Source organism: Phocoena phocoena, chromosome 20 (assembly GCF_963924675.1).
Source record: "Phocoena phocoena chromosome 20, mPhoPho1.1, whole genome shotgun sequence".
Classification (NCBI taxonomy): Eukaryota; Metazoa; Chordata; class Mammalia; order Artiodactyla; family Phocoenidae; genus Phocoena; species Phocoena phocoena.
Window position 1 is genome coordinate 59,413,182 of NC_089238.1, and position 67,780 is coordinate 59,480,961.

General features: G+C 58.2%; 3 protein-coding genes across 4 annotated transcripts in view; all 3 read left to right on the plus strand.

Moving 5' to 3' along the window:
• Nucleotides 1-2,344: 2,344 nt before the first annotated feature.
• SPIRE2 (spire type actin nucleation factor 2) lies at nt 2,345-27,855 on the plus strand. Its single transcript, XM_065898426.1, has 15 exons — nt 2,345-2,642; nt 10,239-10,279; nt 14,557-14,916; nt 17,516-17,596; nt 17,682-17,846; nt 18,474-18,560; nt 18,734-18,857; nt 18,960-19,129; nt 19,743-19,920; nt 21,129-21,292; nt 22,392-22,526; nt 22,618-22,685; nt 26,653-26,680; nt 27,289-27,404; nt 27,633-27,855. The coding sequence occupies exons 1-15, from the start codon at nt 2,372-2,374 to the stop codon at nt 27,853-27,855; spliced, it is 2,211 nt and encodes a 736-aa protein (XP_065754498.1). The 5' UTR covers nt 2,345-2,371.
• A 3,275-nt stretch (nt 27,856-31,130) lies between these two features.
• On the plus strand, nt 31,131-52,896 carry TCF25 (transcription factor 25). Its single transcript, XM_065899575.1, has 18 exons — nt 31,131-31,451; nt 38,918-39,082; nt 39,991-40,065; nt 40,503-40,621; nt 41,081-41,146; nt 43,780-43,862; nt 44,818-44,948; nt 45,058-45,157; nt 45,820-45,913; nt 47,088-47,180; nt 47,289-47,394; nt 48,507-48,666; nt 49,733-49,820; nt 50,350-50,508; nt 50,619-50,709; nt 51,205-51,284; nt 52,407-52,479; nt 52,600-52,896. The coding sequence occupies exons 1-18, from the start codon at nt 31,260-31,262 to the stop codon at nt 52,753-52,755; spliced, it is 2,031 nt and encodes a 676-aa protein (XP_065755647.1). The 5' UTR covers nt 31,131-31,259; the 3' UTR covers nt 52,756-52,896.
• A 3,790-nt stretch (nt 52,897-56,686) lies between these two features.
• Nucleotides 56,687-67,780, plus strand: part of TUBB3 (tubulin beta 3 class III) — a 12,337-nt gene continuing 1,243 nt past the window's right edge. Inside the window, exons 1-5 of one of the 2 annotated variants that reach the window (XM_065899573.1) lie at nt 56,687-57,633; nt 60,630-60,762; nt 66,154-66,262; nt 66,802-66,912; nt 67,609-67,780. The exon at nt 67,609-67,780 is cut by the window's right edge and continues 1,243 nt beyond it. In XM_065899573.1, the coding sequence (XP_065755645.1) occupies nt 56,687-57,633; nt 60,630-60,762; nt 66,154-66,262; nt 66,802-66,912; nt 67,609-67,780 (1,472 nt within the window). Of the gene's footprint in view, nt 57,634-60,629; nt 60,763-66,153; nt 66,263-66,801; nt 66,913-67,608 lie in introns of those variants that run through there. The other variant, XM_065899574.1, reaches the window with a different exon arrangement.

The following is a 67,780-nucleotide window of genomic DNA, read 5'->3' on the forward strand; positions in this document are numbered from 1 at the left end:
CCCCGTTCCCATTTTAACCAGGCATCGTCTGCTCTCCCTCAGTGTGTGGAGCCCAGACAGCTATCAATTTACCCACACCAGTTCCTTATGGCAGAGCCCTCGGTCTGATTTAAAATATTGACTTGGGGGCTTCCCTGGTGGCGCAGTGGTTGAGAGTCCGCCTGCCGATGCAGGGGACGCGGGTTCGTGCCCTGGTCCGGGAAGATCCCACATGCCCCAGAGCGGCTGGGCCCATGAGCCATGGCCGCTGAGCCTGCGCGTCCGGAGCCTGTGCTCCGCAACGGGAGAGGCCACAGCAGTGAGAGGCCCGCATACCGCAAAAAAAAAAAAAAAAAAAAAAAAAGGAGCTTGACTGTACATACCCCTGTTCACCAAAATCATGTATATACTGACCTCCCCCACTACCCCTTTGGAGCAGTTGCTCAGAGCTCTCTGAAATGCTGTCTCCCGGGCTATAGTCCTCATTTTGCCCCAAATAAAACTTAACTCACAACTCTCACGTTGTGCATTTCTTTTAGTCAAGAACTAGGTCCTTACCAAGGCCCGTGGTCATCAACTGAGATCCTAAAACCGTCTGGTCAGTAAGGGAAACCTGAGGCCCTTTGAAGAACAAGGAAGGTACTTCTGGCTACAACCCAACCCGCTTCCAATTAGAGTCATTACCACCCTCTGCTCTGGGGCCAGGGTGCCCCTCCTGAGATGCTCCCACCACCAGGAGTCAGAGGGGTAGCTCGGCCTACGGTAGGAGCAGTGACCCTAACTTCGGTGAGCTGGTAATGTTTCAAGTGGAAGTCTTTATCCCCACGGAATCTGAAAGCAAAAAGCACCCCTTGCGTGGGCTCATCAGGAACCACCACGTGGGGGAGGACAGCTCTGCGGATCGCACATCCCTGGCACTGTGTGTTGTGAGTTAGGGCCTTTCCTAACCACTGTGTGGGAACTCCCCACTGTGGGTTTCTCGCTGTCGCTGATCTAAGACAGACCCGGAGATTCTCCCTTCCGTCTACTGACAACCATGGATGGGGGTTTAGAGTGGGTAAAGATTAGGCGGGAAGATTGACCTGAGTCCCAGGTGCCTGGGGTTCACTCGGGAGACTGCAAGCCCCAGGCTGCAAAGTGAGAGCGCTGCTGCGATTTTTGGCCGCATAAGCGCCGAGAGCCAGGAAGGCCCTGAAAGTGTCCGGCTGCTGAACACCGAAACTTTTGATACAATTCATCTTTACCAAACTCCTTTTTGTTGGAAGATGAAAATTCCAGATGCGGTTATCTGACAGTAAGGAATTCCCAGGGAACTTTCAAGTTCAAAGTTCCACCTCAGACCTGAAAATATCGCCAGCATGGAGAAATTTCCAGGAATCTGCACGACATCAGCTCCCCAGGGGATCCAGGGTCGGACCCTTGCCTTTTTGCCTCTTATTTCCCAGGGCCGTTTGGCCGTGTTATTCTGACCCGGTACAGCCAGGGCTGATATATAGGCCTCGGCTGAGGCTGTGAGCCGGCGCCGCCTCCCGCGCACGGCGAGAGGCCAGCCGGGGACGAAGCGCTGCTCCACCGCCGGTGAACTGCGCCTCTGCGCATGTTCCACGGAGACACCGGGGCTCTTAACGCTGCCGCGTGTCCCCGCTGGAAAGGGACGCCTATTAAGTGCTTCCTACTCGGGTCCTTCTGCCTCTCATCACCCTGAGTGGTGGCTCCCGAGGTCACTCTGCCAGCCGGCTCTGCGGCACCGTCTGCTCCTCCTGCAGTCACGGGCCTCCCGGCTCTGCCGCAGCCCAGAGTCCAACGTGCCGGGGCCCCACTATTACCGCGGTGGGTCTTGGGCTGGATGCTGGCCTGGCACGCGTGTGAGAGCCTGGCGTGGGTGTGCGGGCAGGGCGACGAGAACCGCGTCTCAGTACGCGCCTCCCTCCAAGCGTCCCTCTGCGGGTCCCGGTTCTGCACACCGCCCCGCCCCGTCCCTTCCACCTTCCTCACCGCGCCCCCTCCCCCGGACCCTCCCCCCAGCAACCGGATCCAGGCTTCTCCACCCACTCCCACCTGCCTCACCCCCTCCACGGGCCTCCCCCCGCCCCTCCCCCTCCCCTCTCCCTCCTCCCCTCCCCCTTCCCCCTTCCCTCCCCTTCCCCCTTCCCTCCCCTCCCCCCTTCCCCCTCCCCCCTTCCCCCTCCCTCCCCTCCTCCCTTCCCCTTCCCTCCCCTCCCCCTTCTCTCCCAGGCCTCACCTGCGGCCGCTCGCGCTGGGCGGGGCCCGACGATGACAAAGCAGCGGCTGGCGGCGCGGGATCCGCCCCCCGCGCTTCTCGGGCGCGTCGGCCCTGGCGCGGCTGTTATGGAAACGGGCTGGGCGCGCAGGCGGCGATGATGGGGCGGCCATGGCCCGGGCCGGCAGCTCCAGCGGCAACGCGGCAGTGGGCGAGCGGGCCGGGGTCGCTGGGCGGCCAGAACCGTGGGAGCTGTCCCTGGAGGAGGTGCTGAAGGCGTACGAGCAGCCCATCAACGAGGAGCAGGCGTGGGCCGTGTGCTTCCAGTGCTGCCGCGGGCTGCGGGGCGCGCCGGGCGGCCGGCGGCGCATCCGGGACACAGCGGACATCCTCCTGCGCAGGGACGGCTCGGTCAGCGCGCAGCGGGAGCCCGGCGCGGCGGGTGAGGCCGGTGGCGGGGGGCGGTGTCCGCTCGCGGGGAGGGGCTGAGACCCTCCCTCCCTTTGCTGGACCTGGACCCGGACCCGGCGCCCCGCTTCTGGCGCCTTCCCTCTCTGGACCCGCCGACCTCTCCCATTTCCGCGCCCTCCCTCTGCCGCACTGGGGGCCCCTCCTCCGCCTTCTCTCTCTACGAGACTGGAAGGCCCTCCTTCCTCCTCTCCCCTTTCTGGATTGGGAGCCCCCAGCAACTCTCCGCTGGGACGCGGACCTCCGCCCTTTGCCCCTGGTTTTCCTGTTTCCCTCTGCTAGACATGAAAGTCACTCTCTCGACCTGGGAACCTCACCCCCCCCTTTCCTGGATTCCGCCCACCTGAAACCCATCTTAACATCAGGGCCCGCTGCTGGCTGGAGAGGAGGGAGGGGGCTTTGGCTCCTTGCCTGAGGCCCTTCAGCAGGGAGACTGGACTCTGCCCCTCCTACCGCGGTTCTCCCCACCTGGGCTGCTTCCTTTTTCCTCTGGGGGTCTGCAACCCTCAGACCTTCCCACCCAGTGACTGGTGGTGTGGATCCTTGTTGGACTGGTAGGTACAGGACAGGCGCTTAGGCACGAAAGGAAACACGTTTTTCTCGGGCTCGTTTTCCGTGGGTATGAGGATTTAACAGAGAATGTGTAAAATTTGGGGAACAACTTGCTTAGTGTTCTGCTCTGAACCATGAACGGGAACCAACAATGAAGCCCTTGAAAGGTACTTGAAGTCTATGGAGAATGCTGAGTTTAAGTGATTTGTAGCCTCTTTAAGAAAAAAGTTTTCTTCCTGGAGAAGCAGAGTGCTGGGACGGAGCATATGACGATATTACCCCCAAAAGTGATACCCTTGGGGAAGCACACAGGCCAGCTGTGTGTGCTGGAGGGGGTGGGTTTGCAGAAATCCATGGGCAAACTCATGGAGGTCTGGGAAGGACCAGGGCAAAGCTAGCCAGAAGCTACAGCTCCTTTGGTAACAGGGAGGAGTCCGCGGAACCTCTCCCACCCACTATGACCGACACTATTTCTCCACAAGCTCCTTCTCATCTCTGAACCCTGCTCCCACCTCCCTTAACACCTCAGCTGTGTGACACTTGAGAGTTGCTCTATTTTGCACAAAAACACTTACTTGACAGGAGAAAATAATAAGAGCTGGACCCAAACAGTACTGTTCCCATTTTACAGTCGGGTAAGCTGAGGCTCAGGCTTACCCATAGTCACACAGGAAGCGGCAGGATTTGGATTCAGCCCTGATGCTCTCAATGCTTGTGTCCACTGTCTTCAAAGGCTGGGCTGAGAGCACGATACAGGATGGCCTCTCGTCATCGGGGGGGCCCTGGAGTCTGCATATTCACCAAGAGCTTTTCTCGTAAAGCTGTATGTCCTCCTTAAAAGACCTTCCCTGTGGCCCTCCTCATCCCTGAAGGCACACAGTGTAACCCAGGGGGTGGCTTCTGGCACCGCAGAGCAGTACAGGACTATAATGGGCCTGCCTGGTCTGACCCTCTGATTTTAAAGATGGGGAAGCTGAGGCACAGAGTGGTAAGTGGTTTGCCACCAGTCAGGTGCAGAGCTGAGGGGTCCCTGCATCTCTGACTGTGGGGTCAGTACTCTCCACAGTGGACCACAAGGGCCATCCTCGGGTGCAGCGGTCATCTGGTTCTGTCCACTTCTCCAGCCCCGGCGATGTGTCAGCCCCTTCTTCCTGGTCCCTGCAGGCCCAGCGGCGCTTGTGCTGCCTTCATACAGGTTGACTGAAAATCCAAGGCTGCGCTTCAAAGCTCACGTGTGGCCACTCTCCACTGACCTGTATGGGGACGTCCCAGCCCATGACACAGAGGGGCCCAATTTCATTTTCCTTTAGACATGATCTTTGGTTTCTGTCCATGAACACGTCTTGTAAAGGTGGATGAGGTTTGTGACTTGCTGCCTCTTTAAAGGTTAAGAAAAATAGATTACCCTGAACTTTCTCTTCTGTCCCTGTTGAGCTTTTGTGAATCAGCTGAAACTTGAGACCAGCTGTCTCCCTAAGGTAGCTAACCCAGCGTTGCTCTGGGACTTGAGTGATTACTGGATTCACTGAAAGATGCGTGTTTATCTTGTGCTGTAATCGCAGTTGAGAAGAAGGTTCCCATCCTCCCTCAGGAAGTTCTGGTAAATGTAGGCATTAAGTCAGCGTTTAAAATAACTTTAAAGAAAGCAACAACCAGGGACTTCCCTGGCGGTCCAGAGGTTGAGACTCTGTGCTTCCACTGCAGGGGGAGCAGGTTTGACCCCTGGTCAGGGAGCTAAGATCGCACATGCTGCGTGGCCAAAAAGAAGAAAAAAGGAAAGACATCAACAACCAAACTAAACCTGACTTGCGGGGGGCCGGAGGTGTGGAGGAGTACTATTACTTTAGCATAGGAGTGGGAATACTTCCCACTTCCAGCTAAGCAGGGGAAGCTTACTCGAGTAAACTTCCTAGTCGGCAAGTCTGAAGACTTCTTCATAACTGCTTGGAAGCCCCCTTTTTCAAGTGGGAAAATGGAAAAACATGTTAACAATGAAGTTATTTTTTTTTTATATTTTTTAAATTAATTAATTTACGGCTGCATTGGGTCTTCGTTGCTGCACGCGGGCTTTCATTGCGGTGGCTTCTTTCTTCGCGGAGCACGGGCTCCAGGTGCGCGGGTTTCAGTAGTTGTGGCTCGCGGGCTCTAGAGCGCAGGCTCCATAGTTATGGCACACGGCCTTAGCCGTTCTGCGGCATGTGGGATCTTCCCAGACCAGGGCTCGAACCCGTATCCCCTGCATTGGCAGGTGGATCCTTAACGACTGCGCCACCAGGGAAGCCCTAACAGTGAAGTTATTTTTAAGAAGCCATTATTAAAACCTCCTGATGGGGAAGGGTGTTTTGTTTTGTTTTTAAACTGAGGCAAGAAAGTCCATCAGGCATCTCTGCAGTGCGTGTGCTGACCGTCCTCTGAGGCAAAGCCCATTCATGCAGCGTGGCCAGTGGTCAGTGGTCCTGGGACACTTTCAGTGGCATTTGTCCGCCTGATGCCTCCAGGGCAGGCCCGCCAGGACACTGCCTGCTCCAGAGCAGCTCTCGGCTGTCACCTTGCCTGAGACCTCCCAGCCGACATTTGCGGGGAAACATAGCATACTTTTCTCCAGGCACCAGGCTCTCCACCATGAAAACCCCCTTGGGCAGGTGGAGGGTGGGTGCAGGGTGTCGATGGGGCTCCTTTCACCTCCGACCTTCTCCATTCTGCTTATGCTAATTTACACGTTGCCCTGCTTTTCTGGGGTTTCTCTTGTCAGTTTCGATGCTGGAATTTTGCACAGGCCCCTCTCTTCACGCTTGGGTGCTCATGTGACCTGTCCGCCAGGTCACACCTGCCCCTGCACCCCTCTTCCCACTCTGCCCTTTTCTGCCTGTAGTTCTGAGGCCACTGGCCCTTCCAGGCCCAGCCCCCCCACCAAGCACCGGGCCCTGTCTCCAGAGTGAAGCTTCCCCCTTGCAGCCCACCGCTGCCTAGAGGCAAGGCCTTCCCAGTTCACCTCGCTTGCAGCCCTGAGTGCCAAACACAGAGACCATTTAGTTTGTCCTGTGTTGGACCTTGGCATCCATGTGTCATGAGCTTCGTGGGGCCTGGTTCTCTATCTACCTCTTTACCTCCAGCCCAGTAGGTGGAGAAGTAGCAGTGCTGGGGCCCCCACTTCTGCATAAACTGGGCTGAGAGTGGCACATGCCCAGGGAGTGGGGAGGACTCATGAGGGAACAAGTATGGAGCCCACATCACCCTGGGCCCAGGGATCTGTGCACACAGACCCAGAGACACATGTGCTGCTGTTGCTGCCCCTGCTGCTGCTGTTTCTGCGCTGCTGTCACTGTGTGTGTACGTGGGGCTGTCTGTGCTCACTGGAGATGCCCCTTCCCACGCCTCCTGGCCCAGCACGTCCCTTCCCAGGAGCTGAAGGGGGACCCCTGGTGTTCCAGGCAACCCTGCGTGTCCTGTGGGCTCCAGGCCCTCAAGGTGGACTTGCTGGGCCTCACTGGGAGATCGCCTCCTGAGTGACCAGGGATTGTCTTTATAGCTTGCCTATATCTTTTTTAAAAATTGTATTTATTTTTGGCAGCGTTGGGTCTTCGTTGCTGTGCGCGGGCTTTCTCTAGTTGCGGCGAGCGGGGGCTACTCTTCGTTGTGGCGCGCGGGCTTCTCATTGCGGTAGCTCCTCTTGTTGCGGAGCTGAGTGTCCAGCGGTGAGAGGAGAGTAGGGCCTGGCTGGAAAGATGAAATCCTGCTTCCGAGGAGAGCATACTTCCCTGAATCTCCTCCTGGCAGCCAGAGTGTTTCCGGTTGAAACATTTTCTTTGAACCAGGTCCTTCCCGTATGGCTTTTGTCTCCTGCTTCTTGACCCCCCCCACCAAAGCTACCATGCACCCTTGCTGTCACGCAGGGGTCCTCCTGGGCCCTTTGCTCCTGTGGGGTCACACAGTCAAGATATGGTCCGGGGATGCAGCGGCTCCACCTTGCCATCCTGGGAGACGGGGAGCGAGGGAAGCACTGCTGTGAGCCCATCCTACAGACGAGAAAACCGAGGTTCAGGAAGCAAAGAAGCCATGCAGTCACCCTCGGGGAGAGGTGGGGACAGCGCTGGCAAGTAGACTCAGCCTTAGCTTGCGCCCACCCCTGCCTGACCTTGGGAGGTTACTTAGGCCTCTGGGTGCCTCAGTTTCATTCTCTGTGCAGTGGGGGTTTGATAGCAACTGCCCCAGAGGCCATGTGGATGTTTGGGGAGCCTTGGGGCATACCTGGCGCCGGAGGCACTGGCTTGTGGGCTGTGATCCCGGTCCCCTGTGCACCTCCCCAGACACAGCTGGGGAAGCAGCTCCTGCAGGTTCACGTGCTGGGCCCAGAGCAGGACTGCGGGAGTCAGGGGCCTGGGCGCTGCTCCACTGCACTGTTCTTGGTGGGAAACACCCTCCGCTGCAGAGAACCCCAAGCGCCCCCTGCAGGAAATGGGGGCGAGGGCTGAAGGCACTGCATGGGGCAGGTGGGCGTGCGCGCCCGCGCCGGAAGGGTGCGACTGTGTGGGCTGGTGTGCTTGTAGATAGCATTGAGATTTAGTCTCACCTCTGAGCAAGGATTACCTCACAGGAAGGCAGTCCCTCGACAAGCTGTGTTCCCTGTTGGGACACCTGTGAGATGCCTACGCCTGGGGTCACTTGACAAATGAGCCCATGGTACGCTCAGCCCACCCGGCCCTTTGCCAGTTCTGCCCCATGCTTCTAGGAGAGGCTTCAGGTCTTTGGGGTCCCTGGGGGACCCGTGTGCCCTGGAGGCTTCGCTCATGGGGTATGCAGCCCAGCCTCTCTGCCACTGTAGGGCCCCACTCCTGCTACCCAGGTCTTCACGCAGAAGGGGTCCTTGGTCCCCGGGACAGCATCAACGGTTCAGTGCCAGGGCCACGCTGTGGGGGCCGAGGTATTTGTGTGGCTCCCACAAACGGAGCACTGGGCATTGGTTACTCTGGTCCCAGGACGTGGCCGTCTAAGCAGATACTCCAGTGAGTGTCAGATGCTAGGGTTTCGCTGTGATCCTGTTAGACTCCTGGGAGGGAGTTTGGCCTCCGGGTACGGCCCAGTCAAGGAGGAGGTGGCTTGGAGTTGGCACCCCTGTAACTGGGCAGATGAGCCTGTCCTGAGCCCAGGGCGGCTAAGCACAGGGTGCCCACCACTGTGTCAGCTCCACCCGGAAGCCCCAGCTCCACCTTCTGTTCGCTGTGTGGTCTTGGTAAATCTCTGTATCTCTCTGAGCTTCAGTTTCCTCCTCTGTAAAGAGGGAGACGTGGCGCCAGCCTCCACGAGGAGTCTGTGCCAGCTGAAGCCACGGTAAGTCATTTGCTAGCTCTGCAGCGAAGCGCTGGGCACGGAACCACCGTGGGGCCCCCCCAGTCCTTGCGACTTAAAATGCAACTGGGTTGGTGAACACTCACCTTCCAGACCGTGCTGGGTTGTGATGGGCGCTGAGGGCTGGCTGCCCCCTGCCCCCTTGAAATCAGGGAAACTCGGGGCCCTGGCACCTCCGGGAAGCACCTTTGTCAAGTGTGGTCCCTTGCACCTTCCATGGCCCCCGTTCACAGCTACAGGCTTTTACTGCCCATCCAACACCTGTATACGCCCAGCTGCTCGCTGGGAGTTAATGCTCCACTGATGCTGGGGGTGCAGTGTCTTCCGTTATTTAATGGATCAGCCCGACACAAACGCCCTTTATCTTTGGCAATCTTCCTGTCTCTTGATGGCGTTTTGAAAATATTTGCAGAGTTAGCAGGTTCACTTAGCAGAGAATTTCACGGTTTGGGTTTTTTTTTTTTTTGTGGTATGCGGGCCTCTCTGTTGTGGCCTCTCCCGTTGCGGAGCACAGGCTCCAGACGCGCAGGCTCAGCGGCCATGGCTCACTGGGCTCACATGGGCCCAGCCACTCCGCGGCATGTGGGATCTTCCCGGACCGGGGCACGAACTCGTGTCCCCTGCATCGGCAGGCGGACTCTCAACCACTGCGCCACCAGGGAAGCCCAACGGTTTGTGTTTTTTTTCCACCTCAATTTAAGGCAGCTAAACTTCATACCCTAACACAGTTCTGCGTGCCTTATTCAAGGAAGGTGGTGGAAGGAGGTGGGTTTTCTGTGTCTCGTCCAGCCTGGCCTCTTGGGAGGCCCGGGGGTGGCTCAGGGAGGGACTGGAGCATAGATTCTGGGGTCCCCCAGCCTGGCCACAGCCAGCACCACCACTTACTAGCTGTGACAACTTGGGGCAAACGAGCTCACTCCCTTGGGCCTCTGTTTCCTCATCTGTGAAATGGGTACGAGAACCACCTACCTCCTGGGCTATACACCGGTTACACGACTGAGTACTTGTAAACATGCCAACTCAGTGCCATGTTTAACGATAAACCTAATAAAATACCTAGAGCCCAATTCAGCACCTGGGTTTCGTCCCAGGGACTCTGAGTCTCTGGCAGAGACAGTCTGGGGAGAAATCCCCAGAGGTGGTGGCCAGACGCCAGCTGACCCAGCGCAGCTGTCGGGAACTCTGGAGCAAGGCCTGCCCTTTCCACTGCGTCTGGGTTTCTCATCTAGCTCTGATTTGGGGGTGTGCGGCTTCCGACCGTGAGGGCTTTCCCTGGGCCTGGCTGACCCGAGCTGGCCCCTGTTTACTTCCTCTCTCCCCTTTCACTTGTGCCCTCAGCCTTGCTTCCTGAGGGGGCAGGATGGACTCCGTGGCCCTGTTGGCTGCCCCCTCTGAGTGGTCGCTGTGCAGGGCGAGCAGGGGCTGTCTTTGCCAGCCTACCCTCCGCCCCTGGGGCAGGGCTGCACGACTCGCCTGGTGTCCAGCCGGGAGCTGGGCCTTGTTGGTGTCCGTCCAGGGACTGATGGCTCAGCTTTCTGGTTTCTGATGGAGACCTTGGGCGATGCACTGTGTGCTCCTGGTGGGGGGACAGTGGGGGGCGGGGGCCGGCCCCGTGTGTCGGGTCCCAGGGCCGCTGAAGCTGGTCCCGACTGCCTCTTCTCTCCCCTTGCAGAGTCCACAGCGATGGTGTCACCGGCCAGCTCGGAAGCCCAGGTACTTTAAAAACAAACTCTACACGTTAAAAGTTAGGTGTCTTGTATAACGCACTTAAAGTTATACAGTTGCTCCCGTGAGGCAGGACGCAGATAAATGCTCAGTGGCTTAGTGGAAGGGCTTGATAGGGAGATTGAGCCCAGAGGGCAGGCGGTGATGGGGGAGCCCGCCAGGGTGGTGTGGACGCGGTGGGCCCGAGGTTCAGGGGGAGTGATGTACCTCCCTCCCTCTCCCCTGCGACCCCCGGGCTCCTGGAGGGGCCTCCCACTGACCCGAGGGAGGAGGGGGGGCAAAGGTGATGTGGTCTCCGGGGCTCCCTGGTCACAGAGTGTTGGACAGGAATTGGGTCTGGGGGACAAACAGGAAAAGCAGCCCACAACCAATGTCCCGGAGCCCCCATCCAACCCAGAAGGCAAACCTCACCGGCAGGACCTCTTCCTGTGTCTCCCGTCCCATCCGCCCGCCCGCAGGTAATTGAATTCGATGTTTATCATTCTCCTGCCTTACGAAAACCAGTTTTGTGCAAATACGTATTTATATATTAAACACAGTGTTAGAGCAAGGGTGTGGGCACAGGCCAAACGAGGCTGTGTGGTTTGCTGTGTAGAATTCAGAAACAATAATAAAACCATCCCCAAGTTTTCTGACTTTTTCTCATCGCCCCATGCTGGCCATTCTTAATAATGTCAGTGATAAGATACCCCTCTGGCTGGGGTGGATGCCCTGCTGGTTACACAGCATGGATTTCCCATAGGATTGCCGTGAACTCTGTGCTATACAGTTTTCTGGAACTTGAGGGGGAAAAACCCAGCCACGCGTTTCCAAGAACTGATTTCACTGCTTGCCGGCTCCTGCTGCCGGGGCTGCCCTGCTGCCCGCAGGCCTCGAGTAGACTTGTGTTCACGACCTCCCGCTCCAAAGGAGGCCTCTTGTTAGCAGTTTTGAAACTATTTACAAGGAACTCTGTATGTAGGGGTCCAGTCTGCACCGTTCTGCCTGGAGCCTCATCAATCAACCTGAGAGCCCCACCCGAGGAAGTGGGGCAGGGCAGTCTCCTGTGCGGTTTGCCTAGATTCTCACACTGGCCCTTCGGTTACTCGGGCCGGTCCCTGGGGCTGGCCCACTGGGCCTGCGGGTGCCTGGTTCCCACGCTGCCCGGGCAGGCGGGGTTCAGGGTTCTGAGGCTCTTGGCTGGCTGCCCAGATTTTTCCTTATGGGGAAGCCGGTGGTCTTTGCCTCTGAGAAGCTTTTAAGGAGCAGCTATCAGATAAGAGACTGCAGTGGAGTTAACCCTTTCACTGATGTGATGCCCGCACGGGCCTGCGACCAGGACCACCGGGGGAGGCTGGGTGGGCGGCAGGCTGTGCTGGAGCAGGGGAGCTTTGCTGCCTGCCCCACCCCATGGGACACAGTGGCCTCCTTCGGAGAGACTGAGTCAGGGCCACCCCCTGACTCAGTGAGGTCCCCCCGCGGGGGTGGGAGTGGAGTTCACTCCCCCCTACCATCTCCTTCCTGGCCCCCACCTCTGAGCCAAGAAAGGACCGCTGGAAATTTGTGTAAAGTAGGGCCCTCGCCCACCCAGCAGTCCTGAGGGGCATCCAGGCGCTTTCTGGAGATCCCACTGCCGCAGGGACTCCACCAGCCACGGCCTGGCCCTTCAGTCATCTGTCAGATGTGGCCGGCCTTCGGCCTTTGGGCCTCTGACTCATGGTTCTAGGGTGCGACTTGGAGCCAGGTCTGACCCTCACCTCTGAGGCAGAGATAAGACATCTCCAGGCTGGGAGTGTTGTTGACTTTTGCTGGAACTTTTCTCCCACTGGGCCCTTGCTCTTCCCACGCGTCCAGTGTCCCGAGCCAGGCTTACGCCCCTAGGCCCCCTCCAGGCTCAGGGTGTCTTCGGAGGCGTTTCTGCAGGACAGGGAAGGCCTGTTCTCGTGCCCTGTCCCCTGCACAGCACTGACACTCGCGCCTGTCCTTCAGCTCTGCTCCAGCCCACTCCCTTGGGGCCCAGGGGGGTAGGATCACAGGAAAGGAGAGGAGAGGCCAGAAGGGCCCCGGAGGCCAGGTGGCCTGCACGTACCTGGTGAGGGTACAGCTCTGTCCGTGGCACAAGGTCTGGGCACCGGCTGCAGGCCAACCCGACCCCCAGGCCAGCGCAGCCATCCTGTGCCATTCTGTGTCTCTGCCCCACCTGTGAAACCAGAGGTTACCTCAAGGCTTGTGGCAAGGTTGAGTGGCAAAGAGCTGTTGTCATCTTGGCATGTGTGTGTCTTCTGCATCATTGTCCTCAAGGGAAACCACGAAAGCAGTTTCAAACACAAAAACAAAGTGCTGTGCATACTGGATGCAGCTTCCTTAGTCTTTTTTTTTTTTTTTTTTTTTTTTAAGGATTTATTTATTTATTTTTGGCTGCGTTGGGTCTTCGTTGCTGCGCGCGGGCTTTCTCTAGTTGCGGCGAGCGGGGGCTACTCTTCGTTGCAGTGCACATGATTCTCACGTGGTGGCTTCTCCTTGTGGAGCACGGGCTCTAGGCGCACGGACTTCAGTAGTTACGGCTCGTGGGCTTAGCTGCTCCGCGGCATGTGGGATCTTCCCGGACCAGGGCTCGAACCCGTGTCCCCTGCATTGGCAGGCGGATTCTTAACCACTGCGCCACCAGGGAAGTCCAGCTTCCTCATTCTTATTTCTTATGCTCAGCTGAGCCACTGGCTGGCATGGAACTGCTTTCCCCTTGGTGCCTCCCTGTCAAGCAGACCCGCGTCCCAGGGCCACTGTGTGAGCAGGGGCTGTGGGGTGCACACGGCACTGGGACAGATGACTGTCTTCCACAGAACCTGGCTTCCTAGATGTTAATGGCAGTCTGTGAAAACAGGGTTCCCCACCAAGTAAAATTGAAAGCAGAGTGGAGAGGTCTCTCTACCGCAGGACTCATGTTTCTAATATGCTAATCCACTTTTTAAAAAACTTACTATGGGGCTTCCCTGCTGGCACAGTGGTTAAGAGTCCGCCTGCCAATGCAGGGGACACAGGTTCATGCCCTGGTCTGGGAAGATCCCACATGCCGTGGAGCGGCTAAAGCTCACGAGCCACAACTTCTGAGCCCACGTGCCACAACTACTGAGCCCACGTGCCACAACTACTGAAGCCCGCGTGCCTAGAGCCCGTGCTCCGCAACAAGAGAAGCCGGCACAGTGAGAAGCCCGCGCAACGTGACTAAGAGTAGCCCCCACTCGCCGCAACTAGAGAAAGCCCGTGCTTAGCAACGAGGACCCAATGCAGCCAAAAATAAATAAATAAATTAATTAATTAAAAAAAAAACTTACTATGGAGAAAGAATTTCAAGCATATACAAAGCCAGCAGAATAGCATGGTGGGCCCCGCAGCTAAGGACACACCTGTTCCCTGCGGGCGCCGCCCCTTCCCTCCCCACCTGCCCCCTGGTGACCCCACCCTGCTCCCCGTCCTCAGGTACAATTACTTTTTAGGTTTTTCTTTTTCAGGTTAAATTTACATACACTGAAATTTACATGCAGCTTAAAATACTGAAGGGAGGGGATCTTGCTTTTTGTGAGTTCCAGTGTCAAACTTTATCGAATAAGCTAGTCTTTCTCTTCTGATTTAAAATATACTGTTACAGCATATGAAAAGCTAATGTTTCACGAGGTTGCCTCTCTGTCTTTTTTTAACAAAGCCGTTGGGGTAACAGACATTTGGTGAGTCCTGACCAACGTGTATACCATGTAAGCGACACCGTACTCGAGAACACAGACCTTTTCCAACGTTCCTATGCTGCCACAGCCTCCACCCCCCATGCCGTCTGGGAGCCGTGGGCCGGCCCTTGGGGACTGTAGATTTGTACGCGGAGCCCAGCAGCCTGGCGTTCTGGCTCTGGGCTGTGCACGAGGGTCAGGGCTCCACACGGCACACGGCTGCCCAGCTCACGACTAGCGTGGATATGTTTTTCCTCTCTCTTGGTTCAGTTCCCCAGAGAGGAGCTGCAGTCCCGTGGCAAAAGCGTGTTGGATTACAAGAACTTGCCACACAGTTTTCCACAGTGGCTGTGCTGCACGGGGAGCACCCTGTTGCCCGTTTGGGTGACCCTGGGCGCATCCCCAGGGAGGACAGCTGCTGTTCCATTTCACCATTAGAAGCCACGCGGTGGTGACCTTCTCCTGCGGCAGCTGGGACCCCGGCCCACCGCCGGCCCCCTCCCGACACCCCTCCAGTTCGTGTGTGCCCTCCCTGCCTGTTTGTGACCGCGGGCCCCTGTCCCGCAGGTGGTTCAGTCGCTGGGCTTCGCCATCTACCGCGCGCTGGACTGGGGGCTGGCGGAGCACGTGGAGCGCGAGCTCAGCCCGCAGCTGGAACGGCTCATCGACCTCATGGCCAACAGCGACTGCGACGACGATGGCGGTGGCGGCGCAGCCGACGAGGGCTACGGGGCCCCCGAGGAGGAGGAGGAGGCCGAGGGCGGCCCCCGCGCCGTGCGCACCTTCACACAGGCCATGCGCCTGTGCGCCGCGCGCCTGACCGAGCCCCGGGGCGCTCAGACCCACTACCAGGCCGTGTGCCGCGCACTCTTCGTGGAGACGCTGGAGCTGCGCGCCTTCCTCGCCAGGGTCCGGGAGGCCAAGGAGGTGAGTGGAGACTGGGGGACGCCCAGGCCGTAGGGACCAAGGACATGGGGGCGCCTGGCAGGGGCTGAGGGCGAGGCAGACGGGACACGTGGGGGCGGGTGGAGCAAGGGGTGGGGCCGTGAAGGCGCCTCCACCCGCAGAGGCGGGGCCAGGAGGGCGGGGCCAGGCTGTCCCTCTCCAGTCCCTGCCTCCTTCCCTGTCTCCCTCTGTCCGTCCACAGGGGGTGGAAATCCTCAGCTCGCAGCTCACTCTGTGTGGGAGTGCCCTGAACGCTTTGTAGGTTTTAGCTTAACCCGCACACCTCCTGCTTACCCGGTTTTGCACAGGAGGGAACTGAGGCTCAGAAACTTATATAAGTGGCACCTTTACCCCGTGACCTCACTCCTGTTGCCTCTAAGTTAGTTATTAACTTCTCTGATCCCCATGTTTGCATCTGCAAAAGGGGCTGTGCCTCCTGCCTCCGGCTCACCTGCCCAGGTGATGGTTCCTTCCGAAAATAGGGTGCAGAGGGCGGCCCAGGACCCATGCAGAGGTGCCAGCATGCTGGAGCTTTGGGGAGGTGGGCAGTTCAGTGAGAGGACGCTTGCCCAGGTGTTTGCCCCGCTGGTGACAGTCTGCTGTTCCCCTCCGCCTCCCTCCGCGGTTATCACCCTTTTTCCGGATGAGCAGTTGGAAAGCCTCTGAGAGGCTGTGTCCTTGCCCCACGCCACAGCTAGTACAGAGCAGAGGGGGCCTGACCCGGCTCCCAGCTGGCCTTCTCCCGGGGCTGCTCCGCTTCTTCGTGGTCTCAGAGTCACAGGAGGTGACAGTCTCCGCCCCAGCTCTCCCAGCCTCTCCCTTGGTGGGAACTGAGGTGTTTCCTTGAAACGGGGGTCACAGCCCACAGGGACCCCTGCCTTCTGCCAGCATTTCACAGATGAGAAAAAGCAGAGATTTTTGGAGAGGTCGGGAGGTATTTTTGGAATTAACTGCTGCTGGTCCCTGATTCCACCCTGGCCCTTCGTGGGCACGTGTCTCTCGTTTCCTCTAACCAGGAAGCGTTCCTGCACAGCTTCTCTGGCTCTGAGCTTGAGCAGGCTCTCAGGGTTGTTTTGATCGATGGGCCTGGGACCCAGCGCAGGACAATTCAGATGCTCCTTGAGCCACCTGGCCCTCATCTACAGCCCAATCCTAGCCCAAGGGGGGGGTGGCCCCTCGACAAGGCCTGTGCCTCCGAAGCCCCATCCCCCTTCTTCCCTCCCCACGCTTCCCCGGCATCTCAGAGATGTCCTTCCAGTGCTCTCATTGTGGATGGTCCTAATGCTTTTCTGTCACCTGTCTTGTTGCTGAGGTCAATTCCTTACCCAGGCAATAAAAGCTCTTTGTTTTAGGAGCAAACAGCTCTAGACTTCAAGCAGTTGACCCGAGAGAAGTCTGGGAAATTGGAGGAGGTGGTGAGAGGGAGGCTGTTGGTGGGGCGCAGCTGGGCTGGCATTTGGGCAGAAACAGCCTACTCAGGGGGCAGGTAGAGATACTCCAGGAACGACAGGAGACCCACCTTCCTGCCCTTTGTGGAGACCGCCAGGTCACACGCAGGTCTATTTTTAGAATCACACACCTTGTGCTTCTCAGAGACTTGGCAGAGTTTTCTAGAGCGTCCCAAAGCAGTTTGGCAAGTGGCTTGGGGTGAAAGCCAGGGTAACCGGTTCTGTCTGATTTGGGGGATGGGGAGGGCGAGGCTGTGCGCCAAAGGCAGCTGCTTCTCCAGGGAGGAAGATTGGAGGAAGAAAGGCAGCTGCTGCCAAGATGCAGGGCAATGAACCTAGCAGCCTCTTCCCAAATTCTCAGCATAGAACAGCTACCTCACGATCCCCGACATCCTTCTTGGGCCCTCACCGTGATGGCAGCATTTTCCCCAGGCCGTGAAATCCATCCCTGTGACTGTTTGCCTTGGCCTGCTGAGTAACTCACCCTCTCGGCTGTCCACCCACCCATCCAACTACCCGTTTATTGATTCATTTATTCATTCAGCCAATGTTTAAGACCTAGCACGTGTCTCACACAGTGCTAGGAGCCAGAAACACGAAGATGAAAAAATAAAAGCAAAAACAGAAACCGTGGTTCTGGCCTCATGGAGCCAACCATTCAGACAACAGTCAAAGCAGCAGATAAATGTACAACTGCAGATGGGATCGTGTGCAGAGAAGCGGCCGAGGGTGTCCCGTGACGGTGGGTGTGCGTGGGGCCCGGGGGCCCTGTGAGCTGAGGTCTGAAGCCCTCAGTGAGGGGGATCAGTGAGGGAAGGGGACAGATTCTACTGCAGCCAGGAGGTACTGTGTGGGTGCTACGTGGAGGTTGTGCTTTCTCCCCTGCCCTTGCCTGGGAGATGCAGCCACAGATAGCCAGTGGGACTCCAGCGTTCCCGTGGGGCTCCAAGGCTGATGGCCTGGTTCCCCCAGATATCTTTCTGAGCCCCAAAGCCTTGTCCAAAGTGCCCACTTGTCCCTTTTGTAGCTGGTGGACCAGTAGCCCCTGTGGTGCACAAGCATCCCCAGGGAGACAGGCCAGCAGGGCCCACATCCCCACAGCTGCTCTTCTCCCATTTCTCCTGGACTTACAGATGCTGCAGAAGCTTCGGGAGGACGAGCCGCAGTCAGAAAAGCCCCTGATGGAGCTCGACAGCCTGGGGCGCACGGACTGGGTAAGACGTGGCCCCCGCTGGCCCGGGGCACAGCCGGGAGCCCTGCCCGGGGCTAAGGGCCATTTTCATCTTCTCGGGGGCCCAGGCCCGACTCTGGGTCCAGCTCATGCGGGAGCTGCGCCACGGAGTGAAGCTGAAGAAGGTGCAGGAGCAGGAGTTCAACTCCCTGCCCACAGAGTTCCAGCTCACCCCCTTCGAGATGCTGATGCAGGACATCCGCGCCAGGAACTACAAGCTGCGCAAGGTCATGGTGCGCCCCTCAAGGTCATGGTGGGCCCCTCAGGCTCATAGTGGGCCCCTCAAGGTCATGGTGGGCCTCTCTAGGTCATGGTGCGCCCCTCAAGGTCATGGTGGGCCTCTCTAGGTCATGGTGGGCCTTTCAAGGTCATGGTAGGCCGTCTTGAAGGGGGTCCATGTTCAGCCCCCCTCTGCTCGCTGGAGCCCCTCCTTGGTGTGCTGGCCACTGAACTGGGGCAGACGTGGCCCGGAGTCACATGGTGCATGGTCCTTTCAGGGACACAGTGTGACAAGGGCAGGGAGAAGGGGACCAGGGGCAGGAGCTGAGGCTGCAGGATTGTCGCATTTAACGCTCACATAGCCCCTGCTGTGTGCCAGCATCGCTGAGAATCTTAAGCGTGCGAGTTAATTTCATCATTATGACAACCCTTTGAGGTGGTGCCGCTGACCCCCATTTCCACATGAAGAATCTGAGATTCAGGGGAAGCCTGTGGTCAGGCCTTGAAGGCCACGGCCGCACAGCCACTGAGAGGGAGGCTGGAGTGAGGCCCAGGCGCTGCCCATGGCTGCATGAGCCCCTCTCAAGGCCACAGCCCTGGCAGGTGGGCCCTTAGCCTTGCTGCCCTCACCCCACACACAGGTCAACGGGGACATCCCTCCCAGGGTGAAGAAGGATGCCCACGAACTTATCCTGGACTTCATCCGCTCCCGGCCTCCGCTGAAGCAGGTACCGGCTCCCTTGGGGCGTTTGGAAGGTTGGTTCTGGGGCGCTCACTGCCCCAGGAGCACACAGGGCCTCCACGTCAGGCCTTGTGATGCCGTGGGCTCCGGATTCCTCATGCAGGGTTCCTCCCCAGCTTGGGAGTCGGCTCCCACCTGGCGCTGCCACACCCCCTGCAGGTCTCAGAGAGAAGGCTTCGCCCCTTACCCCAGAAACAGAGAACGCTGCATGAGAAGATCCTGGAGGAGATCAAGCAGGAACGCAGGCTGCGCCCCGTGGAGGACAGGCACTGGGACGGGCGGGGTGAGCGGGGTGAGCACGGGACACCCCTTCCTCTGCCCCTTGCCTCCCCTCCACCCCCCAACCCGTCCTGTCCTGTCCTGCCTTACCTGCTGCCTGCCCCAGGGTTCGGCTCTCTGCCCTGCATCCTCAACGCCTGCTCTGGGGACGTCAAGTCCACTTCCTGCATCAACCTGTCCATCACGGATGCCGGGAGCAGTGCCCAGCGCCCGCGGCCCCGGGTCCTGCTCAAGGCGCCCACGTTGGCTGAGATGGAGGAGATGAACGTATCTGAGGTCAGAGTCCACGGGTTCTTGAAGAGACGCTGAGGAGGAGTGGGGGAGGGGAGGGGGAGGGGAGGAGGGAGGGGGCAAGGACACAGCCAGCGTCCATCCGGCGTCCAGCTCTGTGAGGTGCGCCCTGCTTTGAAGCTGGTGTCCTGCTGTGGGGCTGGGTCTGCCCTAGGGGCAAGCATGGCTGGGCTCAGGACCCTTTCCCATCTTGGCGGCTCAGAAGGGTCACTGGGACGGTGGCCTTGAACCACTGTGGCCTCTGCACAAAAAGGTCTAAAGCAGAGTGCTCCGTCCTCCTGGGGCTGGGAAACTGGGCAGCCCCCCTCAGAGGTGAAAAGCCAGCATGTCCCAGCGGGGCTCTGCATCCTGGCTGCTACCCTCTGAGCCCAGAGACCAGGGTGGTGGCCATGTCCACAGGCCCCACCTGCCCCCCAGACCTGCCCTCCCAGGACTTTCCAGGAGCCGCAGACCAGGGTGTGGTTTTCGAGGCACCCGCCTCCCCCTGGCCTGGGCAGTGTGTAGCGGAGGCCCCTGTGCCCGACACCTTGGTCCAAGGACCGGCAGGAGGCGCTGGCGGGCAGAGAGGTCAGGGAGGTGCCGGCTGGCGTGTTCGCAGGAGGAAGAGTCGCCGTGTGGGGAGGTGACACTGAGGCGAGACCGCTCTTTCTCGGAGCACGACCTGGCCCAGCTCCGGAGCGAGGTGACCTCTGGCCTACAGCCCCCTGGAGGCCTGGAACGGGCTCGGCCGCGTGCGGACAGCGTGCAGTCCTGGACGCCCAGCGCCCAGGAGCCAGGTGGGTGCTGCCCTCCCTTCCCTGGGCACCCTCATGCAGGCGCCCTTTGCCCCTGCCCGGTCCCAGCGGCTTCAGAGGGTACAGGGAGCTCACACCTGCAGGAAGGGTATTTATCGCCCCAGGCAGCCATCCCCCACCTTTTGAAACTTTATTAAATTAGTAATACATACTCATTGTAAAACTAAAAAAAAAAGTTCCCATGGGGCTTCCCTGGTGGCGTAGTGGTTGAGAGTCTGCCTGCCGATGCAGGGGACACGGGTTCGTGCCCCGGGCCGGGAAGATCCCACATGCCGCGGAGCGGCTGGGCCCGTGAGCCATGGCCGCTGAGCCTGCGCGTCCGGAGCCTGTGCTCCGCAACGGGAGAGGCCACAACAGTGAGAGGCCCGCGTAAAGCAAAAAAAAAAAAAAAAAAAAAAAAAGTTCCCATGATTCTATTACCTAGGGATAATTGCTGTTGACATGTTGGTGTATAGAAAGAAAGCTGGATGGATGGATGATTGACAGATCCTTCTAGTGTTTCTGTCAATGGAGACGTGCCCACAGAGTAGCACACACCACTCTGGAGCCTGACCAGTGCCCTGGGTTTTGTCACGAGCCCCGCCCTTTCCCCGTCGGTCAGCACGCAGGACGGTACGGTTCTGCTGGCCACACAGGATTAGTTGGTCCCCTCCGTGGTGAAGGCTGGGCCCCACCAAGTGCCCCGGGTCACAGGGTTGCCACCCTGCCCAGTGCCTCCCACCAGGCATGGCCAGGCCCCCTTCTCTCCCCTCAGGGTCACCTTGAGCCCCTGTGTTGCTTTCTGGCCCCTCTCGGGATGGTCTCATTTGGTGGCTATGACTCACTCCTGGTGTGAAGAGGTCCAGGCCAGGCATTCCGTACCTCACTGTCCCCCTATGGTGGAGGTGGACCCCCTCTTCCCCCTCCGACCCTCTCTGCCCCTCTGGGTCTTCAGGCAACGGGTGGTGAGGGGCGCTGACCAAGGCTGCCACGGCCCCATGATGGGGCGCAGATACGGGCCCCTCTGGCCTGCCGCACTGCACAGGCCCTGGATGTGGGAGATGTGTCCTCTACTAGACCCCTCACCCCCAGGAAACCACCGCACCATCACCTCCTGCTGCCTGGAGGGCCATCTCCCCCTTCCCTGGGCACAGCTGTCCAACGCCAGAACACCTGCAGGTTGTCCTGACAGCCCCCGGGTCTTCTACCAGGTTCTGTCAGCATCCAGTCCCGGCATGACCCCAGCTCCCCGCCACGCAGTGACCTGGGCTCAGTCGAGGACAGGCCTGGGGCCTCCGAGTGGCTGGTGAGTGACGGAGGCGCGGTGGTCCAAGGTGGCTGTGATGGGCTGGTGTGCCAGCTGGGCTCAGGAGGGGTGAGGGCTCCCCTCAGTGGTGTGCGGGGTCTATGCTCCAGCCACCCCATCTGGGCAGGTTGGGCTCAGGAGGGGTGAGGGCTCCCCTCAGTGGTGTGCGGGGTCCACGCTCCAGCCACTCAACCTGGGCAGGTTGGGCTTTGCTGCCGTCCCCTGGACCTTCTGGGTACTGCGGCCCCCTGGGCCGGAGAGGGGCCTTGCTAAGGGGACAGCCCAGTTCCACCTCTGGGGGCTCAGGACAGGTGAGAAGCCCAGCGCCCTGTGCCTGGAAGGCAGCCTGGTGACACTGGAGAGCACTTTCTCAGGTCTCGACTCTGTGCCGCTCCCTCTCGGCGCCTCCGTTTCATTGGCTGTGAATTTTGTCTGACTTTTCATCGTGAGGAGCTAACAGTTGCTGACGTTTTGAGGTCCCCACTTGGACCTGAACCTTGGTGGATGATTTTATCAAATGCGATGAGAGCAGTGAAGTGCCTGGGGGGCCACAGGGCACCGTGCTGATGCTTTGAGAGACGGAGTTCTGTGCTAAGAACACAGGACTGTTCCCCTGGGGGCTAGGACAGGGTGTACTCGCCATGGCGGCCCAAAGGGCCGGGCGGTTATGACGAGGTGGACAGGTGCAACCACCTGACTGGCAGACCCGGAGTCACAGTGGATGGTTGGCACTGGGAGGGAGGTGGGAGCGGGGGAGGGTTCCAGGAGGAAGGGCAGTGGGCCTGGGGACTCTGGCTGGCTCTCACTGGCCTGGTGTTGGCAGGTGGGGAGCAAGGCTGGAGGCAGATGCTTCAGGTCTGGGAGCACTGCGGATGAAGGTGGGATGGGCTGAAGGGTTACATGTGCAACGAGGCCATCCGCGGGCTGGGGGCCGGCCGGTGGGGTGGGTGGGGCCAGGTCAGAGAAGCCTTGCCTGTAGCCATGCACAGAGAAGTCCCGGGGAGCGGTGCGGCTCCCTGGCGTGGCCGAGCTGAGAAGCGGGGCGTTTTATGGAGCTGCTGGGCTTGGTGGACCGAGGCCAGGGAGGTGCCAGGGTCCTCCGGGAAGAGGGGAACTTATGGAGATGCCCTGAGAGCCTGAGACCGGCCCCTCGGGCCTCCTGCCACAGGAGTTCAGCCACCCCGTGGAGAGCCTGGCTCTGACGGTGGAGGAGGTGATGGACGTGCGCCGTGTGCTGGTGAAGGCCGAGATGGAGAAGTTCCTGCAGAATAAGGAGCTCTTCAGCAGTCTGAAGAAGGGAAAGGTGAGGGGCCCGGGGTTGGGGCAGGCGAGGGCAGGACCGGGCCTGGCGAGTTCTGGACAAAACTGGGCTCTAACCAGGCCTTTCCGTACAGATTTGCTGCTGCTGCCGGACCAAGTTCCCACTGTTCTCCTGGCCGTCCACCTGTCTCTTTTGCAAGAGGTGAGTGAGCCTTCTGAATGCACCTTGGCTGTGAATTAACATGGGAGGGAGGGGTAAGAAGCCTCTAGGCTTCTGTCTAGTAGAGCTTCCTGCAATTCTGAGGATGATCTATCAGGCACTGTGAGTTGTGCAAGGAAGGGACAGAATTTTTTATTTAATCGTAACAGCTGAGCAGCCCCCACTTTCAGCCAAGGTGGGGTAACAGGAAGCAGGACAGGCATCTTCCGCATGAAACAGCCAAAAAGAAAGAAAAAAAAAACGTCAAACACGTGAAACACTGGTTCTCAAGACATCAGGTATCAAGCAACCAACGGGAAGCAGACAGGGTGAGCTCTATCCTAGGACTGCCTCAACTCTGGACTCGGAGCCTATTCAGCTCCTGGAGTGGAGGAGCTAAAGGTGAGAACGAGGGCACCCGTGCAGCTAGAGTTCTCCCCTCTGGAGAGAGTCCTCCAGGAAGCAGGTCTCAAGAGACCTGCAGAAGGTCCCCCTTGAGTGTTCAGAGTTCTGATCAGCACATACACGCAAGGAAATTTCTGCGGGTTTGGAAGGAATCATCTTGAAGCACAGATTGGCAAACTCCAGCCCATGGGCTAAATCTGGCCCACTGCCTATTTTATAAATAAAATTTTATTGGAACATAGCCACACCCATCTGTTTATTATTCATTTAGTCACACCTAAAATGTTGACTATCTGAGCTTTTACAGGAAAAGTTGACTGACCCTGTCCTAAGGGTTTAAAGGAACAGTACCAGGAATAGTGTCTATTCCCACCAGCCATGGTGGAAAGTTGTGATTCATGGCTGCTGAGTGGAATACACAGGAAGGTCTTGCCTCACTAGCGAGAATAAGTGCCCCTAGACTGAGCACTGCTCCAGAACTAACAAATCACAAAAGCAAGACCAGAAAGGACCAAACTATTCCCAAGTATCCTGACGGCTTCCCAGAGCAAAGCTCAAGAATAGGAATAAAAATATATCCAGCAGCCAGCAAGATAAAACGCCTGGCGTCCAATCAGATATTACCAGGCATGTCAAGAAGCAGGGGAACGTGACCCATGACCCACATCACCCAGAACTGACACACATTTTAGGGTTAGCAGATAAGGACATTGGAAGGTTTTTTGTTTTTGTTTTTTTGGCCACACCGCACAGCATGCGGGATCTGGGTTCCCCAACCAGAGATTGAACCCCGCGCCCCCTGCAGTGGAAGTGCGGAGTCTTAACCACTGGACCACCAGGGACGTCCTGTGGACATTAAAAGTTTTGAACTGCATTTCATATGCTGCCAAAGTTAAAGACATGGAAGAGGTAAAGGAGAGACAAATTGAACCTCTAGACATGAAAACTGGAATGTTTGGGATGAAAATTACACTGGATGATTTATAGCAGGTTAGACATTCAGAGGAATGTGCAGAAGAAAAGATTAGTTAACTTGAAGACCTAGCAATAGAAACTATCCAAAACAAAATTATCCAAAACAAAAACACTGAGAGAAAAAATAATTTGAAAACGAAAAATGTGTTGGCAAGCTGTGGGATAACATTAAGAAGCCTAATATAGGTGTAATTAAAGTTCCCAAAGATGTGGGGGCAGAAAAAGTATTTGAAGAAATAACAGCTAAAAAGGTGTTCCAAATTTGATGAAAAATATAAACCTACAAGAAACTCAGTGAACCCCAAGCACAAGAAATATGAATAAAATCACACCAAGACACATAATAATTAAATTGATCAAAACCAGTGATAAAGAGAAATTCCTAAAGTCAGTCAGCAAATAAAGACATGTTATGTACAGAGAAAGAGAAAGATGACTGCAGGTTCCTCATCAAAACATTGCAGGCAAGATGTCAGTGGAACAACATCTTTAAGGTACTGAAAGAAGAAGAAGAAAAAAAACGGTCAATCTAGAATTCTGTACCCAGCAAGAGGCAAAAGTAAAGATTTCCAGAAATACAGAAGCCGAAAAAATTCTTCACCAGCAGACCCACACTGGAACAAATGTTAAATGAGGTCTGCCACGTAGATGGAAAGTGACACCAGATGGAGACCTGAATGTACACAAAGCAATAAGAGCACTAGGAACAGCAACTCCTAACATATAAGATTATCTTCTTATACCTCTTTAAAAGGTAAACCAATACCCAGCACCCAACAAGGTAAAATTCAGTGTCCATCATCCAGTCAAAGATTACCAGGCATGCAAATAATTAATAAAAATGTATCTTGGGGGTTATCACATATCTGTAAGTAAAAAAATATAACAATAGCATTAAGACCAGAGGTGGAGGACTGTAAGTATGCTGTTATAAGTTTTTATATGAGATGGTAAAATATTACTTGAAGGAAGACTGTGATAAGTTAAAGACTATCCTATGAGCCCAAAAGCAACCACTGGAATGGCTTGTATGTCAACAAAGAAGATAAAATGGAATCATAAAAAAGACTCAATACAGAAAGCATAAACAGGAAAAGGGAACAAAGAACAAATAGGACAAAAAGAAAACAAATCACAAGATGATAGACTTAAACCCAATTATATCAACAATTATATTAAACATAAATGGTGTAAACAATCCAATTAAAAGGCAGAGTTTCTCGGATTGAATAAAGAAAGCGAGACAATCTGCTGTCTACAAGACATGTAATTTATTTTTAACTTAATTTTATTTTTTGGCTACGCTGCACGGCTTGCAGGATCTTAGTTCCCCGACCAGGGATCAAACCCAAGCCCCCTGCAAACCCAAGCATGGAGTCCTAACCACTGGACCGCCATGGAATTCCCAAGACATGTACATTAAATAAAAGACACAAACTGGTTGGAGGGAGGTGGGTGGAGAAAGATACACCACACCAACATTAGTCTAAGGAAAGCTTGAGTTGCTATATTAATACGATACAAAGTAGACTATGGAGTAAAGAGTATTATCAGAGTTAAAGGAATTCATTTCATAACAATAAAAGGAGGAAATAATCCTGAACATTTTCCACACCTAGCAAGAGATTCAATATACATGGAACAAAACATTGACAGACTGCAAGGAAAAATAGCTAAATCCATGCTTATAGTTAGAGATACGAAACCCTAAGGGTCTAGGAGGTTTGCATGACACTACCACCAACTTGATCTAAGCGACATTTAGAGAAACTAGACCGAACAGTGCGATGTATGTTCTTATCAAGTGCACACGGAACGTGCACCAAAATTGACTATTCTGGGTCAAAAATCAAGTCTCAAAAATGCGGAAGGATTCATATCATACAAAGTATGTTTCCTGACCACAGTAAAATAAAATCAAACTAATACAGAGGTTTGTTGACGGCGAATTAATTATGGGACATCCATGCAAGAGTGCATGGTCCCTTGTTTTAAAAAATGAATTTGGACAATTTGTACTGATGTTGAGAAGAGCCCTGGTGTATCTTTATAGGATAGTACACATGATACCCCATTTCATTTACTGTATTTTTACTTTAAATGTATGTTTTTGTTAATTTATGCTTAGATATGGAGAATGGAAACTGCTGATAGGAGGGATCATCTCTAGGATGGGCTTTACCGGAGAGGACTCGTGTCTAAATTAAAATTCTCTCTAATGTTTGAATTTTTACAACAAGAAGGCATTTACTTTTGAAATCACGTATGGGAAATAAACACTGTTAATCACTGCTTAAAGATGGGCATCTCACTTGAGGGCCCTCTGGCTCTGACAGTGCTTGTGGAGAGAGGGGTCAGGTACCCTCCACTCCAGACCAGATGCTCCCCAGCAAGAGCGAGGAGGGGCAGAAGTATTTTGGGTGCAGAGCTGAGTAAAAAGAAAAGCAAGATTTGGGAGTAAAATGAAAGTAAAGCACTGACGTGGCCAGGGGTCAAGCGGGAGGCAGTGACAGCCTAGCCTCGCCTGTGTGCCGGGCGGGTGCTGGATCCCTCACAGCTGACACTGCAAACCCTCTTCTTTTCTCTCCAGAGCTGTCTGCAGTTCCTGCAGCATAAAGGTGAGGACCACCTGGGGTCAGAGCGAGGGCCCACATCTCAGGTGTCCTGTGGCCCGACCGGGCCTGTCCGGGGGTGGGCAGAGGCTCTGCTGTCTCCTGTCGGGTGATCCCTGCTCACTACTCACCACTTCAGCTCCTTCCTCCGGAGCGATCCGCTTCTACACTTCCCAAAACTGCAGTTTTTAAAGACCCTTGTAAATGGTCCCTTTTTTTAAAAATTAAATATTCTGTTAGTAGGCCAGTGCCAGGAGACCCGTCTCTTTCTCTAAAAGTCCTCCTTCTGACACCCCAAATTCCTTGAGTGTCTTTGGAAAGCCTCATTTTATAGCAGCTTGGGGTGTCTGCATACACGCAGGTGTGCACAGAGGTAAAGGATAATATTTGGAAGGATGTCACCCCTTTACACCTCGTCCCAGAAACAATCATCTGTCTGAGGGATTTTTACCACCACTATTTTCAAAGCCTTACTTTTTATGCTGCCACTTGGCTATAGAGAGGCCACCTCGTCAATGCTGAGTGCTGATTGCATACTGTCCGCAATGCTCCACCTTGCGTGTTGGCAGCTGTCCGGGGGACCCGGGGGCCTGGAGTGTCTCTCTGTGTTGCAGGTGAAGATGCCGTCTAAGAAGTTTGCACACATTCCCGTGTACACGCTGGGCTTCGAGAGTCCTCCGAGGGTGCCAACCGCCAAAGTCACGCTGGCACAGAGAAGAGACGCCTTCCAGTGCGTGCCTGCCCTTGGTGATGTCCCTGTGGTGGGCAGGCATCACAGTCACCTGAAGGCTGGGCGGGGGCCTATGTGCTGGGGTGGGGTGGGGCTGAGAGGTCAGAGCCCAGGACCCAAATTCCTCCCAGGGAAGAGCTGCTGCGGGATGGACTTTGCTCTGCCTGATGTGGGCACGGGGGGATGTGGAGACTCGGGAGGACCCCTGACGGCCCCGTCCTGTCCCAGACCCCTGCAGGGCCCCCACTGGCGGAGCGTGGAGGAGGAGTTCCCGCACATCTACACCCACGGCTGCGTCCTGAAGGACGTCTGCAGCGACTGCACCGGCTTCGTGGCGGACGTGGTGCGCTCCAGCCGCAGGAGTGTGGACGCCCTCAACACCACGCCCCGCCGCGCCCGCCAGACCCAGTCCCTCTATGTCCCGAACACCTGGACACTCGACCTCAAGTGATGGTCGCGGCCCCCTGGCCGCCCGGTCCGAGGCTTTTCGGGGTGCCCGGGTGGCCATGCTTCTGGGGAGGAGCCAGGCTAGTCCTGGACCAGGCGGAGAAGCCCCCGTCCTGGGGCACGGCGGCCCCCGGCCCTCGTGATGTGCATGTACATATATACATATACAGATACGTTTATATAATATATACACACAGCATATATATTTATATTCATGCTTCCTGGCCCCAGAGTTCATTTGGGGTCAGACTCACTCCAGGATCCTCCCTGGGGGAGGCTGTTTCCTCTCAGGATTCCTTGAGCAGAGCGGTGGTGGGGTGGGGGTGGGGGTGGGGCGGATGGGAACAGGTGGTCTCACTCAGATGCAGAGAGGGCACGTGGGCATACAGCAGAGGGGCTCTGGGGAAGAAGGTCCTACCCGCACGTTTTCTTTTCCGGCAGCTTCCCCTCCCTGGGTGGACGTCTAGGCCGGGACAGGGGTCCTTGGTCCCCAGGGGGCTTGGAGCACCCCCCTCGCACCTGTGCTCTCCTAGCAGGGCCGTGGGCTGCGGAGGCACCTGGGAAACCTCTGAGTGGGCTAGGATTCCCCTGTTGGGCATCCCAGCCCTCCATGTGGAAGGTCTAAGGCCAAGCTCACTCCCGGCCCCCACCTGACATCCGTACCCCGGCCATCTGCCACGCAGCCAGTATCGCTGGCCTCCCACGCTCAGAGGTGCGGGGATGGTGCTGGCCCGGGGGCCCTGGCGATGCTGGCGGTCCTGGTACGGGAAGGAGCTCTGTAAATTGTACACAAGGCCACTCCTGGCCGAATAAATGTGGTCTCACAGTCTCCTGGCCGGGGTGTGCACTGAGCTCTGCAGTTGCAGGGATGGGCCTGTGCTCCAAGGGCGGACACTGGGCTCTGAGGGGCCACCTGCCGCCCGGTGCTGTCATGACACGAGCGTGCGCAGGCCCACTCCGTGATCTGGCCGTCTTGGTCCTGCAGCCGACAAGGGCCGTAGGTGTGTGTGTGTGACAGCCGCACAGCCTGCTGCTGCCTGTCACCTCCCAGCCTGGGGACCCTTTGGCCTCATCCGCCACATCTCTGCTCCTGTTCTCCAGGCGAAGGGTTCCCTCAGGGCCGGCAGGTTTGGAGGAAACGTGTGGGTGAGCACCCGGGTGCTCTGCCTGCCCACAAGGATGGGGGCTTCTGTTGTCACCCCCATCTTACAGATGAGGACACTGAGGCTCAAAGAGGTGAGGGAATTTGCCCACAGATGCACAGCTGGCTCAGGATCTTCAGCCAGGCCTATCGGATGCCAGGCTCTAAGGCCTGGCACACAGATACGGGCCCGGAGGAGGCCCCAAGGGACAGAACTTGTAACAGATGGGCCTACGGGTGAGATGCTTTCTTCAGCTAGGGTCCAGGACCCTCAGTAACAATTAGAGCAGCCAGGAGAAACAGCCCGTTCCCAGCACTTGTTCTGAGTACTTCGTGGGCAGGCAGTATTGTTATCCCCATTTTAAAATGAGAAAACTGGCACAGAGAGGGTAAAGAATTGTCCCCGGTCACACAACCAGCAAGGAGAAAGCATTTACAAGGGCAGATTACCCTGCAGGTGCGGAAACAGGGCAGGTGACACGAGCAGGGCCATGCTCCCAATAGGGGGAGACCCAGGTTCTAATCCTCACAGGAACACCTTGAAATGAAAGCCCATTGGAAAACAGAATAAACCCCATTCTGGGGCAGCTGGGCTAAGCCAGGAGGGCCCACATGGCTCCAGGGTGCGGTCAGGAGGGAGGGTCCTGCTGTCCTGGCTGCTGGGGCTCACCTCCCACCGACCCCAGGCGCAGAAAGCTGTAGTGCTGGCCCAGGGAACCCAGTCCTGCCTCCACTCACCTAATTTAGATCCTGACAGATGGAGGTCGCCCGCTCTAGAACTGTTTACAACCAAGCTTCTCGCTGAGGAACAGGCCTTCGGGAGCACAGGGAAAGGCTCATGTTCAGAGTTGCCTGTTCAAGGAAGGCACCCCTCACAACCCCCCGGCTGCCAACTTAACAGACGGCAGGGCAGGAAGCAGCTCCTGGTGACACTCCCCTCGTTTCCATCCACAGGTGAGGCGATAAGCCTGCATAAGCTGGTCACACCTTGGAACAGCAGTGACACAGAACCTATTTAACAACTAGCCTGATCCCTGAACAATCAGAGTTTTTAGGAGGATGGTGCCCTGGAGATCCTGTATGTGCTGAGCGTGAGGCTCAGTGGCTGGATTGTGTGTGTGGGGGGGGGGGGGCAGCAGCCACGTGCCAGCCAGCGCGAAGCAGTTCAAGATCCCGGTGACCAGTATGGCTGCCAGGCCAGCGGTGCGAGCACTGGCACACACACCTGCTTCCCTTCTGGGGCTGTGCCAGCAGCCTTCCTCATCTCAGCTCTGGAACCACAGACACGAAGGCAGACCCACATTCTACCTGGGTCATTTCCTTACTCTCTGAGTCCCAGTTCCTTTACCTATAAAGGTGAGGACGTCTACCTTCCACGGCCAGGTAAGAACTCAGGACAGGGCTTGGCGCCACAGTGAGGGTCGTCCGCGACCCTCCTCCGTCAGGGTGGGAGGGCTCCTTCCCCACACCAGACCATCCTGCCCTAGCAGGGGTTCTCAATCTGCCTGTACACTCTAAACCCCTGAAGACCTTTTTTAAAAAATGTCAATGCCAGACCCCACATTGGAATTTCTAGGGATGAGTCCTCGACCTTCACTGTAAAAGTCCCCCCAGGAGATGACGACACACGGTAAGTGTGGCGAGCCTCCACCTTAGACCACGGATTCCCACACCTAGATGTACAGGAAAATCACCTGGGACGCACTAATGACGACAAAAAGCAAACGCCCAGGGCGTACCCTAAGGGTCGGTTTCAGGCTGCCGTGGGAGGGAGGTCGAGATCCGCAGCTTTGGGAAGCTCCTCGGCTTGGACGCGCCTACTTTTAATGAGGACAGAACTGCCTCGCCGGCAGCCCCTGGAGGCGGCCTGCAGCGGCTGGGCGCACCCCTCCGCGACCCGCCCCCAGCTGCCGCCTGGCCCCGACCCCGCCCCCCACCCCCACCCCGCCCCGCCGGCCCGCCGGCCCGCACTCGCTACTGGACGCTCGGAGCCCCGCGCCGTCCAAACGTGTCTCGCTGGCGCGCCTCCAGAAAACCCGAAGACACCCGCCCGCGGAAGCGCCCAAATCGCGCGAGAACTCGCCCGGAAGTTGCCTGCGCCTTCTTTGATGCCACCGCAGACACAGAGGAAGTTCCGGAAGGCCGCAGCGCGCAGACGCGACACGCCAGACTCGCGCCACCGCGCCTTAAGTGCGCAGGCGCGCTGTCCGCTCTCTTTTCCGCTCTTCCTTCTGCCAGTCTCTAGACGTCAGCGGCTGTTGGGTCCTATGTCGCGCCGGGCCCTCCGGAGGCTGAGGGGGGAACAGCGCGGCCAGGAGCCCCTCGGGCCCGGCGCCCTGCAGTTTGTCCTCCACGATGACGATGATGTGGAAGAAGAAGGCCCAAAGCGGGGACCCGGTGGCCGGCACCCCCGGGGCCCAGGGAAGGAGGGCGTCCAAGTCAACAACCGGTTCGAGTTGGTGAGGCGTCGGGCTGCCCAGGGTGGGTGGGGGCCCGGGGTGGGGGCCCGGGGTGGGGGCGGCATGCGAGGAGGGTGCGTGACGTCACGGGGCGGGGCGACTGGGGTCTGGGCTGCAGTGGGGGGCGGGGCGAAAGGAGTGGGCGGTGGCCTGAGGCCGGGGGCGTGGCTACGTTGGCTTTGGGCTGCGGTGAGGGGCGGGGCAAGTGGGGTCCTGGCTGCAGCTGGGTGGGCGGGGCCTGCCGTCTGTGGGCGGGGCCGCAGCTCAGTGGGCGAGGCTTCGCTCCCAGGGTCTGGGGTCGCCAACCCTGATTTCAGGGTTAAGTGTCTCCCTCGCGGTGCCGTCGCAGGGCCTTCGCAAACGATCTCGGTTGCTCCTCACAACCCAGGACTCGGTGCCTCGCTCTTGCCCATCGCTGCGTCCCCGTAGCAGGTGTCTGGCACAGAGAAATAACGCCACCCCCCCACCCGCCCCTACTCCCCCGTCTCCGTAGCGCTGGCCTCAGTCTGTAATTTTGCACGTGCTCGTTCTCGCTCCCTTGACCGCCCCGAGCGGCAGGTAGCGTGTCTGCTTTGCGCACCGTGTGTCCCCAGCACCGTGCGCGCGGCGCACACTAGGGCGCGACCGCGGTTGCCGAGTGATTGGAGGAGTACCAGTAGGTGTGAAGATCGTGGAGAACACCAGCTGCCGTCTGTAAGGTCTGTTAGTCTGGCAACCGCTCCCAACTTCACAGGAAGTTGGCAGGTTAGGGGCCCATCCTAAGACTGGGGCGTGTGGGCTGCCAGTCTGGTAGTTTGGTTTAGAGATTGTCCACGTTCCTCCAAGGTAAGAGGCAGCCTCACCCTGCAGTTTCTGCTGGAAGCGGGACCAAGTCCGTCTTCAAATTCTCCAGACTATCCCGCCACCTCTTCAGAGCCTCCCCGCTCCCTTGTTTCTTGCCATTTCTTTGTTTTTAATTTTTTATTATGGAAAATTTTAAACACATGCAAAAATAGAGCAGTACAAGTAACCTTCACGGGCCCCCACCCAGCTTCCACGGCTCTCCACACACGGGCGGTTTTTCCCCAGTGCTCCCATCACATCATTTATCCCTAGGTTTTCTAGTCTTTTTTTTTTTTTTTTTTTTCCCGGTACGCAGGCCTCTCACTGTTGTGGCCTCTCCCGTTGCGGAGCACAGGCTCCGGACGCGCAGGCTCAGCTGCCATGGCTCACGGGCCCAGCCGCACCGCAGCATGTGGGATCTTCCCGGACCGGGGCACGAACCCGCGTCCCCCACATCGGCAGGCTGACTCTCAACCACTGCGCCACCAGGGAAGCCCTCCAGACATTTTTTGACTTCTCTCAAAACCCTCAAGGCTTCTTTCCATCCCACTTGTTAACAGGCTGAAATGGGTTTGTGCCGAAGTTGGCTGTTTTCCCTGACCGTGTGTCAAATGTACTTTCTCCTTATTCTGACATCCTCCAGGTTTAGTCTTCTTTTTTTCTCAGTCTTAAACAATGGTAACTCATTTGGAAAACGTTCACACGTTCCAGGCCCTGCTGCGATGTCATGTGTCTTATGGTCTGGGAAGGTCATGTTGTCCCCATTGTACAAATGAGGTAGTAAGTGACACCCACAGTGAAATCCAGGTTCTGGGCTCTTTTTTTTTTTTTTTAATAAATTTATTTACGTATTTATTTTTGGCTGCATTGGGTCTTTGTAGCTGTGTGTGGGCTTTCTCTAGTTGCAGTGAGCCGGGGCTACTCTTCATTGCAGTGCATGGGCTTCTCATCGTGGTGGTTTCTCTCATTGTGGAGCATGGGCTCTAGGCACGTGGGCTTCAGTAGTTGTGGCACACAGGCTCAGTAGTTGTGGCTCAGGGGCTCTAGAGCACAGGCTCAGTAATTGTGGCGCACGGGCTTAGTTGCTCTGCGGCACGTGGGATCTTCCCAGACCAGAGCTCAAACCCGTGTCCCCTGCATTGGCAGGCGGGTTCTGAACCACTGCACCACTGAGGAAGTCCCTAAAATTGTACTCTTAACCGTGCCCAGGTGTTTGTCTCTGAAGCAAAGTTAGCATTCCTTCTGAAGAAGAAAGGAGGATAGATGGACAGTGGGCCAGGGTGTGGGGATAGATGAAAAAAAAAAAAAAAAAAGCTCCTGTGTGTGAATAGAAAAGGGCTTTTCTGGACTCCCTGTGTATCGGTCAGGTCAGAGGGACCCAGCAGCTGCCCCTGCCGGGTGCTGTGCCGTGCGCATGCTCTTCTGCTCTCCGGCAGGACCCTGGTGTTGCACAGACCTCCATCGTAGTCTGTGCATTCAAACGCCACCTTTACATCATCTCCTTTAGGTGTCTCACAGACGCCTCAGGCTCAGTGTGTCCAGACTTTAACTGCCCTCTCTGCCTCCTCCAGCCTTCCCTGTCTGTTGAGGGCAGCTCCACTCTTCCTCTTGCCAAGGCCAGCAGCCTGGAATATACCCCTGACCTTTTTCTCTCACACACCACATGCAAACCCTGGTGAAGTCCTGGGCGGCTGCAGGTGTAGCACCTGCGGTGTGGCCGTGGCCTCTGCCTGGATACTTCTGACCCGGTCCCGCTCGTCCTCTTGGCCTCTGCAGCCTGTCTGGGTGCAGCAGCCACAAGGATCCTGTTAGGCCCACATCTGCTCTCAGCCCTCCTTTCTCACAGCCCCCCCAGGGCCCGGATCGCCCGCCTCATGTCTCCCTGATCTTGTCCGCTCTGCTCCAGCCACAGGCCTGGAACGCAGGTCTCCCCGCTGTCCCCTCTACCCGGAACACCCCGTATTCCTGTGTTGCTTCCCCCGCTCAGGCTTCGCTCAGATGTCACCTTCTGAGCCTTGCTTACCCTCCCCACTGATTTAAAGTTACAGCCCCTCCCCCCCGTTCTTCTGATCTTTCTCCTTTTCCCCTGGAAGTTATCACAGAACAAACCCTACAAGTTACCGACGTGTTCTTTTGATCTCGTGCTGCTTGGCTCCCACTGCCAGAGAGTGTCCGCTGTGTGAGAACAGAGACTTAGTTGTTCCCTCGCGTATCCCCACCCCCGGAACAGTGTCTGTTCTCGTAGGTGTGCGGAGAGGTCACGGCATGAGTCAGTGTTTCCTCTGAGGACAGAGTGTGAGCGTCTGCACACGGGCTTTGCATCCCGGCTCCGCCTCTTCTTACCTGTGAGAACTTGGACAGGTTTCCTAGCATACACATCGGCTCCCCTGTTTCCTGGGGATGATGTTACTTACCTCATGGGGTTGTCACGAAGAGTCAGTGAACTAACGTGTACAGCCCTTAGCCCATGCCAGGCGTACGGTACTCAGCAAATGTTGATACTACATCGTGTTGACAGCCAAGAACTTCAATAGAAACGTGTGACCCTAAGTGGATGAGAGGCGTTTCTAGGGGCTGGTACACCTCTCTCCCCCTGGGGAGTGGGAAGACACCCTTCTGTGACTTAATGGCTGGGACTGTCCTCTTTGCTGGCTCTTGGGTGAGTTTCCTTGGCCTTAGATTAGAAATCATCTTTCCTACCTCATTCAGACGGGTTTTTGAAAATCGGTTTTATTGAAATGTAATTTATACGTAATAAATGCGCCTGTTTTAAGGGTATAGTTTGAGTTTCGCAGCATAACGTACTGTGCAACTGTGTTGTAAAATAGAATTTATTAGTGTCTTGGGGTCAGGGACCACTTTGACAATCTGATAGAAAACCACATAAGCTTTTAAAAACTATCAGGATTTATTCTATATCATTGAAAAGTTTTAGCGAGGAAGATTATTCTTTTCTGAAGAATCACATGTTTATGTCTCTCTGTTTTCATGTACAATATAGTGGCCAGTCTCTGAAATAAATCTAGATTGGAAGAAATCTAAATTGTGTAATTAAATAAAAGCAAACTTGTTCCAAAGTAAAAGCGTCATTGATGAGGTTGCTCTTGTTTGACTGGAATAAGAACTGGACGTTGTTTGTTGACCGTCGACTCGCGGACATGGGTCACCTTCATGTTTGTAGCCCAGTTCTGCTGGCAGCAGGAGCCAGACCCTGGATTCACGTTCACAAACGCATTTGGTAACAGGTGGTATTGGAACCCCTGTAGATTTTTTCACTGCTCGAGGGCACATTTGGTCGTGGATTACAATAATTTTCTAAGATTCTTCAGGTTAGCTTCACGTCACATCACTTCTTTTGTCCTCAAGTCTGTGAGAAAACCTTTAGCAGAGGTGGCCTCACCCATGCCAGTTTCTACCTACTGAAAGATGGTAGAAAGATGAGGCTTTGTCATCCCCGACTGCATGCCAGAGAAGAACTTCCTCAGTAATGTAAAGTTTTAATGTTTTCCCTCTTTTAATAGTAAAAATAACTTTTTTTTTCCAGTAGCCTTAGGGGCCCGAAAACGAAAGATGTTTTTTGTTTTGTTTTGTCTTTTCGGCCACACCGTGTGACTTGTGGGATCTTAGTTCCCCGACCGGGGATCAAACCCGGGCCCAGCAGTGAAAGTGCCGCGTCATAACCACTGGACCGCCAGGGAAGTCCCCGAAAGGCTTATTTTTACAGAGCCAAAAACAGTCTCTCAGTAAACCAAGCAGTGGATGAATGGAAACAAAAGTAAGATTTCAGCTTCTAGCCGTGGCAGAATAACTGGTACTCGAGCCGCCTTCTTGCCCTGAATAACTATCAAACTAGCAAAATGCATGAGTGAACTGTTTGCAGACATTAGACCACAAGCACTGCAGGTCCGAGGTCCCCTGGCCCCCTGTGCCGGCTTTCTGACTGGAGACACTCTCCAGAGATGAGCACAGGGAGGCTGGCCCAGCAGATCGTGGAGCTCCTGCTGAGCCAGGGAGCAGGTCAGATGTGGGGTCTGTAGAAGTGGCTGGAGTTAAGGGGGAGGGGTGCTGGAGAGAAGGAGTTCCGGAAACCTGCTCGGAGTCTTGGGCTCGATACTAAGGTGTACTGGCCCAAAATGATAAATAAATAAATTTATTTTAAAAAATTATAAAAAAATCGTAATACAATACCCCTGTGCACCCACCAGTATGGCCAAAATGAGAGCAGCTCGAGGCTGCTGGGGCAGCAGCCTTGGCGGGATGAAATTGTCCGACCGTTGGAAACAGGCCTGGCAATTCAGCACAAACCTGACGCCTCACACCCCAGCAGCCACTTGTGAACACTTACCCAGAAGACTTCACAAATCTTCACAGCAGCTTAATCCACAGTAACCCCAAAACGGAAACAAAAGACTCCCAGTGGATAAACTTTATGTGGTATAACCCATGCAAAGGAATACTAGTCACCAGGGACCAGGAGCTAACGCCTAATACAAGAGCGGGACAAGCCTCAGAAGCTGTACACTCCAGAAGACACTGACCGTGCGGGCACGGCGTCCTGGGACAGGCAAAGTCACAGTGGTGAAAACCCTAGGGTTCGCCAGCATCGGCAGGAGGCTTAGCTGGGGGTGGAATGAGGCCTGTATTTCTGGCATAACAGGAGAGTTTTGTCTCTTGATAAGAGTATAGGTTACACAGCTCTGCCAAAACTTGCCCTGTACATTCATTTCAAGAGATGTAAATTGTACCACGGTTTTGTTTTGTTTTTTAAAGAAAAAGCTTCCTACCCCCCAACAGAGATCCAGCCCCTCCCCCGTCCTCACCGAAGTGTTCATGGTGCCTTGTCCTGGAGATTCCAGGGAGCACACAGGCAGCAGACAAGACCCTCTGGAAATAGGGACCCGTTTGGGACCTCAAAACTGATGACCATGGCAGCTCCTGGATTGCAAGTCAGATCGACGTCAGGACGCTGGACAGCGTGGGTAGCAGCGTGGGTGGCAGCGAATTGTGCTCCTTCCCAGAGCTCTTACCAAAGCTCCGCAGGGTCCTGCGTGCAAGTGTCAGAGTTTTGCTGTCCGTTGAAGTTGACCTTGGCATGGAGCTCCTTATAAACTGGAATTTCTGGAAACACCTCAAGCTTCCACAGGGGGCTCAAAAATGAGAATTTTTTTTTTTTTAAGGATGTGAGCATGACTTAATAAAAGTAAAGCAGTCCCGGGCTTCCCTGGGAGGCGTCACCAGTCCTGAATGCTGGACAAAGCATGGGGCTGTTCCTCCGGGACCCCTGCTATGGAGAAGAACCGTCCGCGGGGCCCTCACTGCAGCTCCTCCCTTCGCACCGAGGTCCACGGCGGGGCCTGGCCTCACGGTGCTGTCCCCACCGCGGTCTGCGTGGTGCTTTCGTTACAGAAAAAGATCTGTGAATTTGCTAGACAAGCAGGCGTCACACAGCCCTGAGCTTCATCCTTGCCGCGTGGGAACCTCCGCTGGTGAAGGTGCGAAACCAGGGAGCACAGACGCGCATGCGTCCCTTCCCTTGAGACTAACGTCAGAGCCCCGGGCCCCGCGGGGACAGGCAGTGGCCAGTCGCTGAGGACTTCGCCCCAGTTTTTGTTTGTTTGTTTGTTTTGCGGTACGCGGGCCTCTCACTGTTGTGGCCTCTACCGTTGCGGAGCACAGGCTCCGGACGCGCAGGCTCAGCGGCCATGGCTCACGGGCCCAGCCGCTCCGCGGCATGTGGGATCTTCCCGGACCGGGGCACAGACCCGTGTCCCCTGCATCGGCAGGCGGACTCGCAACCACTGCGCCACTAAGGAAGCCCCCCAGTTTTGTTTGGAAATCATCTTAGGGTTCTGGGGTTTAGAGTGGATTTTATTTTTATTTTTTTAGCTTTATATTTTTCAGATGTTCTGAATCTTTTATGTAGTTTTTAAAATTTATTTTTGGACCTCGGTGAACCAGGTTGCATCCCTCTGATCTGGCTCGTGAAGCGTGGTGTTGGTACTGCGTGTCGCCTCCTTTGTTTGCTGATTCATTTACTAGCAGAAGGGCCAGAACTTGTCCCGTGACTTGTCCCTGCCACGTCTCCTCCAGAGCGAGGGTGTGAGTCTCCTGGGACCTTCCTTTCTGCATCGTGTTCCTGAGGCCTGCGTGTGCACACGAGCGTGGTTCATCCCTGTTCACCACTGTCTAAGGCTCCCCTGACGGATGCGTTACCATTCTTGTTACTGAGTATCTCCTGGTCCTGTCTGCTGGTGTAGAACAGCTGGCCGGAGTCCAGGTGGGAGGAGGGAAGAGTGAGGCATTAGCTGAGCATGTGTGTTCACCCTGGGGTGGTGCTTGGTAGGGGGAGAAGTTGTCCCGTGTGGGATTCCTCATCATGTCACCCTGAGGACAGATCCCGTAGCCACACAGCGCCCCAGCATTCTCTGGGACCATGACTGAAGTGGCCCTGGCCCCGCGCTGCTGAGAGGGGAGCGTCGTGGCCACTGGGCTACTGGACATCTGTGGTCCTCCCTCTACAACCTCAGCGACCTGGGAGGTGCCCACCCACCTTCCCCCGCAACACGCGTGCATCTGAGAGCCACCTTTTCATTTGTGACTAGGACGCACCCGTAACGCCCTTGCTCCCCCATCTGTGTTTCCAGATAAACATCGAGGACCTCGAGGAGGCGCCCGGGGTGAACGGGGACAGGACCGACTGTCTGCTCATCGACGCCGCAGCATCAGGGAACAAGAGGAGGGCCCAGCGTGGACACTCAGAGTCCAAGAAGGATGGCGACGTGACGGACGCGGCGGTTCCCCCAGAGCAGGTGCAGCTCCCCCTACACACCCCGCTGGCAGTCTCTGAGGGCCATCTTGTGAATTGCCCGGCTGCCCCCAGACTTCCTTGGGAGCCCTTATCAGATTGGCTTGGAGTCCTCAAGGCTGGTGGCGGCTGGCGAGGGGCCACAGTCCGGGTCCCCTAGACACGTCTCCCTGGCACGAGGCCTGCCCCCTCTGTTTTGGGAGAGCGCCCTTCTGCCCAGGTCGGGTGTGTTCTTTGCGACTGTGTGTCTGCAGCTCGGGCCGGGTGGACCAGGGCCCTCGGTGGGTGCCCTTGAAGAGACACATAGTCCAGGTCAGGGTTGGGTGTGGTACCTGAGCAGCACGGTGAGGAAGGGGGTCCCTGTAGGAGGCTCTTCGTCCCTCACCCAGCAAGTGCTCACTGCGAGCCAGTCTGTGCCCCCCAGGGACCTCTGGTGCAGCTGGGCCCTCGACTGGTCTTGGGGTGCCGGGGGTCTTCCTCGAGGACCTTCACACTGATGGAAGGTGGTGGCCGGGGGAAGGCACGAGCGGTCTTGAGGTGGGGGGACTGCAGGTGTGGCGGCCTGCAGTGCGGAGCCCTGGGCTCCAGGCCGGCTGAGTGTGGCAGACAGTGGTTGACACGGTGACGGGTGAGAGCGGAGGGCAGGTGGGCGGAGGGTCCAGACCCCGTGAGTGGTCAGGGAGATCTCAGAAAGGTGGGGGCCAGCCAGCGTCAGGGAGACCAGTGGGAGGTGTCAGTTGCTGGAGAGAAGTGGATGTGTTCATAGGACATTCAGAAGGTGGACAGCCGGGCGGTGGGCCTGCTGCTCTGTCTTCCTGCAGCTGGCTGTCCCCCTGCAGCTGGCTGCTCTAGTTCTCGGATTTAAGATGTCATTGTGTCTTTCCATTGACCGAAATGAGCTTCTTTTGTCAGTCTAATACAAGTGGCAAACTCCGCAAGAAGAAAAGGAAACAGAAAAATAAGAAAAACGCTGCAGGAGAAAGCTCGGTATGTGTGGCTGGTGGATTTGCTCTCTGTGTTCTTTCCGGAATGTTTCTTGAGGTGGTGTTGAAAACATTTCGTTTTTTCTTGATATTTTATTTGACTAGTTCAGAGGTCAGGGGAAATTACCAAATTTGTTCCCTTTGATCCTTGAGGGTTAGAGCCCATCTCCGTGCTTTCCATTTTCTAGCAAACGTCCGAAATGATGCTCTTCCGTTGGCAGAGTCCCTTCCTGGTCTGTGATTCTGACTGTTCCTCTTACGAAGCATCTCTTCTTTTTTCTAAATGTACGTGCAGTACAGGGTGTTCAGATTGTATTGTCTTTCAGGAAGGAAACACAATATAATACTTGTTCTTTGTAAGAGTAAATCTTGCTATTGATGGTTACTTATAAAAGTCAGCAAGTCAGTGTGGTAGTGAACATGTCATTTGGGGACTTGCAGGAGAATGGGCTGGAGGACATCGACCGCATCCTGGAGAGGATTGAGGATGCCAGCGGCTCCAGCCGCCCAGGCCCGCCCCCACTGAGTGCCAAGAAGCATGTCCTGTACGTGGAGCACAGGTGTGGCTTCGCCGAGTGAGGAGCGCTCGTCTTCGGGGACAGAGGGGAGGGGACGGGGCAGCCCTGACCTTCCAGGACCTTTCTCTAGCTCTGCGTGTCTGGGAGCGTTCTTTCTTGAGCTGCATTAAAGCTGCCATTCGGGGGTGAATTTTCCACCCCCTGTTCCTGTAGGTGCTTAATGAAGCCCTGTCCCTGCCGCAGACTGTTGCCAGCATTCAAAATCAGCCACCTTCCTTCCTAAGGCAGTGAAGACCCCTCGATCTCGTGCCCGGGCTCACGCTGCTCTGACTCGGCCTGGCGAGTGGTGGCCGGTCTCGGCCACGGGCCTTGTGGTTGCAGAGAAATCAGGCCTGCTGGAGAGCCGCTCTCCATGCTGGGTCCTTATGTGACTTCCTGACATTCTCAGGATCGTTAACACACTCAATTTCATTTTTCTCTGTAAAATTTTCAATTCTCTAGACACTTGAATCCAGACACGGAACTGAAAAGGTATTTTGGTGCCCGAGCCGTCCTGGGGGAGCAGAGGTAAGACCAACACTGCTGTGTTCTCAGCTGAGGGAAGGGAGGGGAGGGTGTTCACAGCCACAGTGAGAAAGGAAGCCCGTGGGACCTGAAGGGGAGTCGAGGAGAAGTCGCGTGGCCTTGTCTGTGGGTGTCGGGCTCCATCACGCACCGCCTGCTCTCCCCCGCGAGTCCTAGTTTTACAAAGATTCTGAAGTTTGCGCTTCTGGCCTTGAAATCTTAGCCAGATTCATTTTTGCTTTTCGGTCGAGAGCAATACCGATGTGAGGTTTGGGTTTTGCGATAAGTTTGACCTTCGTGAACGTGAGTTCTGGTGGCTGGTGCCGTGCAGTCAGCGCCGCGGGGGCGTCCGGAGCATGGGGATCCCAGACCTCCCGTGGGAAGGGGGCTCTTCTGCCTGGGCTGCTCCCTCGCAGGGCCCAGCCCCGACTGCGGGAGCTTTCCCTCGGCAGAGGCTTATAAATGCTGCTTATAAAAAAGAGCTGCTTATTCAAGCAGTTCCGAGCCGTCACCCTTGCCTCCCACAGATAACCCTTCAAGGCTGTTTGCTGCGCGTCCTGGGCCCCGTGCACATGTCTTGTTTCCTGGGGCCGTAGGTTTCTTCTATCTCTCACACGCCTGGTTTGCAGGCTGGGTCCTGAGCACCATTTACCCTGCACTACTGCGCCAGCAGCATGGGGGGAGCAGGCTCCCAGGGCACAGGTGTCGGGGTGCACTTGGCTGCAGTGCCTGCTAGCACTTGGCGTGAGGGTGCCCGGGAGGGGTGTCATCCGTTGCCCCCCGAGAGTTGAACCCCTACGCCCCCCGTCTGCGTGCTGCTTCCTCCTCGGATCCATGGCAGGTGTAGGAGGCTTTCAAGTCTGTCATAATGTGAAGACGAAGAATAGTCTCTATGTGTTTGTGTTTTTGGTCTTTTTTGAATTGGGGTGTAGTTGTTCTACACTGTTGTATAGTCTCCACGTTTTTGGTCTTTTTTGAATTGGGGTGTAGTTGTTTTACACTGTTGTATAGTCTCCATGTTTTTGACTTCTGTTGTTTTGTTTTGTTTTGGCCGTGCCGCGTGGCATGAGGGATCTTGGTTCCCCAGCCAGGGGTTGAACCCGTGCCCCCTGCAGTGGAAGTGCAGCGTCTTAACCGCTGGGTCGCCAGGGAAGCCCCTGACTTCTATTTGTTTGATTTTGAGTGAGGTTGAGGAATTTTTTCATGTCATTTGCTCACACTTTCCTTGTATTATTCATTGCATTTGCTGTACAATTTGCTTTTATTTTTGGTGTAAAGTTACTCAGGACAGAAGGGTCTCTGACTTTGTCTTCTTTTTTGGAATATTAATGAAAAACATTTTAACTCAAAATGTTCCCCTTTTTTACCTGTATTGCCCTGGGCTGGACCTTCCACCCCAACCCGCCCTCGCTTCCTTTGCGTCTGCCTGGTCTGTCTATACATGTTCGCCTGGTCTTATTTCTGTGCACATTACACTTATTACTAGTGGTTTGTTCATCGTAACGGCACTTACTGTTTTTCACAGTGTTACTGTAGTCGTTATTTATCACGTTTCCTTCCTTAAACAATGAAGTCCTGTGCATGGGCTACCTTGAGAAGCCGTGGTCCCCCTCATCCCCTCGGGACCTCCAGGTGCCGTGTGTGCTGCTCTCTGCCGGGTCCTCCCATCTGGACCTCCTCTGCCGCTGGTGTCTACTCCCCCGTTGGTGCCCCACCTCCCAGTGGCAGCCTCATGGACGGCTCACTGCAGGGCTGGACCATCCCTGGGATTCCATAGACAGGACAGTTCTGAGCATCCAGTTAATTCTCCTTTTTTTCACAATTACCAATTACCCAGAATCATCCCACATTTTAGTTTCCTTCAGATTTTGACCATGGTTTTCTTGAAGAGTTGTTTTTTCTCCTGCAGTTTTTTACTTTTATTTCATCCCATTCCTAACACAATCCAGATTTTTACTCAATTTTTTTCTTAATGAAATAGTTCATATTATCAGAAAAGGTATACAGAGTAATATACATGGGTCCACTTGGCCACTACTCAGCTCAAGAAATAAAGCATCGGTGATAGAGCAGAAAGCCCTCGGTGTGACCACGGCTGTGGGGAGGGGCTCGCACCTGCAGCAGAGACCCCCGGATGAGAGAGCCACGGCACCGAGCCCGGGGGAGGGAGCTGGGCCGGCCCCGCTGCCCGCTCGTGCCCCTGTGTCTGGCTGGCTTTCTTCCAGAAGCGTGTGGGTGTTTGCTGCTGATGCCCCATCTCCATTGCTTGTTGGGGTGGGGCCTCCCGAGAGGGCAGATGAGAAGGGCCCTCTGCCCCGCGCAGCCGCGTTGTCCATGGGAAGGCAGCTCATTTGTGTCCGCGGGTCACTGCCGGCTCGCTCTCACCTCTTTGTCTTCACATTAGGTTCTCACCTTCTGTTTCTTTTCTCCCTTTCCTAACGTTTTGCTGGACTACGGGTTTCCTGTTTTTCTTCCCTCTTCCGTGGTGGTTTGGTTGCTCGGATCGCAGTCTGCCGTCTCGTCCGGCAGGGTGACGGCCGTTGTCAAGGCGGTTTGCGTTCTGTCCTTGTCCTGCCCTTGCCCGCAGGGGTCCGGCAGCACGGAGGTAAAGCCGTACCCTGTCTGTTTCTCCTCAGGCCGCGGCAGAGACAGCGCGTGTACCCCAAGTGTACGTGGCTGACCACCCCTAAGAGCGCCTGGCCCCGGTACACCAAACCAGGTGAGGGCGCGGGGCTGCAGGGCCACGCCTCTGCGTGTGCAGAGCCAGCGTGCGTGTGTGCGGCCGAGGGCCCTGTGTGGGGCTGGGGGGAGCCCCCTGTCTGGGCACAGACCCCCACCCGCCGTGTGTTTTCTTGACCATGTGCAATCAGCGTTTCTCCACCTTCTTCCTTTGTGCTGTGGATCCTACGCCATAGGAAGCAATCGAGTTCATTTTTAAACGGTGATATTTTATATTTTGTTGCAAACTGGAGAGTAATTTAATAATAATTTAAAGAAAATTAACATTCATTTAATAATTTAAATTAGTGATTTAAAGAAAAACAGCAGCAGTGCAGAAAGGTTTGGGTGCAGGGTCGTGCCCTGCCGGGGGGGCTTGGCTGTGTGGCATCAAGGATCATGGGGCCCCGGGGCCTGGGATGCCCTGCGAGACCCCCTGTGCTCAGCGAGGACACGGGAAGCCATGGCCCTAGTGGGCATCTCACCCCCCTTTTCCTTCACTCCCATGTTCCCAGCAGTGGCCCCTGAGCACAGGCAGAGAGAGGGGCTCATTGCCACGGGGTCCTGTAGGGCTGCCCTCGATGGGGCCTTTAGGAGGGTGTCGCCAGGGGCGTCCGGGACCCTGACCGGTCTCCTGAAGGTGACGAAGGGAGATGAAGTTGTCAGGCTCCCGAGAAGACCCTGGACCCCGTCCACCCAGAGTCAGCGCGAGAAGCAGAGAGAGGACGTCGTGGCTTAGCAGTCCCTGTCGCCTCGAGGCCTGGCGGTGGCCCCTGCGCCCTGTCCCACTCCCGCCTGCGTCATGGCTCTAAGCAGACTGTCTGGGGCTGACCGGATGGGGTGGGGGAGGCGGGCTGTGCGAGTCCCCTCCCTGTTGTCCTGGGATGTCGCTGGTGTGGCCCAAGCCACGGGCGGTCCGCCCTGCGCATCCTGACGCAGGCACCCCCCCACCCCAGGTCTGTCGATGCGGCTGCTCGAGTCTAGGAAAGGCCGCTCAGCCTTCGCCTTTGAGCACAGCGAGGAGTACCAGCAGACGCAGCACAGGTTCCTGGCCGCTGTGGAGTCCATGGAGCCCAACAACATGGTGGTGCGCGGGCACCCTGTGGGGTCGTGGAGGCGCGGCGCGAGCCGAGCTGCCGGAGGTGGGCCCGGGGCCTTCCTGGGCCTCGTCCCATCAGCTTCCTCCTGCCTCACAGGTCCTGCTGCAGACCAGCCCCTATCACGTGGACTCGCTGCTGCAACTCAGTGACGCCTGCCGCTTCCAGGAGGACCAGGAGATGGCGCGGGACCTCGTGGGTAAGGCCCAGCGGGCGGCCCCACCTCAGCTGTTGGGGATGTGGTGGGTTTGCCAGGATGTTCTTTAAGTAACAGCTTTATTGAGATAAAATTCATCTACCGTGAAATTCGCCCCTTTAGAGCCTACGGTTCCTTGGTTTTTAGTATATGCAGACTTGTACAGCCTCATCTGTGTTGATTCTGGGTCACTTCCACCATGTGCGAAAGAAACCCGCCTCCCCTAGCCCCTGGCAACTGCCGGTCCGCCCTCTGTCTCTGGACTTTCCTGTAAATGGAATCATGACACACGTCTCCATCTGGCTTCTGTCATTTACCGTGATGTCCTCAGTGTTCACCTGTGTGAGCCGTGTGTCAGGACGTCATTCCTTTTGTGATGATGTATGGTCCACGTTTCGTGGCCTGTTTCCACCCTCGGCTCCTGAGAATCAGCCCCTGGGGGTGCATGGGCTTCAGGAGAGGCGTGTGGTTCCTGCGGCCGGAGCGGGCGTGGCCAGGTCACACCTCTGGTTGACGTGATCCCCGTGGGCACGTCCTGGCCCGTCACTTTCCAACTCCTAGTCTCGTGGCCACCTCCCTTCTGGAGCTTTCCTCAGGAGCCACAGAGGACGGATTTGCAGCCACCGCGCAGAGGCTGACAGCCGCCCCGTGTCTGTCGCCTGCAGAGCGCGCGCTGTACAGCATGGAGTGTGCCTTCCACCCCTTGTTCAGCCTCACCAGCGGGACCTGCCGGCTGGACTACCGCAGGCCCGAGAACAGGTGAGCCGGCCACCCAGGCGTTCATAGGCGCACACCATCTTCCCTCGCGAGTGTGTCGTAGGCGTCACAGGTGACGTGGGTGCTAGGGTGGGCGCGGGGGGGGCAGGTGCCACGGGACTGTCCACGAGGGGTCCCGCTGGGGTCCCAGGGCTTCGCGCCATGTTTAAAGCTTAAATGCAGGAGGGCTGGACCTGAGGGTGGACGGATCAGGCTGGCCTGGGGTTTAAACTTGTCCACGATAGGAGGGAGCCTCGCCAGCCACCTCACCGCCATGGGACCTGTAGTCGTGTTTCCTTGCGTGTTTGGACTCAGTCCGCAGCCCACGCGTTTGGGATCCTCGGGAACGCCTTGCGGGCAGCAGCGTGAATGCAGCCCCACCGTGTTCCTGTCACGCACGCCCGTGGGACCCTCTTCCTGCAGACTCTCTTGCCCCGAAGCCCCCCCCCCAGCTCTCAGCAGCGCAGGCCTGAGCGGATACCGCGGCCTCGCTGCTGACCTCAGCCTCTAGCCTCTCACCCACCGCCTGCTCCTCAGGGCCCTACGGGCGTGGGCACGCTCTCCGCTCCGGGCGCCCCACCCACCCCACCGTGGTCTCCGGCCGTCCTGGGTCATGTCCCTTGTAGGATGTGTTCTTCGGCTTGGGGGCTGTCGTGGGCCCCAGGGCACAGTGACCCCCACTGCACAGATTGTCTGCAGGGTGTGTGGGGTCAGAATTTTCTCTCTTGCTTCTAGTTGTGTGAGCTTTGTCTCTCCAATGAAATTCTTAGTTCTTTGCGATGCTATAAAATACTAACGTTCCCAGGCATTAACAGGGCAGGGAGCTGTTGATCGAAACGGCAGTCCACCAGGATAAATCTAGATGGTAGATACAGCAGCAGATTCTAACTCTCTTCCCTTAAAGGATAGTTTTTTTAAAAATGCCCGAGAAGATGCAGATCTCCACTAACAAATAGGCTTGGTTTTTTGTCCGTGCACACACGTGTGACCGCAGACAACAAGCAGAGTCACCTTCTCTGCAGACAGGACCCTGGCGAACGCTCACGCCGATTAGGCCCCACGGGAAATGCCGGCGAAGCCCGCGGGCAGAGGGTGGACGCAGTGCCGGACGAGGCGCCAGGCGACGTGCTCTGCTGCCTGCCGTGCTCTCATTCACGAGGAACTGTCTTGGGTCTAGGAGCTTCTACCTGGCCCTCTACAAGCAGATGAGCTTCCTGGAGAAGCGGGGCTGCCCACGCACGGCGCTGGAGTACTGCAAGCTCATCCTCAGGTAGGGCTGCCGCTCGCCCCCCTCCCTCCCGGGGCCGCGGCCCGTGGGCGTCCGCGCTGGCCCACTGTGGGTTTTGTCTCCCTCTGCTCGCCGCGCTGCCTCCGGAAGCCTCGAGCCAGACGAGGACCCCCTGTGCATGCTGCTGCTGCTCGACCACCTGGCCTTAAGGGCACGGAGCTACGAGTACCTGACCCGCCTCTTCCAGGAGTGGGAGGTGGGTGTGAGCGCACACCAGGCCGGGCAGGGACGCCAGGGGAGGGGCCGGGGCTCCAGGCGGGGCTGGGACGCCAGGGGAGGGGCCGGGGCTCCAGCTGGAGCCGGGATGCCAGGGGCGGGGCCGGGGCTCCAGGCGGGGCTGGGACGCCAGGGGAGGGTCCTGGGCAGACCCCAGGGGGCCTGCCTCGCTGCCTGCTTGCACGTGAGCGCAAGCATGCAGAGGGAGCCCTGAGGTGGGGGAGGCCACCGCGGCTCGACCCCTGGACGCATTGGTGCACGTGAGGTCTGAGACGGGCCGGAGGCAGGCCATCGGCTGTCTCGTTAATAGCCTGCATTTCGCATCCTGGTGGTGCTGTTTTAGATACGCTGGGTTATAGATGATGTAGTAACGTACATTTCACCGGTTTTCTTCTTAATCTGGCTGCTGTAAGATGTAGGCTGGCGCTGTGCTCCCGTTGGGTGGCACCGTCTGGGGGACACGTCTAGCCGGGAGGGGGGGCGGGGCAAGGAGGTGACAGCCTTTTATTTATTCTGTGGTTGAATTTCTTCACAGCACGTGTTGGTGTGTAGTTGAAAGACAGCTACGTAAATTATTTTGAATTCTGGATCATGTGGCCTGGTTGGGCGAGGATTCCCCAGTGAGGGGTCTAGTTCACACAGGTTCCTGGAGTTCACAGAAATGCAGCTGCTGGGCGCCGCCCACGGTGGGGCTGCAGCAGGACGTCTGGGGGGTGGGGGTGGGGGTGGGGCGGAGGTTACAGAAGTCTCCAGAGACCGTGCTGTCACGTGACAGAGCTGTCACGTGACAGAGAGCATCGTGTCGTGTGCATCTGTGACTGACATAGGCGTGGGGAGGGAGGCGAGAGCAGACGTGGAGGTGGGCCGGCCCCACCCCGCAGAGGACCCCGGCCCCTGCCTGACGCTGAGCCCTTGGAAGGTGGGCGTCCACCCTTCCCGCCCACCTGGCCTGGGTCTGACCGCACACCCCCAGGTCCTTTTATTTGCCTTCTCTTCACGGAGAAGGGGGACAGCTCACCCAGGGGCATCCAGGCGCCCGTGAGCTCTGCCTTTTTCGTCTGCACCACCTTGAAACGCCCAAACCCCTTGTAGGCTCATCGGAACCTGTCCCAGCTCCCAAATTTTGCCTTCTCTGTGCCGCTGGCGTATTTCCTGCTGAGTCAGCAGGCAGACCTCCCCGACCAGGAGCTGAGCTCTGCGAGGGAGAAGGCCTCTCTCTTGATCCAGCAGGCGCTTATCATGTTCCCTGGAGGTGGGTGTGTCCCCGCAGCCCCCCGCGGCACGGATAGGTCCCAGTGCTTGTCCCAAGCTCTCGGGAAGATGCATTTTCCAGCGGGGCCTTCAGGCACCGGGGCTGCAGTTTGAAAGCTAACTTTGCTGTCAGAGCACCTGGAGGTTTTAGGGTGTCCTTAGATATTAACAGTACAAGCAAAACTTACCACCTGAAGTAGACGCATTTTCTCCGGCGGTGGGCTGGGTGTGAGAGAAAACAGGGCCAGGAGGGGCCAAGTCAGCAAAGTGGGTGTCTGTCCTCGTCCTCAAGTCCCAGTTCTCACTGGGGTGAGGAGCTCAGAGTTAGGTTTGTCCTGGGTCCTCTCGGGTGACCTGCTGGTTAACGTGGGCCCCTAAAGTTGTGGGTGTGTGGACGGGAAGAGGGCCCACGGCCCCTCTGCTGGGCAACATTCTCAAAGGGTCTGTGACCTGAGAGAGGAGCCCACTGCCCTCTCAGGCCCTGGTGGGGCTGGGGTCAGGACCGCATGCAGCTCCGCAGGGGCTGGGCCGTGCAGCTTGGGCCCTCGGGCTCCATCCCTGGCGGTGAGCCTCCCTGTGGGCGGCCGGGGTGACGCCTGGTCGCTCAGGCTCCCGGCAGACAGCGTCCTCAGCTGGCCCCTCCCTCTCATCTCAGCTGGGCTCCATCCACACAGGGGCTGCCTGGCCGGCTCTGAGCCATGCTGGCCCTTCCCGACGAGGCCCCTGACGGGGTGTTAAGGCCCTGCATGGGGGGCTGTGGCCGCCAGCAGGGCCTGCTCGCCAACCCAGAGTCTACCTCCATCATCCAGAAAGCTCCCTGTCAGGCCCATGGCTTTTAGTGGAGCCCGTCGCTGGGAGAGCGTTGGGGCAGGGGTTCTCTATGATGAGAGCATCCGGTGCACCTGCTCAGGGCTCCTGCGTGAGTCCCCTCGGGTGCAGGTGGGGCCGCAGGGCAGCGGGACGGACAGCCCTCCGTGGCGGCGGGGGCCCCTGGGGCGGTGGGAGAGCGGCCTCCCCTGCCCCTCAGCCCTGGCCTTGCGGGCGTGACGGTCCTGCTTCCCCCGCAGTGCTCATGCCTCTGCTCGAGTACTGCAGCGTGCGCCCCGACGCCACCGTGGCCGCGCACCGCTTCTTCGGACCTGACGCCGAGATAAGGTACAGACTGCTGGGCGCCCTGGGCAGGGTGCGGGCCTGGGTGGCGGGACTGTCCTCCCTGCAGGGGCTCTGGGGCCCTGGCCACGTGGGCATCAGCCTGGCCTGTTGGACACAGCGGGGGCACTGGGGCTGTAACATCCTTGCAGCCGTGAGTGTGGTTCAGACGCCTGTATTGGCCCCTGCTGCCTTTTAAAATTTCTCGTAAAACGTGAAGAAAAACGTGGGACTTGGGAGCCAGCCACCTCAAGCCCGGTCAGGAAACTGGGGCGGGCTCTCCGGTGTCTGTGCGCACGGGTGTTTGCGTTCTCCTTGTATTTAGATTTTGATCGAGGAACTTGTTCTTAGTAAGGACGCTGCACAGAAGCAAATGCCTGTGTGCCCTGCCTCGGGGTCCCTTTCCCTTGTCGGCAGCCCCCTCTGGGCAGCCTCTTGCCCCTCCAGGTTGCCAGCACGCCCTGGATGCCCACAGGCACCGGCGGGCGCGTGGAGCCTGGGCCCGTGGGGGTCTCACAGGCCCCACTGCCCACAGCCAGCCCCCCGCCCTGAGCCAGCTGGTAAGCCTGTACCTCGGGAGGTCCCACTTCCTCTGGAAGGAGCCGGCCACCATGAGCTGGCTGGAGGAGAACGTGCACGAGGTTCTGCAGGCGGTGGACACCGGGGACCCTGCCGTGGAGGCGTGTGAGAACAGGTAAACCTGGGGCCGGGGTGTGGGCACTGCTCTCAGGACCAGGCCCATCTTGCGGGCGGCGCAGGGCCACGGCCGCCTCCACCACTGCCCCTCGTCTCCCTGGGCCCTAGGCGCAAGGTGCTGTACCAGCGCGCACCCAGAAACATCCACCGCCACGTGGTCCTGTCGGAGATCAAGGAAGCCATTGCCGCCCTACCTCCGGTAAGGGAGCGGGCCGGACTCGGGCTCCTTCCTGCCGGCAGCTCTGCCCCCGGGTTGGGGTCACGGGCAAAGGCCCCTCCCCTCACAGACACTTGCGTTCTGAGAGGCAGAGCTGAGCCTGCAGCTTTCCGTGACCTTATGGGGCTCAGAGCGGTGACCTGGTGGCTCGGAGCCCCGAGGCCAGTAGCCGGCAGCCTGGGAGTGAGGCCCTGACATTTTGCAGGCCCTGACATCTCACACAGCACGTGTGAGCGGAGGTCCTGTGGTTCCCCCACCCGCGCCGGTCCCTGGGCTCATCCCAGTCCCTTGAGCGGGCCGGATGAGCGTCCTGCTGGAAGAAGGGCCCTTCTGCCCCCTCGCCCAGGCTTTCAGTACGGGGAACACAGCCTCGCAAACAAGGGCCGTTCCGTCAGACCGTTCCCACTCCCAGCGGAAAGGCCTGGTGCAGAGTGGAATCGGCTGAAAGTCGCCCCTCTGCTCTCTGCCTTTCTGAAGGATGTGAGCACGCAGTCTGTGCTGGGCTATGACCCTTTGCCTCCCTTGGACACCATCTACTCCTACGTCAGACCGGAGAGGTACTTCCTGCCCTGCTCCTTTGCCCACACGGCTCCGAGGTCAGTGCTGGGGCTCGGGGGGGTCTTGCTACCTCAGAGTCCAGCCCTCAGAGAATATGGTGATCTGGGGTCACGGATCAGCTGTTGCAGGCCATGTGTTTTCACTTATTTGTCCATCTAAGGCCATTTCTCTGTCAGGTTCTGGAGCAAGTGGTGGAGATAGGGTAGGAAGCAGTTGTAGAATCCAGGAACAAATGTAAAATCAGAACTGCAGTAAGGACCTGCGAGGAAACAGCGGGTGAGCCTGACACGTGAAAGGCGGCTGGTGTCCAGCAGGAGCCTCAGCCGGTGCGGAGGCCCCGCCAGGGACGAGTGTCTGGCAGTCAGGCCGGGATGCAGAAGGCCCCGAGGCCCAGCCAGGAGAGCAGGGGCAGGCACCGCGGTGCCGAGTCTGCAGCTGCCTTCAGAATTGGCTCATACAAATGCTGCCTTCCCCCTTTCCTTCCGGCCTTTAAAGCTTTACGTTAAGTAATTGCTTTACCTCACGTAGAGCCTGTGGTCACAGAGTCACCGACCTGGGAGAGTCACAGACAGACTTTCTCGTTTCCAGGCTTCAGGCGGACGTACTTTGTAGAATGAAGTCCTTTTTGTTCTCTGCTGAATTATAAAAGTTAAGAGTGCGCATTCACAGGGAAATATAGTCCCCAGTTAAACTCTCAACAGGTTAAGGTGAAAATTGATGGTGAGTGTCTGTGGCTTCAACACCAAGCTGATGTGCTGGGCGTGGTCACACTGAGGATGGCTGGGTGCTGTGCTGGCTCCAGGCGCCCGGAAAGTCCAGGAGGGCCCCCCCCCCCCGACACATGCCCTAGAATCTTCTCTCCACTCCTCAACTCTGAGCGAAGGACACTTTGAAAGAGCTTTTCTCAAGAGCGAGTGGGGCTTGGCTGCAGCGGCCCCACTGTCCACTCTCCACTCCACTCCACTGGCCACGTTCCGAAGGCCAGCCCCATGCTGGACCCCCTGCACCGCGGGCCTGAGCCATCCCCCTGCCGCCCCCCGCCCCCTCTCTCCCCAGCCGCCGCGGGGGCTGCCCTCATGGCCCCGCCAGGGCCTTTCTGACCGTCCTGACTCCCCTTCCAGGCTCAGCCCCGTCAGCCACGGAAACACCATCGCCCTCTTCTTCCGCTCCTTGTTGCCGAACTACACCGTGGAGGTACGTGGAGCCCAGCACGTGGGGGCCGCCAGCCTGAGACCGGATGTCGGGTCCCGGGGCGGGGGGCTGGGCGGGGGCTCGTCCCGGCAGGCGCGGCTCAGACGAGTCTCTTTGCCGCAGGGGGAGCGGCCAGAGGACGGCGGGGCCGGGGGTCCACACCTTGACCAGGGCTTGAACAGGCTGATGCTGGCCTTGCGGGACATGATGGCCAACTTCCACTTCCACGACCTGGAGGTGCCACACGAGGACCACCTCGAGGGCGACGAGTGGGACTGAGGCACGGGCGGGGCCCCAGCGCTGTGCAGTTATGTTCCTGATTGTGTGCTGGTCAGATCGGCCAGGTCCCCGACCTAGAAGTGCTGCTGTGTTGTCCACTTGCCTCTGCTGTTCTATAAACGTGAACGGGTTGCGCTCTGCCCGGCGTGAGCTCTTCCTTCCCGGCGCTGCGGTTGGCGCCCCCAGATCCTCACACCCCCCCAAGGCTCCCCCAGGGCGTGCCCCGCGGCCACTCACGGCAGAGCCCCAACCCTGGGCAGGACCTCCCCGCCGCTGCGCTGCCGGCCCGGGTCATCGCAGAGCCAGAATCCATGCTCGCTTCAGTGAGCGCCGTCGGAGGGGAGGCCGAGAGGTGTGTTTTGGAAGGAACGCTCGTCTTGGCAGCTCTGGGGGGTGTACGTGGCAGAGACTGGGGGGCACTTGATCCAGGGGTGAACGGACCGCAGGCTGGGGAGGGTGAAGGGGTGGGACCTGGTGCTCTTGAGTGACAGCTCAGAACCACACGGGCTGCCTGTGACTAAGGATCCTGTTTGGTTCTGGAACGACCCAGGCCACCAAGGTTGTGAGCCCCACGTGCTACCCTGTACACTGGGCACCCTCCCAGCCCTGACCTCCACCCACAGAGGCGGCCCGTGTGCTCCAGGGTGCGGTTGGGGCCCCAGGCCGGTCAGTGTGGCAGGAAGTGTGACCCAGCCATCTCCAGCATGCACCCAAGTCCTGGTCCGTCGGCCCATCTTCCAGGAAGTCTGTGGCATCCTGGTCGTGACGTGGGGTCACCTACTGCAGAGGCCTGTGAGGTCATCCTTCCAGCTGTTCCCGAGTCGGGGGCGCCTCTGTGCCTTGCACACCCGTGGCAAGGACAGGGCCCTGCAGACGTGGTTACCCCTCCCACCATCCACAGCCAGCTCGGAGACCGAGCCTGCCCTAGAACCACATGGTCCCCACCAGGGTGGCCTGTGATGAACTTCAGCAAGTAAGACAGTCTGCTGGGGGTCTTCTGGGAAGGGGATTGATCTTTGAAAATGACAGGCAAGCAAGGAGAGCTTGGCGCCCTACCTCTTCCAACCTTAAATACATTTAGGTGAGGGTGTGATGTGTGGCGCTACGGCAGCCATCTTGCAACCAGGAATCCAACTTTAAAATGAAGAGCCAGTGTCCTGGGGATAGTGAAGCAGAGGCTGGGCCCAGGAGGTGATGAAACTGCTCACCCCCCAGGCCTGGTGCCCACCCAGTGCTCTGTCGTGCTGCTCCGTCTAATGGGGGTGAGAAGACAGCCAAGGCCCTCACATCTAGGCACCTGCTGTAAAGGCTCAGCTGACCACTCAGGCCTTGTGCTGCTCGTGCATTGCTGATGGATTGTGCTCTTTCCCATCAAGTCACACCCCGCCTCAGGTCTTCAGCATGGGCACCAAAGGGTGGGCGCAAAAGCCCCTCCTTTCCCTGCGTTAAAGGAAACGAGACAACCCTGGAACCCAGACCCTGTGACCCAGCTCTGGGCCAGGTCTTCCTGAGATCTCCCCGTGGTGAGGGGAGGGGGCAGGGGCGCTGGCTGCACTCCCCGCGGCTGCTGTCAGGGGACCCCCATGAAGTCAGGCCTCCCCGGCGTGGCCATGGCTAGACAGGGGCACCCCTCAGCTCTGCAGGCAGAAGCTCCTCAGGCTGCCGCTCCCACGAGCTCCCTCACGTGGTGAGCCTTCGTGTGCTGCGGGCCTGACCCTGTTCTGGTGCTGGGGACCCAGCACTGAGACAGTTCCTGCTCTCACAGCCTCATGAGTGGTCGGCACGTGGTCTCATGTGCTATGTCCTTTGAGGGGGTGGCCGTCCCCCCCCCCCCACCTGTCTCTGGCCAGTCCTCACTTGCTTTCTTCCAGGGGCACTGGAGGTCGAGCGGGTAGGACTGGCCGCAGGGTTAGCTGTGGTTTCACGTGGCCGTTTCCCAGGACTGTGACCAATCGCAGCTCAGCTGTACCTGCTGTCCCCCTCCCTCAGGGTGAGAACCAGACAGGGAGTCTCGAGGCCTCCCCAGGAAGAGGGCTGTGGTCTCATGGCAAAGGCCGCCCAGTTCTCCTGGCCTTTGAAGTCTCAGGCTGGGGCGCTGGGTCTGGGGAGGCCCGGCAATCTCAAAGGCCTCATTTATGGAGCCGTGATGACATGTAAGCTAGAGGCAGGCCACTGCTCGCCCGGCGGCCAGGGAGTCCTGGGACTCACGTGGCAGAGACACCAGGGTTCAGGGCAGCGATGCCAGCACTGCCCCCACCGTGGCTCTGCCTCGTGGTCCTGCCCTGGGACCCTTTGCTCCCTTTGGGGTTCTCCACCAGGAGGTGGGGCGCCCTGGTTCCTGTGGAGCCCAGGCGAGGCCCTTCCTTCCACCCTCCTCTACGTGGCGGGTGGGGGACTCGTGCACGGCCAGAAACAGGCAAACGGGTCCACCAGGGTGTAAAACGGTTTGGCGGAATCTACCAAAGCTGAAGGTGTGCCTCTGACCATGCAGTCCCACCCGTGTGTTACCCAGCAGCAGTGTCTGTGATAGACGGGGGCCACCCAAACGCCCACGCGACCTGCGCGTTAACGACCGCTGCGTGCGTCCGCGAGGGTGTCTCAGTGCTGAGTGAGGAAGGGTCCGGAGTCCACGCGTATCAGGTTCCAAAACAGGCAAAGTTAACCGATGATCGGGGCCGGGAGGACACCCCGGAGGGTCTGGTGCAGTCGGTGTTTGATTGATTGGGTGCTGCATTCCCGGCTGTATTTGGATGAGGTGTGCACCAACCTGCATGTTTATGATTCGTGTACTCTCACGTACGACGCGCTTCAATAAATAGCACCAACAGAGGCAAAGGGGGAAAGGGCCGTGTGAGTCGTCAAGGGCAGGGAAGGGAGCTGACGCTGGTGAGCAGGTGCGCCCTCCCCCGTCTGCTGAGGGGCACAGGACGGACCCAAACAGGAACATCACAGCTCAGCGCCTTCAAAGCACCAGACCCTCGGCCGGCCTCTGACTTCCCCCACCCGTGAGGGGCCGGCCCTGCGGTCCATGCCCACCCCGCCCTCAGAGGAGGCTTTGTCGTCAGCACCGGGCACTCTTTAGTGACAGAGTGCTGGCTCGGCTGCGGTGACCTTTTGCAGAGGCAGTGGGGGCCGTCGGGGGAGGTCTGGCAGCTCTGTCCCCGCCCCTGCCCCGGGAGGAGCCGGAGCGCAGGAAGCGGCTGGGGGTCCTTAGGGCAGGACCGCCTTCAGTCCGCGTTTAACGTGGGGCAGGCTGGTGTGTGTGCATGCGTGTGTGTGTGTGTGTGTGTGTGTGCGCGCGCATGTGCGCGCGTGTGTTCCTGAGGCAGAATCCGACGGCTTCAGGGAGGTGGTGGTGGTCTTGCATAGGGCCTGGAAGAGGGCTGGAAGTCTCAGTGGCAGGTCCGGAGCGGGACCTCCGCGCCCGCGACACCTGGAGGGGAGGCGGGCTGAGCACGGCGCGGCTGGCCAGACTGCAGTGGTCTGAGCGCCAAGCTGCCGGGACAGGCCCGGGTGGAGCTGCGCCATCTAGCGGCAGCCCTCGCGCTGCAGCCCGGGCACACGCCCGTCACGGTGCCGCCCTCAGGGGGAGGGGCTCTGCGGAAGACTTTTAAGGTCCTGAGGAAGGCAGGCAGTCTCATAGGACCGAAGGTAGCAAGAGGCCTAGAAATGTCCGGATCTGGGCGACCGCGCCTCCAGGGAAGAGGGGAGGTGGACTGAGGACCAGGACAGAGACACTGAGCCCTTAGGGCTGGCAACTGGGAGCTTGGGGTCCTGGCTGGGAAGTGACGACTGGTGGAGAGGCCCGGGGCCGTGCCTGGGCCGACATTTGTCCAGCCCCGGAGGACGGAGTGTGAGGGGCCTCCCGGTGGAGCCATGAGCTGGGCGGGACCCTGAGAGCAAGGACCCCTTCCTGCTCCCTGGCAGGACGATGCCTGTGCTCGGCCCCCAGAGGCAGCTGCTGAGTCCCCTCAACTCCACGTCCCCAGCCACCCCCCGCCTCGGGCTGGCCACCAACCAGACGGGGCCCCAGTGCCTGGAGGTGTCCGTTCCCGAAGGGCTGTTCCTCAGCTTGGGGCTGGTGAGTCTCGTGGAGAACGTGCTGGTGGTGGCCGCCATCATCAAGAACCGCAACCTGCACTCGCCCATGTACTACTTCATCTGCTGCCTGGCCGTGTCCGACCTGCTTGTGAGCGTCAGCAACGTGCTGGAGACGGCCGTCATGCTGCTGCTGGAGGCCGGCGCCCTGGCCCCTCGGGCCGCCCTGGTGCAGCAGCTGGACGTCATTGATGTGCTTATCTGCAGCTCCATGGTGTCCAGCCTCTGCTTCCTGGGCGCCATCGCCGTGGACCGCTACATCTCCATCTTCTACGCCCTGCGGTACCACAGCCTCGTGACATTGCCCAGGGCGTGGCGGGCCATCGCGGCCATCTGGGTGGCCAGCATCCTCGCCAGCACCCTCTTCATCGCCTACTACAACCACACGGCCGTTCTGCTCTGTCTCGTGAGCTTCTTCGTAGCCATGCTGGTGCTCATGGCGGTGCTGTATGTCCACATGCTGGCCCGGGCGTGCCAGCACGCCCGGGGCATTGCCCGGCTCCACAAGAGGCAGCGCTCCACCCAGCAGGGCTTCGGCCTCAAGGGCGCAGCCACCCTCACCATCCTGCTGGGCCCCTTCTTCCTCTGCTGGGGCCCCTTCTTCCTCCACCTCTCGCTCATCGTCCTCTGCCCTCAACACCCCACCTGTGGCTGCATCTTCAAGAACTTCAAACTCTTCCTCACCCTCATCATCTGCAACGCCATCGTGGACCCTCTCATCTACGCCTTCCGCAGCCAGGAGCTCCGGAAGACGCTTCAAGAGGTGCTGCAGGGCTCCTGGTGAGCTGCTGGGCAGAGGGAGGAGGTGCTGTCGTGCGGCCCAAGCCCTGGGTGGCCGGGGCGGTCCCTTGGCAGAGAGGACGGGCTAGGCCATCTCTGAAGGTGTGGATGCACAGACCCTCTGGGGCCCGGGAGGGGAATGGCACGAAGCTCCAGGAGGAGCTGTGGGGGATGGATGAGGCTGGGGAGACTGCGGGGCACGGCCCACGTCTCTCGAGTCCCCCCCTCGTGCAGAGACCCGCCGCACCCACTCTGGGACCGCCCCCCCCGACCCCCGTCCACTGGGATGTGCAGTGTGGTGGCAAAAGCTGTCGGCGGTGCTGCTCCAAGGACTTTGTGACCAGCAAGGAGGAAGGCGTGGAGCCACAGTGGGAGGGTGGGGCTTCTCTCTTCTAAGGCTCGGTGGTGACTGAGAGCCAGGGCTCAGCCCATCTGTCGACACCGCACGCCCCCCGGCAGACAGTGCCGGCCAACACCTGCTCCGGGTGAAGCAGGGGCCATCGGCCTGAACTGGGGACCAGTACCCAGGCTCCTGGGGCCAGGAAGCAGTCTGGTAATAAATTCTATGCTTGGTGCAGCCTCCTTGCCATCTGTCTTGCCTCCTTCCAGAAGCTGCTTGAAGCTTGAGGTGGAGGAGTGGGGGCGGGGCTGAGGGGGGAAGGAAGGAAGGAAGTCCCAGGAACCAGCCAGCAACCGTGGCTGGGCTGCCCAGGTGAGGAAACCACAGCCCCGCCTGTGGGCGGGGAGAGCGCGGGAACCTGACCACACCCACCCGATCCTGTGCCTTTGCTTTCTCTGGGGTGCAAACCCCCGCCCAGAGCAACTGGAGTAAGGGCAGCAGCTCCCCTGCCCCCAGCCACCACCATGGTGACAAGACCCCAGCGCTGTCCAAATGCAGCAGAAGCAGGACCACAGTGACCCATGTGTGACCCCGGCCGGAACACGGCCCTCTCTCGGCCCAGTCCTGCAGCCCCTCGTCCGTATCCCTGCCTCGTCCAGCGGCAGGGTGGCCTGGAGGCTGGGGTCTGCTCTCGTCCAAGTGCTGCCCTTCTGGGAGGAGGGTCAGGGCTCCACCAGCCCTGGGGGGTGTGAGGCAAGGCCGCCCAGAAGGCCGTGAGGCTGTCCAGGGGCTACAGGGGTGTCCAAGCCCCAGGGGAGTGGGTCTCTGCGGTGGACCGTGCTGACTGATGCTGGGAGCCCTTGGGTCCTCCCTCTGCTGCAGCCCTGGGCTGAGTTCCCACCTGCTTCCTCCGCAGACACAGCATACATTCGACCCCCTTCCTGGTACAGGCTCAGTGGAGGAACAGTAACGGTATCAGCCAACTCCAAGGCAGGTCTAGTAATGCCTGCAGCCCCTGCCGCCCCCTGGCCAGCCACCCGAGCCCTGTCCCGGCCAGTTCCTGCCCGCCCACTGCTGGCAGCTCCAGCCCTGACTGCTGACCTCGGGGCTGGGAGCTGGTTCCCAGCAGGGCCGGCTTTTGCTGGGAGACGGGATGATGAGTCAGCCTCGAGCCGGGCACCAGAGCCCTCTGGGGATGGACGGGGAGCTGGCCTGGCCCGATGCCACCCTGCGGGGCGGCAGGGCTGGTGATGGGTCCTGGTCAACTGGATGCAAAGCTTCTTCCTTTGCTCATCAGGGAGGCGTGGCCAGCTCCAGGGAAGAGCCAAATGCTCCCCAGGACCCCCTGAATGGGGACAGGGAGGGGCCCCAGGCGGCTGGAAGCCAACCACAGAAAGCCACATCATGGACGTGTTGTGAGGGAGGGCGTCTCTCGAGAACAAAAGGCCCATTTCTAGACTTGCCAAACTGGGGAAGCTGCAAGAGGAGAAAGAGAGGGGCGCGCACACAGCTACACCACACAAGCCGTGTGAGCGCACACACAGGAACAGGTCCGCATGGTGTGGCTGAGACCCTTCCTGAGGATTTTGTTACGAAATATCAGGAGGACTTGATGATAGGCGGTTTCACTCTAACGTCTGACCCCAGCAGACTGCTAGGCCAGTGGGTCGTCCAGCCTCTGAACTGCGCGTCCACTTCACCGCCTCCCTTCGCTCTCTTATGCGCACACCATCTCCCTACATAGCTCCCCTAGCCCACCGAATTTCCTTGGCCTCACTTGGACCAAGACCCCAGGGGTACAGGTGACATCAGGGAGAGTGAGTCAGACAGAAACCACCACCTCCCCCCACCCCACCCCCAGTCAGTTCTGTGCCTGGCTTGTTTGTGTCCTTCTGACAATTCCTGACACCGAAGTTCACTGAGCAGCAGCTACATGCCAGGTGCTGTGCCTGGCAGGGGTACAGAGCAGCCCCCCCTGCTAGGTCCATTTGGAATCTCATGGCAGCCCCCTGGGGAAGAAGGGGCAGGTGGCATCCCCCAGTGCAGAGAAGAACAGTGAAACTCAGAGCTGCCATAGCAACCCACCGCCCCCCTCCTGCACTCACAGCCCTTCTGACTCAGACGTTTGTTTGGGAGCCCTGCCCCATGATTTCTTTCTTCTGGAGAGAAGTCGGTGCCTGCTGCGGCCTTTTCCTGGCTACCCCACCATTAAGGGACCCGGCAAAGCTCAGAGTACCTGGTCCGCCCCTTCGCGACACAAGACAGGGAGCTGGGAGGCGCCCATGTTGGCCTTTCGGGGTGGGAAATGGGGTTGGTCCCTACACAGGTGTGGACAAGAAAGACCCTCCTCGCAAAGCCGAGGGGCGAGGCTGCCGCTGGGGTGGGATAGAGGCGGCAGCCGGGCCGGGGGCCGAGGGCCAAGGGGGCTTCTATTGTCCTCCCTGGAGCTCGCCAGCCCCTCCTTTCGGGTGCGCGGTCCCCAGACCCCTGGGGCGGCGGGAGGAGGCGCTGCAGCGCGCGGTGGAGCGGGGATGCGCGGTGCTGATGCTGCAGCCCTGCCGCATTCTGCGGCGGCGTCCCCGGATTGGCCGCGCGCGATGACGCCAGGCCAGGCGCGGCGGGCGGGGCCCAGCCTATAAGAGCGGGCGGCGGGGGCGGCGGATCCTCCGCAGCCAGCCCCGGCCCCAGCGCGTCCGCCTGCGTCCCGCAGCCGCCCGCCACACGCACCGAGCATGAGGGAGATCGTGCACATCCAGGCCGGCCAGTGCGGCAACCAGATCGGGGCCAAGGTGAGGCCGCGCGCCGCCCCCCTGCGCCGGGCTCCGCACCCGGCGCGCATCCCGCGTCCCCCGCCCCCTCCTCGAGCCGGTCCCCGGGGGGAGGGAAGCAGGGAGGCGGTACGCGCAGAGCCGCACCCCGAGCCTCACTCGCCACTGCGAAGCCTAGAAGAAAAGGATGGGCTTGCCCTCGCTGCGGGCTGCCGGGACGCCGGGTCGTCCCCTCTGCCATTCCCACCCCCGCCTTTCCGCTGCCCCTACCGGGCTCACCTCGGGCCTGCGGGAGCACAGCCCAGGTCAGCCGCTAAACTCCATCCACCCGCCGCTGCAGGTGCGGGGAGGCGGGGGGGGCGCTGGCTGGGCGTGGCCCTCTTCTCTGGGGTCACAATGCAGCCTTAGGCGAGATGGGTGGGGTGGGCAGGTTTGGGTGGGGCTCGCCCCAAAGCCATAATGATCCCCCCCCCCGGCACGCCAGTAACTTGGTACCCTCCAAGAGTCCAGAGCCGCCCCATGCCCCCGCCTAGCTGTGACCACCCTCAGCTTCCTGGCCGCACCCTTTTCCTTTGTTGGGGGAGGAATTGGGCCCGGACTCGGGATGACCTTGGTTGAGGACTGGACTCTCCCTCAGCGTAGCCCTGCCTGGGCAACCCCTGGCCCCTCGCCACAGGGTTGGATCAAACCCACGTAGGGACCGCGAGTCTCGGGGTCGGACGTGGGAACAAAGCCGGGGTGGGCGGGTGGGGTCGAGAGCTACTTCACCACTAGGCCCCTCCCCTCCATTGTTAGCCCACCTCACAGATGTTGGAACTGAGGCGGGAAGGGGATGGCGTCATCCCCAGCCGAACCCGGGAGGCAGGTGTCCCATCCCTAAGTCCAGCGAAGCTGTCCCTTGCCCAAGGTCACACAGCAAGTGGAGACAGAGCCTCTCCACCCTCCGGCTCTCCGTCTCTGCAGATGCCCGGCACAGGGCTCAGGCTGAGTGGGTGCGGCCTGCTGCCCCCTGTGCTGTCCTCAGAACAGTATGGGGGGGGGGGGGGCGGGTGGCTTTGTCAGCACCAAGGCCAGGGACCCAGCGAGGGCTGGTGTCGAGCTGGTTCCCCAAGGAGGCAGTGGGAGGAGACAGGTCCTGGAGGGGAAGGGGCCAGGAAAGGCTTCCTCTGGAGGCTGTTGCCATGGAAACCGGGCAAGAACAAAAAGCTAATTACAACAGGGCTGGGGCAGCCACGTGGCTGACATGTAAATTGCAACTTGGGCTGTAGGGTGGAGGCGCCTCACATGGGGGGGAGGGCGTAGTGGGGAGACACCCTAATCACCGAGGAGACAGCTGTGCCTGCCTGAGGAAGGGGCTGGGGGAGGGGAGGCCTGGGGGACCAAGGCCTCAAATTAAATCAGGGCTCTGAGGGCTGTCACTGACAGCTGCCCTGGACGGGCAGAAGGGGCCATGGGCTCATTAATGTGGTCACAGGGGCCAGGCCTGCCCTGAGCATCTGCTCCTCCGAGAGTCAGGGGTCACTGAAGGGAAGCAGGGCAGCCTGAGTCCCACCATGAGCCTGGGGGAGTGGTGATCCTGTCACGGGGTTTCCTTCTATGGCTGGACCGGCACTGATCAGGCAAACGCAGGTTCATGCCCAGCTGCAGCCCCCATGGGTGGGGGGCAGGGCAGAGGCAGCGGCCCGAGTGCTGGACAGTGGCCTCCGCAGAGATTTTTTTCCTGCTTCAAGTGCAGTGGCCCTTGGGTTTGCTCATTACTTTTTATTCATTTTGGCTTAATTTCCTTAACTCTTGTTTGTTTTTAAAACTAATATCTGATCCTTTTTAACAATGCAAAAGAGAGAGTGGTGGATTTGGGGGGGAGGGGGATCGTTTCTTCCTTTCCAACCGCTGCCCTTTGCAGTGACCAGTGGAAGCAGTCTAGTGGTTTCCTTCCGGCCTCCCAGCCCTGGAAAAATCTCCAGAACCAAACTGGACGCGCTCACAGCGTGTGTGGGGATTTGCCTGCCCCGGCACCCAGCACCTGCCCTGTGGACAGGCATGCGTTCCTTGGCCATTTTTGTTTCCAGCTTCCGTACTGGTTGTGACCTCCTGGTGGAGGGAGAGCAAACTTTTCTCGCCCATCACCAGCAAGCAGTAGCTGACTGGGGTGGGCAAGAGGGGCTGCTTCCCCTGCTTGGGGGCGGGCCGCCCGCTCGGGAGAGGGCCTGGCTGCGGGTGGGAATGGGAGTGGAAGTTATGGAGGGAGGTCAGGGCGATAGGGGCCAGGAGAGAGCAGGGCTCTCCTGAGAGGTGACATGACAGCATTTATGACTCGTGACGATGACCACTACGTGTTGGGCGCTGCACCTCTCGAGGCTGCGGTGGGATTGGGTGTCGCCCTTCCCCAAGGATTAAAAAAACGCCTGGGATGGACAGAGCAGGAGTTTGAATCTAGGCCTGTGTGGACACATCAGGATGGGCAGGGAGAACCCAGCTCCCACAGTGGGGCGAGGAGTCTGAGGACCCCACCCTCCGCCCCTAGGGGGCAGGGCCGTCCTGGAGCCTTTGTCTGCGCCCAGCCTCTCGGCCGCTGGGCGGGGCCTCGGAAGGGCGGGGCTTGGCCCTGACAACCAACGGGAAGAGGAATTTCCTGGTTTCCGCACTCCACCCCCACCCCCGCCCCTCCCAGTTGGGTCCAGCTTAACGCCCCCCCAGTCGGCCAGCCCTCCCTCCCGGGAGCCACTGCACCCCTCTTGCCTGGGCTCCTGCGCGCGCCCCGCCACCTCCCCCGCCCACGAGCATAGGCGCCGCAAAGGTCAGTACCACGGACAGCGCCGCGGCGCGCGCCTCCAGCTCGAGACAAAACCGTGGGGTCTGAAATAGGAGCCCTGGCCTGGACCCTGGGGTCCGCGCGCCACGTGGCAGTTTTCTTATCTGTAGTGATGATCATAATATTCTTTAATTTATAAAATAGTATTTTGTTATTTATTAAATGTTATATGATCTGTATATATAATATATTCTAAGTTTTATTATTTTAAATCACAATTCGTATTTGTTTTAACTACAAAAGCAATTATTAACGTATTCTCCTACTAAAAAGTTGAAACATTGCAGATAAGGCTAAAGTGCCCATGTAAGCACCTCGCCCCTCTCCGTCCCTCTCTTCAGGCAGGACAAGTTATTTTCCACTATTCTAGTCCATCTTCCGTGCATAAGCACCTATGTGTAAAAAGTATAGCATCTGCTGTGAGATTCTTGATTTTACTCTGTATGTCATTGCAATGTGCCTTTTCCCCTAAGGGTGTGCCTTGGAGATCTGCTCATACCAGTGGTGATCTCTTATTGCAACACAATATTCCAAAGTATATTGATTTTTTTCAAGTATCTTTTATTTTATTTATCAGTGAATATGACTTTACAAATTTAAATAACATCTAAGGCCTTTTAATTTTGTGAGGCCAACATTTGCTGACTGCTTTTATGTGTCAGGCCTTGAGTTGACCACTTGAAGTGGGTATCGTATTATGTCCACTTTACAGATGAGAAAACGGAGGTCCTGAGAGGTGGAGTCACTGGCACACACTGGCCAGTGCTGGGGTCTGCACTCACTCTGGTCTGCTGCCTCCTGGAAGCCTATGCATGTCATAGAGCGGTCCAGAGAACTTTCCATAGACGTGTTGGTGGCTCAGTGGCTGAGTCACTCTCTCCCCCTCCCACACTTGCCATCTCAAGCTCATCCCTTCTCTACAGGGGCTGTGGGTATCTCTGAAGCCAGAGGTCTGGGGTATCCCAGGGCTGTGGGAACCAAGGCCCGCGGCTCACACTGTCCTGAGGAGGGCATGGAGAACCCAGCAGTGGGAGGAAGCTCTGATCAGGCCCTGAATGCCTCAGTGACACCTCTAATTCCAGCGGTAATGCACACTTAATGCAGAAAAAAAGAAGAAAACTTATCAATGACAAAAACACACAAAGGAGGAAGAAGTCCAGCTCCCGCCCTTGCTGAGAGCTGACCTCTGATAACTCTCTCTGGGTGAAATGCCAAGATTCTTCTGTACATTTTATAATAATGACAGTTCATACTTCTCAGGTTTAAAAATGTTTTTATTTTTAACTAATCTTTTTTTTTTTGAGAAGTTAACATGTGCCCGTGACAAAAATTCCAAAAGAACCAAACGGTGTGCAGTGCCAAAGCCTCTCCCCCAGCCCCGGACCACTCTCTCAGGCACGGCTGCCTCCCCCAGCCCCGGACCACTCTCAGGCACGGCTGCCGGGAGCAGATTTTTGAATGTCTGTCAGAGACATCTATATATAGATACGCACGTGAAAACTGATTTCTAACTGCTTTTCTCACTGAGCAGTCTTTTCCAGAGCACATGACCCATGTGTAGAGGCCCTTTGCTTCTTGGGGCCTTCACACCCGTTCTTCTGAGTCAACCCAACCCTGAGGGGCAAAGGGGAGGGGCACTGGTAAGTCACACGGTGTGTGACCACGATCTCCGGCCTGCATGGGCAGCTGTGCTCTGAGACAGCCTGGAAGTGCCCCTGGGGCGAGCACAGAGCACTGCGCAGCCTTCCCTTCACCCAGGGCGGGTGTCTTTGCGTGCTAATAATCCCACACGGTACTCACCATTCACAGGCTCTGTGCAGAGTAACTTGCTTTATTCTCGCAACAACCTGGCTTCATCATCAGGCCCACTGAACAGGTGAGGCCACTGAGGCACAGAGAACCTTCAGGACCTGCCCAAGGTCACGCAGCTGGGAAGGGGTGGTCCTGCCCTGCCCCAGTCCTGAGAGAAGTGCGGTAGGTTCCTGCCCAGGGCGAGCAGGGCAGGAGGCCGTGGGGAGAGTGAGCCCTTGAAGCCGGGGCTGTGCCATCTCAGCTTGGACAGTCTGGGTAACCCCAGGCAAGTCATTCCCCACTCAGGCCCCTGTGGTTCCTGTTGGCTGAGGCCGCTGACGTGCTGGACGCTGCCAGGCCCTGTCACTGGACATCTTTGCCTCGACACTAAGGGGCATGTGTATCCTGGACCCTGTCTCCAGCGCTTACCTTCTCTGTGCTTCAGCTTTCTCATCTGAAAGGAGGGAATTAAAAGCGAAACACCCCAAGAGGGTGTTTATTACTCATGGAGAAGTAGACTGTCCAAGGCCCCTGGTCACCAAGGGCAGAGCTGGGTCTGGGGATCCGGGTCTGTGTCAGCTGAGCCCTGAACCACGGTGAAGGCTCTGGTCTCCATGGACATGCATATTTATTATGATAATTTTCTTACAGATGACAAAGCTAGGGGCTCTTTTTCAAAGTCACTCAAAGGGACTGGTGCAGGCTTTGGGTCCAAGCCCCTAATTTCGTACCAGGGCTTCAAGGCTACGGGAGGGAAGGGGCCTGGTGGGGGTCACAACCACCTACTGACCCCTCCGTTCCCCCTGCAGTTCTGGGAGGTCATCAGCGACGAGCACGGGATAGACCCCAGTGGCAATTATGTAGGGGACTCGGACCTGCAGCTGGAGCGCATCAGCGTCTACTACAACGAGGCCTCTTGTGAGCCCCCATCCTGGACCGAGGGGTGGGGTGGGGGGACCTTGACTGCTGGGTCCCAGCATCTCTGCCTTCCTTTTGGTTGGCTGGCAGGTGCGACCAGAGACTCACAGAATAAAGACAGGGCATCCTAATAACCCTAGCGAGATTCAAATGTGTTTAATGGCCATGAGACACAAGCACAGTCTGGTGGAATGGCCAGGGCTGGGCAGGGTCCCAAAGGCCCCTTCAGGAGGCCCATGGGAGGGTCCAGAGCAGGGGTTACCTGGAGAGGTCGGGCAGGGGGCTACTCAGCAACTGGTGCGAAATGGTGTCTTTAGTGAACTGGCAAAATATTAACCTGCCCACGTAGACATGGGATTTGGTCCTGGCTGTCCGGATGTCAACCATGACTCCCTTTTCACACGTGGCTCCTGCCTCTCTGACCCCAGAGTCTGAGCTCTTAGGGTGAGAGCACGAGGCTGGCAGTCCGGGGCAGGACGTAGGGGGCAGGAGGGGCGCCTAGCTTCTGTGACCCATGTAACCCACCCCTCTGCCCTCAGCTCACAAGTATGTGCCTCGGGCCATCCTGGTGGACCTGGAGCCTGGAACCATGGACAGCGTCCGGTCTGGGGCCTTCGGGCACCTCTTCAGGCCTGACAACTTCATCTTCGGTAAGTTTCCCCTGCCCCAGCCTCTCCTGGTGGACCCCACTGCCGGCAAACCCAGATCAACAGAAACAAGGGCAGAGTCAGCCCTGCCTGTGACCCTGCAGAGCAGACCTGATCTCCCCAATCTGCAGCCTGGGACAGAGTCCCAGAGAAAGGGTTCTGTGCAAGGAGCAGAAACCACTTGTGATTTCAAGCAGAACGATGTGTGCGACAGAGGCTTGAGCTCACAGGATCCTTAGAGAGATGGGGGCGGGGGCGGGGGCGGGGGGGCAGAAGCAGTGCCTCCAGAGGATACTGGCTCACGAGCACGTGACGTTGCTGTGGTCAGGTCAGCTGTCCTCACGCCCTTGAGTCTGGTGGCAGGGCCCTGGGTGCTCACACAGTGACAGGAGGAAGGCCACAGCCCACTTCCACCCCCCAGCGCTCAGCACCCCGACTCGTGGGCGTGAGCCTCTCCCGACCCCGGGCTGTGAGGGGTGCTGGGGTTGCAGTTTACCCTTCCAGCACAGCCGGCCAGAGGGTGGATGGCCTGGAGGGGAGGGCTGATCGACTCCCCACACCGTGTGGCTGGGAGGGGTTGAGAAGGTGCGGGCAGCCCCGCTTCATGGAGGGTAAACAGGCACAGGGCTGCGTCCGCGGCTGCCATCAGGCAGGCACTGGAGGTCTGACCCCGTCCGTGTCCCCCTGCCCCCGTCCCAGGTCAGAGTGGGGCCGGCAACAACTGGGCCAAGGGCCACTACACGGAGGGTGCCGAGCTGGTGGACTCGGTCCTGGACGTGGTGCGGAAGGAGTGTGAGAATTGCGACTGCCTGCAGGGCTTCCAGCTGACCCACTCGCTGGGGGGCGGCACGGGCTCGGGCATGGGCACCCT

Excerpts from the sequence above, each read along its gene's own strand:
- SPIRE2 (XM_065898426.1), top strand. The coding sequence starts at position 2,372 with ATGGCCCGGGCCGGCAGCTCCAGCGGCAACGCGGCAGTGGGCGAGCGG. Across the intron at positions 14,917-17,515 it reads GGGTCCGGGAGGCCAAGGAG|ATGCTGCAGAAGCTTCGGGA; the intron begins GTGAGTGGAGAC and ends CTGGACTTACAG. Across the intron at positions 18,561-18,733 it reads CCCGGCCTCCGCTGAAGCAG|GTCTCAGAGAGAAGGCTTCG; the intron begins GTACCGGCTCCC and ends CACCCCCTGCAG.
- TCF25 (XM_065899575.1), top strand. The coding sequence starts at position 31,260 with ATGTCGCGCCGGGCCCTCCGGAGGCTGAGGGGGGAACAGCGCGGCCAG. Across the intron at positions 47,395-48,506 it reads GCCTCTTCCAGGAGTGGGAG|GCTCATCGGAACCTGTCCCA; the intron begins GTGGGTGTGAGC and ends AACCCCTTGTAG. Across the intron at positions 50,710-51,204 it reads CCATTGCCGCCCTACCTCCG|GATGTGAGCACGCAGTCTGT; the intron begins GTAAGGGAGCGG and ends GCCTTTCTGAAG.